Source organism: Crocodylus siamensis, chromosome 7, assembly GCF_052110815.1.
Source record: "Crocodylus siamensis isolate JL-2025a chromosome 7, ASM5211081v1, whole genome shotgun sequence".
Classification (NCBI taxonomy): Eukaryota; Metazoa; Chordata; order Crocodylia; family Crocodylidae; genus Crocodylus; species Crocodylus siamensis.
In genome coordinates, this window is record NC_143401.1 from 64,911,799 (window position 1) to 64,983,887 (window position 72,089).

The window sequence follows — 72,089 nt, forward strand, 5'->3', positions numbered from 1 at the left end:
GAAAAAAAATTACCCAGAGCCAAGAAATGACCACCTGATAATACAATGACCAAAGGAAGAGGCACAAAACTCAGTGCTCATCATTGGAATGCATGTGGAATTATTGAAAAGCATCCCCATGGGAAAAATCAAGAAATATGACAGTTAACCCCAGGATAGGAATACATCTACATTTATGGTAATGTTACAGTGATTGGTTGTGAGAGTCACCAGGCACCCAGCCAATTTGCTTTTCCAGTTTCAAGAAAAGCTCTGCTTGCTTGGGAAAAAAGCCTTCTGAGAAGAATTCATTGGTGTTGTCACTGGTGTTTCATTGGTTTAAATGAAAATATAGGATTCAGAACTGTAACAACAAGCTGAATTGTAATGGACACATGTCAGCTTTAGCTGCTATCCAAAGTGACATTTATTACTCCAGATTGTCAATGTTTAAGGCCAGTTCATCTGCTCCTATAGAAATACTGCAGGAGAGGAAGTAAGTGGACAGTATACCATAGAGCTTTGTTGTTTAATGCTGTTTGAACTCCCATGTTCCAGCTGGACTCATAGGCTAGGGACAGACATTACACATAATCCAGTTTAAGTGATCAGAAACTGGTTTAAACCTGTAACAGAACAAATGTTCAGTGCACATAAACCAGTTTGAAAATGGCTGAAACCGGTTTGAGATAAACCTGGTTGAATGTAGTATCAGACTTAAATTATTTGGATCAAACTGGTTTATGCAATGTCTGTCCCAGACCCTCTCTGAGCTGGGTGGGGCTCTCTGCTCCACAGCAGAAGTGGTCCCTCCCCTCTGCTCTTCCCTGTGCCTCCCTCATCCCCCTCACCACTCGCTGCTTAAGCAGATGTCCGTTCCTCCTCTCTTCCACTGCACACACTGTAGCCAGCATGTAGTATGCTAGCTAATGCTGTGTAAGGCAGATAGGACAGTGTTCACTTAAGGCTTTTTGAAGGTAATCAACAGCTCAGATGGCAATGTCCCTGCATTCCTTCCTTTGCAAAAATCTGTTTAAGAAGAGCTTGTAATGAGTGAGGCTTTGTTTTGTGATGGGGTGTTTGTGGCAGGCCAGCAGGAAGCACTCATGCATTGAGCCACCCACCTCACTGTACCTGACTACCTCCCAGGCTCTGAGTGCCTCCCTGGGAGCACCTCATGTCCAGCCAACCCTCTTCCTGGAGCACACCCACTAGCCTGGGGGTAATGCTGCTACCACTCAAGGTCTGGACTGATCCTGGTCCTGTGCCCCCTAGGAAACACAGACCTAGTAGTCCTTGAGGGTTCTTGACCCACTGGAAGAACTTGAGGTGCTTCCCTCAGTCCCTCAGATGACCTGGCAAGGGGTCTGCGGGTGCTCAACCACCTAGGTGAGAGTGATCATCGCCTGCTGGAATTCACCATCCAGTGCAAGGTAGCAAAGGTCTGCAGCAAGGCAGCAGTCCTGGACTTCAGGAGGGTAGATTTCAATGAGGTAAGGAATACATTGAGGGAGGCACTGTCAGGGAGACACTGAGGTCCCAGAGGGGAGGGGAGTTGGGTGCTCAAGAAGAGTGGTCATTCCTTAAGGAAAGGATCCTCCAAGCCCAAAGGGAGGTAATTCCAACATGGATCACCAGGGAGGACTAGAGCTCTGTTGCTTGGAGCTGTAGGGGGGCAGTCAGGAAGGCCAAGGTGGAAATAGAACTGGGACTAGCTACCCGGATCAAGGACAAGAGGAAGTCCTTTTTTAAATACATAAAGGGTAAAAAGAAGGTACCAGGTATTATGGGGCCTCTGCAGGACACACTAGAAAATCTGGTTGTCGCACCAGACAGCAAAGCTAACCTATTTAACAATTTCTTTGCCTCCATTTTTCTGAGCAGAGACCGGGCCATCCCCCCCAGTGGAACCCCCGTAGGCCCTAGTGGAGGCACACCCAGGCCTAGGGTCAGAGAGGACCTAGTCAGGGAACTTCTGGAGGGACTGGATGTATTTAAATCAGCAGGTCCTGACGATCTCCTCCCCAGAGTGCTGAGGGAATTAGCAGAGGTCACTGCAGGACCCCTGACGGCTTTACTGACGGCACTCTTGTTGTCCCATAGGGTCAGGCCAACTATCAGGATCTCAATGTTGTGCTGTTAGACAGGAGGGTGTGACACAATTGCATATATACAAACACACAAATCAATTAGGTGTATACATATACACACACTATCAGCTCGGGCACATACGCATCCAAACCAGCCTAGGCACATGCATCTATCACCAACTCAATCACATACACTATATACCCCAAAGGTTAGACACAGATCAATAATTCATATTTCATGCACACAATGACATATACACACACACACTCACCAGTTCACACATGTACAACCTACCTACACATACACACACGTAAGTTCCTAACTTGGATGGTACAGTGTGTATGTGTGTGCTTGGGGTACCTGGGATATTTGGGGGAAGGTTCAGATCAGACAGAGAGAGTTAAAGTGTCGGGAGTGAAAGTAGCCAGAACCAGGATTAGAACTGGTGGACTACAAAGAAGCTGGCTGAGGAACTGAGGCTTGGGTTTACTTAAGGTAAACTAGAGCTGGAAACTGAGGCAGACAGCTGAGATATTGGTGCGGGGGACAGATAAGTGGTGGCAAGGAGGAGACAGCCAGGAAAGAAACTGAGGCAGAAACCTGGTTGCTCAGGGGAACAGGCAGTGGGGATAACACAGTGGCAAAGAAACAGGGGGTTTGGAGGCAGAGAGGAGCTCAGGACAGGTGTTGGAGGTGGCAATGAGTTAGAAGCAGGAGCGGGAGAAATGAGACAGAAGTTAGAGGGGCGAGGAGCACAGATTGGAGCAGGGCCAAACCATAGTCAAGTAAAACCCAACTTAGGGGTCCAAATAACAGTTTTATTAAACAGACAACACACTACACAGCCCCATGAAGTTATTGGTTCACACACACACACACACACACACACACACACAATGGCAGCAGGAAAAAGAGACTCTGTGGAAGGTTAGAGTCCAGGTAGGGAAGAGAAGCAGAGTCCAAGTCCTTGGTTGAAGAGGGGGTGGGGGCAATAACTACCTATCCAGGCTGGAAAGGGATCCTTGTCCAGTAGGTGTTGTCCAGAGGGGGGGTCGCTGGCAGGGACTCTGGTTGGATAGGTGGTGTGGCATGGTGCTGGTCCACATGGAGAGGGTGTCCCAAGGAGTCAGTCTTTACTACCCCTTTTATGGAGCAGACTACCTCTGATCTCCTATCGGGAGGCCCTGTCCAGGCAAAGTCAGTCCTCCTTCCAGAGGGCTCCAGGTGTTCTTATTGAGCATGTGCAGCCTGGCACAATGGTGGGTTGCCTCATCTTTTGTTTCTTGAATGCTGAGGATGGTTCCAAGGGCTGGGTCGTTGGTCCAAGTATTGTTGTTGATGTCATTCAAACGGGGCTATTTTTAGACCTACTGCCATTGTCTCTCAAGCACCCTCATTCATCCCCATTCATTCAGGGATCAAGTTACATGGGTGGGGTAGGTGTGAGTCATGGGTTACATAACCGGGCCTGGGGACAGGATGGTGACTTAAACAAAATAGAAACTAGGCATGACTTATGCTAACTTACATATGTAGGCCTAGATCATATAATACCAGTAAAACAGTAATACAGAACAGTAAAAATCAATATAAACATAATACTTACACAATATAAAGAAGGAGAAAAAACAAAACAAATACAACTTGCTACCAAAATAAAATGCTGAAACTTATCCTATATCTTAGCTCACTTATACTTATTTATAGGGAATAAAGAGGGAAAGAAAAAGTCAGAAATGGTTGGGGAAGGGGAGGGAATGCATTTTAAAAGAAAAAAAAGAAAAATTTGGGGTTTTGCTATACTCTGGCAATGTGCCAGAGCACTGGAAGAGGGCCAATGTGGTTGCCATTTTCAAAAAAGGGAGGAAGGAGGACCCAGGAAACTATAGGCTTGTTAGATTTACCTTGGTCCTGGGTAAGCTTTTTGAGAGAATTATCCTGGTGCATGTCTGTGAGGGACCAGCAGGGGAGATTATGCTTAGGGGCAACCAACATGGGTTCATTAGAGGCAGGTCCTGTCAGACCAACCTCGTGGCCTTCTATGACCAGGTCACAAATTCCTTGAATGCAGGTGTCACAGTGGACATAGTCTTTATGGACTTTAGGAAGGCCTTTGACACTCTCTCACCCCATTCTCATTAAAAAACTAGGAGACTGTGGTGTCAATACCTACACAATCAGATGGGTCACTAATTGGCTAGAGGGCCACACCTAGAGAGTGCTGGTGGACAGGCCTTATTTGACCTGGAGGGATGTGGGCAGTGGGGTTCCACAGGGCTTAGTCCTCGGGCCCACACTGTTCAACATCTTCATCAACAACTTGGACGAGGGGGTAAAAAGCACCTTGTTCAAATTCGGAGACGACACTAAGATGTGGGGAAGAGTGGGCATGCTTGAAGGGAAGAATAGGCTGCAATCAGACCTGGCAGGTAACAGGGGTGGGCAGAGGAGAACAGAATTGATTTCAACACTGACAAGTGCAGGGTACTGCACCTGGGGAGGAAGAACCAGCAGCATACCTACAGGCTGGGGAGCCCCCTCCTTGTCAGTGCAGGGGCAGAAAAGGATCTTGGAGTCATTATTGATGCCAAAATGAACATGGGCTGCCAGTGTGGGGACATGATCTGGAAGGCCAACCGTACTTTGTCATGCATCCACAGATACATCTCAGGCAGGTCCAAGGAGGTGATCCTCCCCCCGCATGTGACACTGGTCAGACCGCAGCTGGAGTACTGTGTCCAGTTCTGGGCACCGCACTTCAAGAGGGATGTGGACAACATGGAGAGGGTCCAGAGGAGGGCCACTCGCATGATCAGGGTCAGCAGGGCAGGCCCTACGAGCAGAGGCGAAGGGACCTGTTAACCCTTCACAAGAGAAGGCTGAGGAGGAATCTAGTGGCCATTTACAAACTAGTCAGGGGGGACCAGCAGGCATTGGGGGAGTCCCTGTTCCCCCGTGCACTCCCAGGAGTGACTAGAAATAATGGTCACAAGCTGGCAGAGGGTAGATTCAGGCTAGACAACAGGAGGTGCTACTTCACTGTCAGGGCGGCTAGGTTCTGGAACCAACTTCCAAGCGAACTGGTGCTTGCTCCTACCCTGGGGGTCTTTACAAGGAGTCTAGACGAACACCTTGCCAGGGTCGTTTGACCCCAGTACTCTTTCCTGCCATGGCAGGGTCAGACTTCATGATCTGCTCAGGTCCCTTCCGACCCTACCAACTATGAAACTATGAAGCAGAAATAGTGGTCTCCTTTAGTCAGCCAAACCAAGGGGACCCCAAGGCATAATCTAGACCCGCTCCCAATAAGTCTCCCACACTAGGTACAAAGGAGAATTTTATTGGTTACCTCAGAGAAATCCCATGGAGCAAACAGGATGGCTGGGTAGCCTTTGATCACGCATCTGAGTTACAGCAAGCTATACATCTAGTTAGATCTCAGGTAGCTTACACACGAGTATCATCCAGAAGCAGGGAGACATTCCCTATGGAGACAAGCAGTTCATTGATCATGAATTTGAAGGGAGAGAGCAAGTTTCAGATGGTCCAGCTTCTCTCTGTGAATTTTCATCATGAAAACTGCCCTTCCTCCTCAGGCATATATAAACCTTATGATCTCATTTACCTGATCCAATGAAGCCAACCAATTTGAAATGCATCACTGGTTGCCAGGTAGACTGGCAGGGTCTTTAGGCCCTTACCAGTCAGGTTGGCATTACTTAGAACAATAGGGAGCTTAAGCCCCACACCCAGGTATGTGATACTAGTCACTTAGGCAGAGGGAGCAGGTTTCCCTCCTCCCTCAGGAATGTATCCAGCTCAGGTGACAACTCAGGGTTACCTGGAGCCCATGGGATGCCTGCCCTCTGCAGTGACCATGGTAACCAAATTGTAACAGAGCAGAGTTTAGGGAGGGAGAGAGATGGTGTTCTGCCACAGTGCTAAATGCTGATAACAGAGCTGATAAGTGCTCTGTTATCAAGGTGGGGAGGGGGACTCCTCCCTAATCACAGTGTCCTATCAGAACCTGGCCATGCCCCTCCAGCTCCCTGCAGAAGGGAAGGGAGGGCTGCTGTAGTGCTCCTCCCTGGCCCCGGCTTCTCTTCCGAGCCACTCCAGGCATGTGCCTGCAATTCTGGGATGTCTGTCTGGGTTACAAATGGATTTAGCCTAGCCAGATTAGGCAAACCTGCAAAGATTGAATAAATTCAGGCTCAGGCTTTTATAATGTTTGTCCCTAGTCACAGAGCAAAGACTTTCCACCTTCCATGTGTTCTCAAGACCCCTGTCACTAGCAGAGATGGATTTCTGAGCCATCCTAATGCTAGTTCTTTCACCATGCATGTGCTCTGTAGCGTCTTCCTCATCAGATTCAGCAACTCACAGCTGACTTCAGACCTCCCTCTAAAGGAACATGTTGTATATTCTAGAAAGTCTCCAGATGTGCCTTTGAGTGATTCAACCCCACGTGGTGACTATGTAAAAGGCACTTCCCTGGGTAGCACTGGAACATGCACCATTGACACGCCTCTCAAACCATGTACAACATCCCTGCTTAGATGCTTTCAAATGGGTCCATGAAATATTTTATTATAGCACTGAATTAGCAAATTCACAAATAACATCTTATTTGCTTTTCTATAGCATTATAACTGCCCATGTACTTAAAAATAAAAATACAAACCTAGAAATGAAAGTGAATAAATGGACAATCTGTTATTTCAGTAATGATGGTTACAAAATAATTCAGACTTGTTAATAACTTAAAAATCTGGTTTTTGTTTAAAGTAACGTTATAAAGTAGGTATTTTATTAAGAAAAAATAAAGACACATAGAGCTATGAAAATAACGGGCATTTCAGGTCAGTAGCTGAAACGAAAATAAGTAAATTTTAGACTGAACTGAAAAATTTCACTTTACAACAAAATATGAATAATAAAAATTGTCTCAAAAACCCTAATGACAACTGTGGAGCTTCCCTTACAGCGAACAGCAACGGTGATACAAGCAAGCACTTTCTGGGTTCCTCTGGGCACTTCCTGAGTTCTTCTGTGCCCATTTTCTGGGCACAACTTTGCAACATATTTTTTAAGAGTTGAATCTTTCTACCAACCCGTTGGTTTGGGGATGGTACGCAGCCAGCCATTCATAAGTGTTGTATTTTTAGAATTTGGCACAGGCTGCACATAAGATGGGACGTAAAGTTCATCCCTTGATCTGTAATTATTTCTCTGGGGATACTAACCCTGGATAGCCATTTAGAGCAGTTCCTCTGCTGCTCGAGGTCCAGTGACTGTACATAGAGGGATTGCCTCCGGAAACCTAGTGGCATAATCAATCATGACTAATATGAATTGGTGCCTCACAGAACTTTTGGGTAACGGTCCAATTATATCTAGGGCTATTCGTGAAAATGAAACCTCCACCACTGGCACTGATTGCAAGGGAGCCCTAGGTGGGGTTTTGAGGCTGTCTCGCTCGCAATTCAGGCAGGCCCTACAAAAGTTCTCTACTTGCTCATACAGTCAGGGCCAGAAACACCAGTTGATCAGTCTAGCCTCTGTTTTGGCCCTCCCCATGTGTCCCCCCAAGGGATTCATATGGGCCAGCCTCAGTAGTGGGCTTTGGTACGCTTGAGGAATCAAAAGTTGTGGTACCTCTAGTCCGTCAGGTTGACCCAATTTAATTCTATACAACAGGCCCTTTATTAGTTCATATCTGGGTAGTACATGTCACTGCTTGGGACATACTACCTGTTCATCTTGTTTGGCTAATTTGGACTGAATGATGGATTGGAACAGATCTTCTCCCTCTTGTGCTTCCCTGAAGTGCGTGCTGCATCATAAACTCTCTAGATCAAACCTGTCTGAATCCGGTGGAACTTCTGACTTTCTCCCACTAGGCCCTCCCGTTTTTCTTCCTCTCTTCTCACCGTATCTAATACGTGATAAATTTCTGTCCAAGTAATGCGATATGACTGCCATTGCAGGCGTAGAGTTTTTAAGTCCCCAAAGCAGCTACGACTTCTACCCTGCTCTGGGCACCCTCCCTCCTCTGGCACCCAGCAGCACCTCCCCTCTTTTCCTATCCTTCCTTCTCCTCTCCAACAAGGGTTGTCTCTGGGCATGGAAAGAGAAGACCCACTCACCACTGCCACTATCCCCAGCTGACTCAGAAGAAGGGAAAGCCCCAAAGACACCCCTGTGCCACTGTAGTGATGTTGCGGTGAGCAGCTGCACCAGGTAACAGGCAGAGATGGAGACTGTGGGAGCAGTGACAGCCCTGCCCTCCCACCCCTTCCTTACCTGCTACTTACCTGGTAACCCCAGGTATTCCCCACCCACTTGGGGGTCCAGCCAGACCTCTGACTCAGGTATACACTGATACAGGGATCTGGAGCCACCAGCAGGTGAGCTATGTTGTTAAAGAGGGATATGATCACATAGCTGTACCCTACCACACCCCAGATCTCCAAAAGATATACAGGTATGCAGATAGTTATTTATATACACATGTGTACATACATATATACATACATTCTTAAATAGTGTCTCTAAATACTACTGATATGTTTTAAAATTAAAGATTGCTTCCTGCAATTTATTTATGGCTCACTCTGAACATTTTACACTGATCTGTATTTCAGGGGCATGAAATTAAGGTACTTGGAATCAAGACAGTGTGAAGAGAACTTCCTAAAAACTAGAAAGTAGTGTGTTCCATTCAACTCTATCAGGCTTCATCGACAAAGACTGAATTCCTGATGACTGCAGTAGAAGTTTATTTACAGCTAAAATGATACTGTAGAATTAACAATAATATGATGTATAATATCATAATAAAATGGCATCATTTGTGATAATTTGTAAAAGCAAACAATAAAATTACACATTCTACTAATTTAAATAAAAGTAAAATAAAACATCATATATGATGATATATGCAAATAAATAAAATAATAGAATAAAAAATAAAAACCGGTAAGTTTCTTGATTTTGGCCCTTATACTTTGGGCAAGTAATGCAAATGCACCTATAAAGTATATGGCATGCTGTAAGCTGTTAGAGAAGAGCCATTTGTTCTTCATTAGTCCAGTACTTAAAATTTTCCATTAATGGAGAGATCCATTTCCCCTTTTTTTCTTCAAAGAAGAAACAAGATGACAGAGATAGATGGTCATCTATCTCATTCTTCTCAGCAGAACTTATCCTGTCTGACTATGGGATCCAACACCACCTCCCCATAATCATGTTAGAGTAAATCTTAGTTTCATAATAGCCTCTTGTTTGTGGTTTTATACTTCAGCTGGCTAGATTTCTAGACCAAAAGAGTACTTTATTAATTTTAAACAAGGGGAAGTTTGAGAAAAGCTCACCAAGCTGCTGTCTTTCTTAATTTTATATCTTATTTTAAATATGGGCAGAATAGTGAGTAGATAATTGTCAGCATATTTCCCAGGCCATTTTTATGGAGGAAAGTGTTAATATTATTTAACCATCCAAATAAGGGTTTATTTGGAAGAGAAGAGGCTTCTGCAGTGCTCTTAGGGCATATGATATGGGTACAAGCTCTAACTTTTATCTAATAAACTGGAGTTCTTAACTGGACTAAAATACTACAATTAAGCAGCCCCATTTCAGATTCCTATCCTCCCACAATCACAGATTTTGGTAGAGGTAAAACCTACCTGAAAAAGTAGTTAGAAATGTTTTCTATTTTGAAATGAGCCATTGGGTCAGTTCTGCTGCCTACAATAAAATGAACTCTGCCTTTAATGCTCCTAGGAGTGCTCTTCAACTGGACTTAGGGAGAAAGGATGAACCTGTACCTGAGGTTTGTTTTGCTTTAATGCTTACATTTTTATGTGCTTATTCCAGATCAGATTTTTATTATTTATTCCAAGGTATTTAAATGAAGATACACTTCTAATTTCTTTTTCTGTAAAAGCCATACTTGTTTCCTTTCATTCTCAAAAACCAATACCTTGGGTTTAGTGGTGCTGATTTCCAAGCTACTAAGATCTGGATGACTGAAAAACAAGGATGCTGTGCCTTGACTGTATCTGGAGATGCTTGCACCTCCAGGTGTAGACATACCAATGCTTGGTGGTCTTTCAAAAGGGGTATGTTTCAAAAGGGCAGCAGCTGGTGTGTTCTAATTCTTGTGTATGAACAAGCAGAGAAGGGTTCAAATACAGCAGACAATCTCCAACTCTACCACCCCTTCATCCAGGGCTCCAAGTGTTCCTGGCTCCACACCCTCAAGAGTATTCTTGCTGATACACATTTCACAGTGGGAGCTATGAGGGGTCCACACCCAGGGTGGGAGTTGTGTCTCCAGTTACAGTCAAGGCAGAGCACCCTTGTTTTTCAGTCATCAGGATCAACTGGCAAACAAGTATACTTCACAGCAAGACATTAGCATTCTAAACTGAAACCCCACCGTTCACATCCAGACTAAGATACAGACACAGGGCAGGAAGAAAAGAAAAGAAGTTCAGAGTCAAGTTATCACTCCCTCCAGCCAGAATTAAAAAGCTGCTGTACTCCAAAAAGTGAAACCTAAAAACATTTCTATAACACTAGATCAGAAGTGTTAATGCAAAGGTTTTCTTAAAGAAAACCTATGCTCCTCAAAAAAACCAAAACCCCACAAAACAAAGCAAAACTAACAAAATGCTCCGCGGCTCTGCTCTGTAACAAATGTCATATGAAAGAACTACACAGGTACAAACAACAACCGGGGTTACTAACTACACACAACATACAAAGCAAACAACATGAATGTCCTGCTGATCTGGCAAGGAGGCTGGATTTCTGCTGGCTTTTGAAACACGGAACAAAATTACTTAAAAGACTCCTAGATGCTGCACCACATGCACGCTTCTGCCCCAGAGGAGAGAATTAAACAGAGGACAAACTGCACATAACGGATGTCAGGCATATTGCCTAATGCACTATGGGAAGGCCCTCAGATTCTACAGTAATTATGGCAATATAATAATTCATGCAGAAAAGAATCTATTTATTATGCAAAAATGATCCATGCAATGGCCCTAATCTTGTTTGCTTTTTTTGATACCTCATTTGAACAATTTGAAAGCAGCTATGCAGAGGTTTCTTTCCATTATTTTGGTTTAGTCCTTAGAACCTCAAGGAATGGTACACACATAGTGCCCAAGACCGCTATGTTTTGGCTTTTCAGGAGGGAAGTTTGCCAGTGAAGCACACAGCAAAAAAAAGGCACCTGGAAATGTCTACAGCTCAAAATTAAGAGTTCTGTTTTGGGCAGAAGTGATTAAAAAACTGAAAATATTTAAAACAGAGCTATTTTGTATACTTTTTTATGAAAACAGATTATCTAGTTTTAGCTCCTGTGCTAAAATCTAGCAGGATGAGTCATCAACCATTGTAAAATGGAATTTAATATGAAAACATGAGCACAGTCAGACTGTCTTTCAAAAGTGGATACAGTCATTGACTAGATTAAGAGATTTAGAGATATTTTGATAAGTGATATTTTAAGATCATCGTTCTGCTTGCAACAGACTGCAGAGTTTGCTACAATTTACATATCGAAAGAGACAAGCATCACAGGGAAAGCTGTTAGCTGATTTGAAGAACAGCTGTGAAATACAAGTTGCCAACCTCATGGATGTTTCTTTAAACAAGGTAGTGGAGGATAAGATGGCAGCTGCAGTGAATCTTGTCTATTTTAAAGCTAGCATCCACACCCTTGTTCAGGATTCCTTTCAACCTCTATCTACTTCTACCCTCTGCCCCTTTAGCAATATTAGAGAAGTTTGGGGGGTCACAATCCTAAAATGAAAATTGCTTATCTGTGCGTTAAACTACAGGACTATGGTTATGAGATCTATTCTTCAGTTTGTCCCTGATTTCCAGTGCAGACCTCAATAAGCAACTTAAATGATCTATGTTGTGGTATCCTGTATCCATAAATAGTAATACTATTTCTATCTCAGATACTTGCATGAATCCCAGTACCACAAGATCTAAGTGCTTTGCAATCTTTAACATATTTATTTATTCTTATGATACCTATGTAAGAAAATGCCACCAGCCTCATTTTACAGATTTACATACCTATCAATATATATTTAAGTATGTGGACCTAGATCTATAAAAATCTTAGGTGAATAAGTGTCACTTTAAACACCTGCAATGCTATGTCCAGTTCTGGTCACCCCTGTTCAAGAAAGCTGAATCCAGGCTGGACCAATTGCAGACAAGGGCTGCTAGAGCATAGGGAGCCTTTCTTCTGAGAGGAAACTAAAAGATCTTAGCTTATTTAAGCTAGCAAAATAAGACTGAAAAGAGATGCGTGCTCATCAGGGGAATAAAGACCAGGGAGAAAGAAACTATTGTATATTATTTCTGGAATGAGTGGGTATAAAATGTCAATGAATACATTTAAACAGAAAATTTGAATTCTTTAACTATCAGAGGGGTGATGGTTCTGGAACACCCTTCTGGTAAGTGTAGTGGAGGCAACAATTGATTTTAAAATACAACTTGATAAATGTATTAAAGAGATTATGTGACTTGGTTGATTGCAATTACAGAGGACTGGTTTCAGTCTTATATTCCTAAAATATTTGAATATTTATTAGGACATGGACAGAATCCTACATGAGTGCCTTAATCACTGGACTATTAGGCTGTACTCTCTCTCTCTGTGCAACTACTAGTTAAGCATTTTATACAAAGTGTAATGCGCTAAACAGGAAAGATTGAGAAAGATCCACTTCAACATATCCTGTGGCCTAATACTTAAGATAAAGAAAGGTAGGAGGCCTAGATCCATCCAGGCCTAGTTCTGCTCCAAATGCAGATGTTTCATAGTCCAAGTGAGTGATGGTCTGTCCTTTGGATGGGGCGGGGCACTACTACTCCATTTCTGTGAGTGCTTAGCATTCCATACAGACAGTCAAAAAGCCAGAGGATGAATTGATTCAGTCATTGCAGGTTACCCTAAGCTGCAAAGATTGAAGCAATAAGCAAATGAACAGGCATTCATTTGTGATTCAGGGAATGCAGCCACATGCCTGCAGTGGCTCAAGCCAGAAGCCAGGGGGTGCTAGAGCACAGCTCTCTGGCACATAGCCAGCATGGTCTATATGTTTGCTTCCTCTTCCTGCTGCCCCTGAGGTCTCTTGGATTTGCAGTCCATAATCAGAGCAGCAGGATTCTTCAGGGTTGCTAATCACTTCCTCTTCTTGCTTCCAGGTGCCTCTGGGATTTGTAACCCACAGTCGCAGCCAGCAGTAAGCCAGGAGGGCAGGGCAGCTCCGTACTTGGGGGAAGGGGAGCTTAACCCCCTCCCTAGTGCCAGCCTCCAGTCTGTGTTTGCTGGCCGGGGGTGGGGGGAGGAAGGGGGCAGTGATCCAACCAGTAAGGCCAGTGAGGCAGCCCTCACTGATCCAGCTAGGAAGCAGAGGGGAGGAGCCAGCCCTGCTCTCTGGAGCAGATAGCGTAGCCTAGCCCAGGGCTGAAAAGCATGCTGGGATGGTGGGAGACTCTGATTCAACTTAAACCAGGAAGGGGTTTGAGGCAGAAGTTTCATAAAACAGTTTAACCTAAATCAGTTAAGTCTGATACCACATTATCTTAAACAAATTTCAGCCATTTTGAAACTGGTTTATGTGCACTGAACGTATGTTCTTGTACAGGTTTAAATCAGTTTCTGATCACTTAAATTGGTTTATGTGTAACTTCTGTCCCTAGCCATAGAGCTAGGCACCTGGATACCTTTGAGGGTGAGAGCTAGGCCTCACTCTTGTCATCAAGATTTCTGTTGGCCAAGTTATGCAGACTCATATTTAGCATTCTAACTCTAGACCTCCCTTTCCTAATTCTCTCTATGCAATGTACAGGGAAGCTGGACACCTAGTCTGAGGTGAGGATCCCACCACAAGGCAGAGTATCTAAAAGGTAAGTGTTAAATACTGAAGCTAAAGTCTAAGTTCCCTTTTAACTAGATCCAAACTGACTTTGTAGCCACTCTACATATCTAAGTTAAAAGAGAGAGATTAGTTGACTCCTCTCAGCAGTTACAAAACTGTCTTGAGTTCCTATTAAATACATGTGGGCTAATGCTCCTACTCAGGCACTCCTCATTCCCACCTAAACTCTGTTTTGAGGGAAACCTGTGTGACACCCTAACCTCTACCTAAGCTCCCAATTCCTTTTATATGCTCTGATCTCAGTCAGCAACTGTTCAATTCTGAAAGCAATTATGCAGCTCATTTCAAAATCCTAGTCCCTGACATATCAGCAGTGCTCCTCTTTTTCCCCTGAGCTTAGCGGTAAAATGACATGTTTAAGAAATCAGAGACATGGATTCCAGGCCCAACTCCAAACCACATCCCTCTCAATCCTAGGCAAGTGCTCTAACCACTAGGTTATCAACTAGTCTCAGTGGTGGCCTTCCTTCACCCCTCCTGTTGAAGTTTGTTCACTGGCAGACATGATGGGGAAAAAATGTGTGGGTGACTTGTTGAGCAGTGATGAAGGGAGCCTTGGCATCTCTTTTTAACCAGTGAATGTTAGGTCAAAGCTTGGGTTGAGAATGCTCAACTCAGTGCTTCTGTCAGGTAGGTATTCTGGTTCAGGGAGGTGCCTGCCCTCCGAGCACTCTGGATCCCAAGAGGAAGAAGTACCATCCGTGCCCTCAGAGTCAGATGCCTGTGCTCCAGGGAAGAGTAGGAGTTCAGATATACCTCTGCCTAGCTGAAGGCTCCTCCTAAAGCAATTTGTATTGCTATTAGGAGACATCTAAGTATCCCCATTTACTTTATGGAGATCCTATGTTCCTTAACCTGTCCATTTCATTCACCCTCTTGGGCAAAGTGCTTAAACTTTAACAACTGCAGTTCTTACAGTGGAGCTTTCCTTAGGTGTCAGTTAGGATTACTGACCAATAGGACATGTAAAGTGCTTAATCCCATTGAAATCAATAAATATTAGGCACCCCAATACTTTGGAAAATCCTGCTTAGTACTATTCTGCAGCTTTGGGTGCCTAAATATCTTTAAAAGTCTGTCTCTGAACTGAAATCGTTGGAGTTAGGTCCCTTTGTGACTTATCTGAAATCACACAGGAAGTCAGACCTCCCAAATCCCAGTTTAGAGACTTACCTACCAGACTATCCTTCATCTCTAAACCTAGTCCCAGGGATGTTGCGAGTTTAAATTAATGAAATTTTAAAATACCCATATTAGTACAAAATCAGTTAGTCAGAAAGTCAGAATGGAAATATATTCCATTTTATGCCATTTTCACCACAAAGATTTCAATCAACTGATTCTGATGTTAAAAGTTGAAAGGATAAAATGTGAGAAGTGAAGCTAGGACTCTTTCCAAAGTAAGTTACATACACATTAGTGACGTGTAGGAGGTGCACATGTACCCCATGAGATCAGCTGTGCACCCCCTGGAAGCGCCAGCCATAAAACGCACTTCCAGTTTTGCTGCTGGCTCAGTGATTGGCTGCTGGGGGACCTCCCCCCCGTCAGCTATCTGGTGCCCCCCCAGACTTGGGAGGCACCACTCGCCCAAGTACTTACATAATCTTGTTCTTTAGCCTTTCCCAAAGCAAAGCTAAAGCAATCCTCTGATAACCATAAGAGATTTCCAAACAGCTTTATAGGGTAACTGAAGGTACTGCTGGAAGGAGAGGCACACACACTGCATCTTTAAAATGCAGCAAAAATCCTTTTCTTGGTCAGTCCTTATCTAGTGTGTCTCAGCCAGGTCCGTAGTGTCCCAGGCTCACCTCTACACTGTCTTACCCTGCTAACAGAAGAGCCCCTTTCTGCTTTACTCTCCTCTGGTTTTCCCCTCCTTCAGGAACGGTAGGCAAAAGTTAGAAAATCAACTAGCAATACTAGAGGACAAGAGTAACTGTCATTTACCACAGTGGGAGGAGCACTGAGCTGTGGGTGTGCTGTACAGCAGCAGTCAGAGAAGTGCTCTCTCTAGGTGGTGACGGCGAGAGGACAGCTACTCTTATGCTGCTGGGTTACTTTCAGTTTGGAAGATAGAATTCTCAAGGGCTTATCTGGGCATAGCACTGACAGCATGATCAAGAAGCTCCTGGTCTCCTTTCTTGTAAGTCCTGTCTCCATTTCCTTGACATTAGCCCTTTTCCTCTATAAGCCTGTCAAAGGGGGAGGACAGTGGGACAGAGAGCATGCAAGAGAGCTGCAGGTTTGCCTGCTGTCCCAGTGACAGCAAAGAGGGTTGTCCACCTTCTTCCTCTGTATTCCAAGCAGTTGTGCAGGGCTCTCTCTCCTACTCAGTTTAAGAAGAAAGAATGTAATGATATCCTGTTTATCTATAAATATCTCTCTGAAATACAGACGGAAAGACACTACTAACTGCTTTGAAATGAAATCCGGGCCGCTGCCCCTTTATCTTACTAAAGGAGGCAGGGCAAGTGCTGGCACACACTGTACAGTATTTAGTTATTAACATTAAACCACTCAAGAGCATTAATGCTTTATAGAACTCATGAGTAAAAGCAGTTCCTTCATTGAACAATTAAGTGTAAATGTCATTTAGGCACAGGCAGCCTCGTGTAGGAGACAGAGTCGTCTCCTACAGCTCATAGCAAATAATCCAGTAAAGGTAAAATAACTCCTGACCGTCTTCATAAAATCACATTGCATTTCTGTGAAATGATACTAACTTCCAGTTGAAGCTTTGTTTGCTTTGTTGCGCAACAGGGAAAAAAACAGAAAGCCTTTAGAGCTCCTTAAGATACATAATGAGCAACTCATAGACCACGTGACTCATGTTTTTGTCTTCGATACATTTTTTCCGTAAAAGTTATGAGAATGTTTCCAATGTTTTACACTGTTAAAAATGCTGGGGAACAAAATACTTAAGGAGCCTGGAAACTCCTCTGTGCTGCCATATTTTTGAAGGACGACAGCAACATTTTACCTGTATCTTTCTGTATTGTGAAAAAATGCTGAAAACCAAAATTTCTTTGTTTATTCTTTACATATACTTATTTACATACTTATTTACATTTCACACTGCAACAAAAAATAACTTGTGGAACTGGCATAGAGTCCTCATTTAGATGTATTATGTGAACTTTTGTTTTGGATGCCAACTTTGGTCTTCTGCAGTTCCGGTTTTGAAAGTTTGTCGACTACACCCAGTTACCACCACCACTTGTTAGCATAAGCACAACAGGATAAGCCTAGTAGTAGTCAGTAAGTACTGACCCATATATTATCTGTAAACTACAGAACATGACTGAATTAAATAATATTAATGGAAAAATTATTATTGATACCAATCCGGAACAGGAAATGTGCTTTCATGTGTTCATAAACATATTAATTATGGCTCCAGTACCGCCAAAATGTACATGTGCTTGACTTCTGTACCATGAGTATCACCTTGAAAACAAAGGAACTACCAATGGAGTTAAAATGCACATGCTTGAGCGTTTGTTGGATCAGGCATAATTTATTCCCTTTTCTATAGCATGAGAAGCATTAGCAGAGAAAAATCCTTTTTAATAGCGCTTAAGTCTTTAATAATGGGTGATCATAATTGCATGGAGCTGTCTCCACCTGCTGTTCTCAAGGATATATAGATCCATGATGGACCACAGGGATGCCACAAGATCTTTATAAGGGTGTCAGTCAATATTAACAAACACCTTCACACGATGGATAAGATAAACCCAGAGATTTTAAGGAGGTATCCATAGTGTCAAAAACATTCTGACCTATTGGCTTTCTTTGCAACAGAAAAATTGCTCTGTTTCTATAGACAAAAAAAAAATGAGTGAAAGTTAGGGCCTGGTATTTTTCAAGGGGTGCCTTGAGTCTAACAAGATTGATATAGGGACTGAGATCTTTTTACAGGAAGGTCACACACATATGGAATAGATTTTTGCAATGCTGAAGGTAAAAATAAGTGGTAAAATTATTAAAAACTACTGTATTAAAAATTACTTATCAGTTACCACAACGTGGATGCAAAATTAATTATGGTGAAGTGATTAACTAACCCAGGTTTATTCTGAACTAACAAACGCAATGCCCTGGCACAAACCCACAAAATAAAATTAAATAGAAGGAAGGAAGGCCAAAACAAAAGGCACACATTTTATGTATCAGTACACCAGGACAGAAATGTCAGTAGTATACCAATAGTAGAGAATACTCCAAGTATATATATAAAAAAATGTATCCACCCAACTTTATTTTATTTAACAAAACAAAAGTGGTGTGAACAACTTATCTCAACACTGTACCTTTCAGTGTACACAATAGGCTGATGTTTCTAGCAGCGTTTTTCTGTGTGCTATGAGAAGAAGTTGCTTTCACACATATCTGCTATTCCAGTTTACCCTGCTTTTTATAGCATAGAATATTATCTTTTTTAATACAGCCAGAACAGAAAGGAACTTACTCATTTTCCTAGAGGAAAGCATTGATGTAATATAGTGGATTAGGCCTTCAGCCTGCAAGTAACTCCACCAGGTAAATCTACATATCTAAGCAGAGTCAGGAACAATCTTAAAATCTAATTCCCCTTATTAGGGGACTAGACCTGCCTTTGTAAAGAAACATAAATGCAAAGCATAAACTATCAATCACATAAACTGAAGAGTAATGGATTCTTATACTTTCAAAAGACAATCAGACACTAGCCAGTGATTTCTGGTATATATAGTGAATTTATGTAACAGGCAGCTAATTTCTGAGAATTTAGGTAAGATCCATATTGTATCAGGTAGGCTCCTGGTACTTGATATTTGAATGCAAGACCTTTCCAGGATGCAGGAAGTGGTATTCAACCCACTGCAGAGACTTACATATATATATTTTAATGTATATACAAGTACTCCATAAAATTCAATGGGATGACTCATTTGTGTGAAATTAAGTATAAGTGTCATGCAGTTTGCATAACTGAAGTCTGTATTTGAACAATATTTTACCTTTCGTTTTCTAGAATGAACCCCTATTTCTTTTTAGTTTTAAGGCAACTCACTTAACATTAGGGCTGAGTGAAGCTTCGGTCCCTGATTCGAGTCAAAGAAGGCTTGGCCTAATCTGGTGGCCAAATCGCCGAATCCGAACCAAATCAGGAGACCCTTTAATCTCTCTGAATTGAATCAGAACCCTCTGAATCAATCTGGAGAGATTCAGAAAGATTCAGCGATTCAGACATAGACACAGCTTTAAATGTTTTTTCTACATACCTCAAGGTACCGGTCAGCTTGTCAGCGCTGCAATGGTGGGTTTGATGAAGCTTCCCACAGAAACATGGGGGAGCTCCCCATCACACTCGGCAGCGGACCTGGAAGTGGACCAGAAGCACTTCCGGTACATTTCTAGGTCTACCGGGTAGCGTGCTGGGGTTCTCCACGCACTGCCCCGGTGACTGGTGCCTCCTGGGTCTTGGGGGGCACCCAGGGTTCCCCCACAGATGATTGCTGAGCTGGGTGGTGTGGGGGGAGGGGCAGGGTGCTCCGCAGTGGACCTGGAAGTGGACCGGAAATACTTCCAGTCCACTTCCAGGTGAACCCGCCAAGCACACAGGGGGCCCCCTGCACTCCTGTGGGATGCTCCATCTGCCCCAGCATTGTAGCATTCATGAGCCACGCCTGGTACCTCAAAGTATGTAGAAAAAAACATTTCAAGCCGTGTTTATGGCCAAAGCACTGATTCTCTGAATCAACACTGAATCTTCATATTTGGATTTGGCTGAATCAAAATTGGTGGCAGTAATCTGAATCAACCAATTGAATCACTGTCCCCAAGTTGGGCTGAATCTGAATCTCATACAGCCCATTTCGCACATCTCTACTAAACATCTGAGTTAAGTACGGACATTTGGGGAGGTTAAATTGGATTCAAAATGGGCACCTGATTTAAACTTAACTCATCCCATTGCCAACCTTACACTTACAAACTCAGTCTCAGTGACCAACAATCCGTCTAAACCTGTAAGTGTACAGAAGTTCCATGTGTACAAGCTGGTCTAAAAATCGCAGAATCTGGTTTAAGATAAACCTGGGTCTATGTGGTATCAGTCTTAATTCAATTTAGGTCAAACTGGTACATGGAACTTCTGTGCACTTCCCCTGTGCAGCCCAAGGGCTGGGAAGACCCAGGCACTGCCCACAGCCTGCGGCTGCTCTATTCATTTCCCCTTTGCCCCTGCACTGGTCTATTATTTGCCCTCTCCAGCCACTGGCTCCCCACCACCACCAGCCAGCCCTCTCAAGCCACTTGGGGTGCAGCTGCTTTTATTGGCATTCACCAATGCTGGAGCTGGTGGGAGTAGGGGTGGGGAGGGATGAAGGTGTAGGTTTGCTGGGGCTGACCCCAACCCACCCACAGGTTGCAGCTCCCCCCACCCCTTGCAGGTCATGCCTACACCCTCACCCCATCCGCAGGTTGTGTCTACCCATCTACCCCTTGGGAGTGTGGCAGGGGGTTCACATCTACCCTCATCCCCCATCAGACCCCTGATCCCCTCCAGCCTGCTGGACTCCCAACTCCCCAGCTAGCCCCCCCATCCTGACTTACCTGATATCAGGTAACCATGCTGAATCAATTTAACCTCTCAAAAGATGAACTGTCGTTAGGTGTATAAATTGGGGAAAACAGAACCCCCAGGATCTTCTGGGCAAAACAGATCTTAAGTTTGCTCTGTTTGGTCCTTTTGCTTGGACCTATTGCTGCAGGTGAAAGGCACATGATAAAGGTATGTGTTATTACCCCCCATTTCCCAGATGGAGACTGAGATTAGAGATGAAAACTGACTATCTCAAAGTTGGTCACCTTTTTGAGTACCTAGGAGTCCAGTGTCGATAGGCTCCATTCACTGCTGTTGAAACTGCATGCTTAGTACCAAGTAACAGATGCCAGGAGATTATGCTACCTTAATTCTGTTGATTTGAAAGAAGATATACTATACATTTTCCAGCTCTGCTGGTTCTCATGAGGAATGCCATGCGGAACTGTCCTTTAGACCTGTGCAAATAGGGAAGCATTCAATTCAGATTCAGATTCAGCAAATTTGGAGGACAGTGATTTGATTCAGAGATTCGGATCACTGCCCTGAACTGATTTGGCCAAATCCACTTCAGAAGATTCAGCACCGATTCAGAGAGATTTGGTGATTCGGATCATCTGGGGAGAGGCAGGCACAGCTGGGTGGCTGCAGGTTCTCCCGTAGCTCCTCCAGCTGTGCCTGCCACTCCTCGGCCTAGGGGAGCCACACGAGAAGCCTCCATGGCTGCCCTGCCAAGCCCCATCCCCCGTCTGGCCCCAGCCTAGTCCCGGCACTTTAAAAAAAAACTAAAATAAGCCCAGCACTCACTGGCTGCAGGAGTGGTGCTTGGGGCCCCCTTGGGCACTCATGGCAGAGCCCCCCTCCCATGCAGTATGCGGCACTGGGGGGCAGCAGGGGTGACCCCGCCTGCCTGGTACCTGCATGGCAGCTGCCCCATGGTGCAGGTGAAGTGCAGCTCTGCAGGGTGTTGCGTGCTGTCTGGGAGCTAGGGCCATTGGGGCTGAGTACTGCTAGGCTCCAGCTGACATGTGGAGCCACCCCAGCTCCTAGACATCGCGCAGCACCCTGCTGAACCATGCTGCACCCACGCCATTAGGCAGCTTCTGCCAAGCAGGGGTGCCAAGCAGGGGGGGCGATCCCCACTGCCCGCCACTACCTCATGCTGCATGGGGGAGGCTCTGCCATGAGCACCCAGAGGCCCCGATCACCACAGGTGCAGGTAGTGAGTGCGAAGCGAAGCTTTGGGAAAAAAAAAAAGCCCCGCAGTGTGGGGGTGCGGGGTGGGGCACGATGTAGGCATGGCTCGCTCTGGGCAGCAGCAGGACATAGTCCCTGCTCCCAGCACTGTGGTGCCTGATGTGGGATGCAGGCGTCAGCACTGGGAGCAGGGACTATGCCCTGCTGCTGCTTGCCGCCTTCCACTGCACCCGCATCCCATCCCCCTCTGCCCCGGCTGGGCAAGCAGTAACAGGACAGAGCCCCCACTCCCAGCACTGCCACATCCACATCCCATTCCCGCCCCCTTCCCCGAGTAATGCACCCCCACACCCCAGCTGGACAGCTTGTCCCAGCCCCAGTCCATCCCTCCCTCACGCCCCTTCCCCTCCCCCTCCCCCAAGCCCAGCAGACTTACCAGCTGGAAGCAGCTGTCAGCTACCTGTTTAGTCTATGGTCGAATCTCCAAAGTGGCCAAATCTTTTCCGACGCTTTTCCAAATTGATTTGGATACTTCAAATCGATTCTGAGTTTTTAATTGGTTTCCCAATTTGATTTGGATTATGCGATTCAGTCCCCAAATCGGCCTGAATATCCTCCAAATCAAATCAGCTACCAAAGCTTCACATAGCCCTACTGTCCTTTCTAGTGGTTCTGATAATAAATGTATGCTACAGATTGTTGTGGGGGAAAATAGCAAAAGTTAAGAAATGCTATAGGAAGCCTGCTACCACAAAGATCTGTTTCACCTAAAAATATTCAAGGATAGCACTGGATTATTTGACTGAATACAAAAACTATCATTCTGTTCCATCCTGCTAGGGCTCATACAAGGGATTTTGATTATGCAGAATAGAACATCAAAATATGAAAAGAAAGGCTCCTATATTTGTTTGCCAAGAGTAATCATGATCAGAACAAATTAAATTTCCAGCAAGGAAATCCCCTTCCCTTTTCTTTAATTCTTTTGAAAGTCCTTAGCTATGCTGAGTGCACTTATGAAGACTGCAAGAAAGGCAGCTGAGTTCTGAATACATGAAAATGTTAGTCTAAAATGAGACAGGAAATTATTGAAAAAGAGGACTATGGATAAATAGGGCTACAGGAAAAAGCAGAGACTTTCTTTTGAACTTGATGGATGAAGAAATCAGTTTAAAAATTAGCTGTACACAAGAAAGGCTTTGCGTGCAGACGTGGTCCTCATACGCCTATAGGGCCATATCACACCCATACATAATGCAGCCTCTTTCTGAAACTTTTTAATGGGAGGAAGTTTTTCCCAAGCAAAATCTCTGAAGTCAAGTAAGCAAATCAGTACATCATAAGGGATCCACTAGGTCTTCTGTGGCTCTGCCCTGGTTCCCCACAAATATAGTCAATTTGAGGCTATATGGCTAAGGAACCTGTAGCTGATGCCTGCTTTTGGACCTACTTCAATGAGACCTCCCCAAAAGAACAGTGAGTTCTGGAAAAATATTAATGAACGGTCAAAAAGAACCGAGCTCGGGAATCTGGCCCTAACTTGTGATTCTCCTTGGGGTTTCTAGTCTGCTGCCTCTACTGATGTCATGCTTACCGTTTGAATTTTCACTGTAAAATGGGTGTGTAGGAAAAGAATAAAAACAGCTTGAGTCATTTCAGGGTAAAAACCATTTTGTTCTCTTTGCATAGAAATATAATTAATAAAAAGCACCTATTATCCTTGGGGTCTATATGCAACTTCTGTTATTTGTCATGGACTACTGTTATTTGTCAGAGAGTACTGTTATTTATATGGGTACGAAGGAGGAGTTGAATGGTGTTGAAAGTGTACCACAGATGAGAAAATTGACATTAGCATATTCTTTTTAATTAGTAATAAATCTTTCATTTCATCACACAGCCATCTTGTAGTGGCTATCTTGTGGGAAGGGCAATTCCAAGAGATTCAAAAAAAGAAGAAAAAGTTATGCAAAAAATAAGAATATTACATTGTAAAAAAGGTATATCAGATAGAGAGCACTGTATGAATATTGTATAGTTTCTGTGGCAGCACCTCTGTAGACCTGTGAGGTTACCTGAAGAACCACTTCTGAGAAATGTCTCACTCTTTTTGTAAATATATGAGGAAGCTCTTTTAATTATGTATGGTGATAAAATGCTTCTCTATACACTCCATTATATTCCCCTGCCATGTCTACTAATATATTGTATACAAGAACCTGGGTGAAATGCAAAGCATTCGTGCTTATTGTGGTTATGAGAACACATTTAACAGTGGGGTAATGTGGTTTGTGCACAAGTTTGTCTGTCATGCTTTGTAGCTGTTATTTAGTTATTGCTTTGATCACCCATTTGACCCTATTTCCTCCTCCATGATTTACACTTTTTCTTTCTTTGCATGCTCATTTTTATTTCATCAGTAACCTTAACTTTCTGCACCTATAGCCATATGCTTTTTATAGTCATACAAGGGATAAATTTGGACCATTGATCTTGATTCTTCATACACATTCCCCCTTTTCCATATATTTCTAGGCCTTATTGTCTCCTCCTCTGCAAAATGTTTCACTGTGCTCATGCCTGCTTTTTCCCCTTTAAATGTGTTGGACCTATTACCCCAGTCACTGGTATAAAAGCACAGTAAGGAGATCTGACAGCCTTTCTAACTGACTAACTACAAGCTTTCTTTTTTGGATTGTGGTTTTCCAAATCCTTCTGTGGCTCCTGCGGAAGGAAGTCAATAAGGGCAGCTGCAGGTGCTGAAGGCAACCTGACCCCTCACCGCAGCCAATGTTTCTCCTACCACCACCATATCTGATCCACACCCAGACCAGAAATGCTCCTACAGCACTCAGAACTGGCTGGAAAGGAGCAGCTTCTGGTTCACTCCGCACTTCTTCCTCCCCCTCCTTACAGTCCCTCTGTTGAGGGATAAGAACTACTGGAACTAAGTGCCTAATTGTTTTTCAAAAATGCTATATAGAGTTTAGCATGTAATATTTTAGAAGCAGCAGCTCAGATGCAGATGAAAAATCAGACCTATGAAATGCAGCCAAAATAGAATATTCTACAAATGTAAAATACATGAATAGAAAATGCCTTCCGTCCTTCTCAGAGAGGATGTTGTCTCTACCATAAGTGGAAGCAATAAACTAGATACATGAGCGATCCTTGAAAGGGTTAAAAATTTTAGCTCGAGGAAATGTTGCATTGTAGTGATGTGTACCTATGATTTACTTTCACAAAACATGGTACTGTGGGTAAAACAATTATTTAATTAATATACAGCCCAGTAAAAAATATTTTCAGACAGTGCACTTGTCTTTCAAATTGGCCTTTTTATATTAGATGTATTTTTCTTTTTAAATTTCTTTTTTTTTACAATTAAATGGGAAATTAAAATACCTTTTTAGAATACCTAAAATTATGAGAGGCTATTGAAATAATTCAAATTATTTCTTAAAATGTTTAAGCAGTATATGTTTGCTAGCAACATTTTAAAGAAAGTCAAGTTACAGAACCTGGGGAAGTCACTGGCTAACCACCTGGAAGCAGAGTTTATTAAAGCTGATACACAAGCTTTTGGCAGCTGTGTCTGCTTCTTCATTTCAGATTAGCTGAGTTCAGAAACTAGTTTGTTCAAATATCAGGAACTGAGGAAGAATGAAAAGGCACTCTTTTTTCTTGTTTCTGATTTAGAATGGGGTGTGATAAGGTAAGATCTACTAATTCTAAAATCTTGGGCTAACTACAGACATTTAGGGAGATTTAATCAGATTCAAAATGACTGTTCGATTTAAATTTAGCTCATCGTGGTGCCAACCTTCCACTTACAAATCTGGTCTGAGTGACCAGTAATCAGTCTAAACTTGTAACTGTACAGAAGCCCCATACACACAAACTAGTCTAAAATGTGCAGAACCCAGTTTAAGATAAACCCAGATCTATGTAGTATCAAATTTATTTGATTTAGGTCAAACTGGTATGCCGAACTTCGGTACACTTCTGCTGTGCAGCCCCAGGGCTGGGAAAACCAAGCTACTGGCCCCAGCCCCAGGGCTGGTCCTTTCACACACACCCCTCCCACCTTGCACTGGGTTATTTTTTGCCCTCCCTCTCCCTTGCTCTTCCCACCATCCCAACCAGCCAGCCCTCTCAACCCCCATCCCACAAGCTGCTCAGGGTGCAGATGCTTTTATCAGCATTTGCCACTGTGGGAGCCAAGCAAGTTGGGAGAGATTCATATGCTCATGGATTGTTAGGGGCCGGGAGGGACCTCAGAAGGTCACTGGGTCCAGCCCCCTGCACTAGGCAGGAAAGACAACTGGGGTCAGGTGACCCCAGCAAGGTGACCGTCCAGTCTTCTCTTGAAGATTTCCAGGGTAGGTGACTGCACCACCTCTGGGGGGAGCTTATTCCAGAGTCTGGACACCCTGACTACGCAGAAATGTTCCTAATGTTCAGCCTGACACAGTCTTCCAGGAGTTTGTGGCCATTACTCCTGGTTTTCTCCAAGAGTGCCCTGGTGAACAGTTGTTCACTGAGCCCTTGATGTGCTCCCCTAATACAGCGGTAAGCTACTACCAAGTCCCCTCTCAGCCTTCTCTTTTTTAGGCTGAAGAGTCCCAAGTCCCTTAGCCTTCCTCATATGGCTTGCCATCCAAGTCTCTGATCATATGGGTGGCTCTTCTCTGGACTCTCTCAAGCTTTACTACATCCTTGTTAAAGTGCAGTGCCCAGAACTGGACACAATACTCCAGTTGCGGTCTCACCAATGCTGAGTAAAGTGGAAGAATCATTTCCTTGGTTTTGCTTGAGATGCATTGATTGATCCATGCTAGAGTATTATTTGCCCTGCTGTCTACAGCATTGCACTGATGGCTCATATTCTTGCTGTGGTCTGTTATTACCCGTAGGTCCCTTTCATTCATGGTGTTCATCAGATTGGTACTGCCAAGCCTGGAGGTCTGTTAGGGATTGTCCGTCCCCAGGTGGAGCACTTTACATTTCTTGATGTTCAACTTATCTGGCTTTGATCCTCCCAACTTGCTAGGCAGTCTAGTGCCGCCTGTATCTGCAGTCTATCTTCAAGCATGACCATGCTTCCCCATAACTTGGTGTTGTCCACGAACTTGTCCAGTGAGCTGTTCACCCCCACATCCAAATCACTGATAAAGATGTTGAATAGCACTGAACCAAGCATTGACCCCGAGGGACACCACTGGCTGCCTCTCGCCAGGATGACACAGATCCATTCATTAAAACTCTCTGGGTCCTACCCCACAGCCAGCTTCCTACCCACCTAACTGTCAGGCAGTTAAGCCTGCAATCTTCCAATTTTCTCATTAGCACATCATAGGATCCAAAATCAAAGGCCTTTTGGAAGTCTATGTATACAATGTCAACTTCCTCTCTCTTATCCAGGTGGCAAGTTACCTGGTTGTAGAAGGGGTATAGGCAAGTAAGGTAAGGGCAGGAGGGATGGGGGTGTAGGTTCGCTGGGTGGGGGGAGCTCACCCCACCCAGGGGTCGCATTGGCCCCACCCACCCCACCTGTGGTTCACACTGCCCCCCCACTGCTCATGGGTCACGCCTCCCCTCCATCCCCCAGCAGATCTCCAGCATCCCCGCTAGTCCCCTTCATTCTGATTTATCTGATATCACACAGCTATTTTGAATCGATTTAGCCTCCCCTTAACACCTCTGAATGTCTATATTTAGCCTTAAGGGAGAACTTGACCAGTAAGTTCAATTCAACACAAATAATACATTCTTTATATACTTGATCAGTTTTAAATGGAAATATGCTTTGATAAACTTTTTTCTTTTTTATCCGATATATTTAAATAGAAGTTTACCTTACTAATAACACGTTTCCTGCATTCTAATAAGAATTCAGTATTCATTCAATACCAAACCAACATAAATGATTATATAACTGGTAAATAAGAAATGTTAGCTGACATTTTCTAACATAATAAAATATAAAAAAAATTAAGAATCTCAGTAAATGTATGTTAACCTACATGATTGCATAGGCATGGCATAGCTTACCCACCTGTCAGATAAACCAAAATACCAAATTTGGTGTAAAGTTCATATTTATCTGCAAAATATAGCTGAATAGTTAACAGTCACAAAAATCAACCTTTCATTCAGAAATTAATTAAACACAAAACTTAAACCACAAACACAAAACAAGATTACAATTACCAATTAAAATCAAGGTTTCCTGTTTCAAATCTTGAAAAAAATATGAGATTTAAATATTGTTGATTTAAATCAATTCACAATATCAGAGATAGTCTGCAACTTCCTTTTATACTACCACAGGCTCCATAGAGCCTTCCACTTAGTAAAATCATCTCTCAGCAGTTTCCACCACCATATGCATAACCCTCCATTTTCAAAAAGGACAAAAACACTACTAAGATTAAACAGACAGCTCTACCTTTTATTTAAATAAAAGTCACTGCCTCAATTTCAAGGCAGAAGAAATAATATAAATTAAAGTTAAATTGGACCACAAATTCTTTGGAACAAGCAGTCTTCATTTTTCTGTCTTCTACAGTATCAAGTACATTATCAGAATTTCACAGATAAGATCTCTTCTGTATTTTGATAGCATTGGAGTGATTTTGTAATTGTGATGGTGCAAAAATTGTGCAAAGAGACAAGGATTTTGCAGGGGATATAATTATTGAATCAACTGCATGGTTGGGATAAAGTTAGATAAGCTTTTGAATGCAAGGCAGTCTTCATCAGCCTCTGATACTTTAGGTCCCTGATAAAAACCATGCAACTGGTCCAATAAAGATATCACCTGCAAAAATCTTTGCCTCACAATTAGATAAGAAATGGATGTTGAGAGTAAAAACGGAACTTAAGTAAGTTGCATGTGTGTGTGTTTCCATATAAGAATATGGTTCCTAGTCAAAAAATACTCCATTTCAGTATATGACACTCTCTAGAAAGACGTGTACATCTCAGCACACATCCAAATCTTTACAAAATTCTCTACAATCTGATTCAGGCTATACAGTAGAGCACACAGGACCTTACTCTCCAGAGAAACAAAAGAGGAAGACTATTTTTGTCATATATTTATAATGAATATTAAACACATCTAGGGCTGTGAGTGAAAACCAAAAAAAGGACAGTAATGGAAATAATACTTTTTTTGTTTAAATCTAGGCCTGTGAGAAATGGAAGCATTCCATTTTAACCAGCATTTCAATGTTTCAACAGAACAGTGTTTTTTCGAATTTGTTTCAAGTTGAAACAGCTGTTCCGTTTCGTTCCGTCAGAACATTTTGTCGTTTCGACCCTGTTTTGACGTTTCACCCATGGGATATAATGGGGAAGGTCAAAACAGTCTATAACTTTGTCATTTCTGACCTGATATGGATAAAACTTGCAGGAATGGTAGCCCCTTCTGAGGGCATGACACCTGACACCCTAGCTGTGAAGTAGTTTTTCCTAATGTTGAGCCTGAAACGATCTTCCAGGAGTTTGTGACCATTACTCCTAGTTTTCCCCAAGGGTGCCCTGGTGAACTGTTGTTCACCGATCCCTAGATATACGCTTCTGCTGTAGTGGTAAGCTGCTACCAAGTCCCCTCTCAGCCTTCTCTTTTTCAGGCTGAAGAGTCCCAGGTGCCTCAGGCTTTCCTCATATGGCTTGCCGTGCAAGTCTCTGATCATATGGGTAGCCCTTCTCTGGACTCTCTCAAGCTGTACCACATCTTTGTTAAAGTGCGGAGCCCAGAACTAGACACAATACTCCAGCTGTGGTCTCACCAATGCTGAGAAGAGCCAAGTAGAGTAGGAAAATAATTTCTTTGCAATAGTTTTGGTGGAGATGCATCAGTTGATGCATGCCAGTGTATTGTTAGCCCTGCTGGCTACAGCATCACACTGCTGGCTCATGTTCATACTGTGGTCAATTATTACCCCCAGGTCTGTGATGGCAAGTGATGGGGGATCTTCAGTCCTGCTGCCTGATGAAAGGCAGCAGTCACACAAGCACCCATGTCATGAGTTTTGCTTGTCAGCAGCCAGAGGTGCAGGGCCCCAGAACCCAGAACCCCTGTACCTATCTTCTCGACAGCTGGCAGGCTTCATGGCCTCAGCAGGGGCTAGCATGCCTGCAGCTTTCACCCTGCTGCTCCTCAACATACAGTGTCGCCCATGTCATGCGTTTTGCTTGTCTACAGCTTGAGGTGCAGTTTTCCCCAAACCCCTGCACCTATCTCCTTGAAACTTAGCAGGCTTTGTGGCCCAGCAGGGGGTAGCATGCTTGCAGTTTTGACCTGCTGTGGCCTAACACATACACGTGACATGAGTTTTGCTTTCAGGATTTTGGGGTATAGTTTCCCTGAACTCCCTGCACCTATCTCTTTGAAACTTAGCAGGCTTTGTGGCCTCCACAGGGGCTAGCATCCTGCAGTTTTGACCCTGCTGTGGATTAACACATACACGACACAAGTTTGGTCTCAACATTTTGGGGTACAGTTTCTCCAAAGCCCCTGCACCTAACTTCTTGAAACTTGGCATGCTTTATGCCCTCAGAAGGGGATACCATTTCTGCAAGTTTTATCCAAATCTGGCCAGAAATGACAAAGGTATAGGCTGTTTCAACTTTCCCCATTATAGCCTATGGGCAAAATGGTGAAACACCATTGAAACGGCAAAACGCTTCAGCTTGCCTTGTTTTGTTTTGAGGCTGTTTTGACCACATCTGTTTTGTTTCAATTTTGCTGTTTCAACCTCAAAACAGGTCAAAACAGTGTCAAAACAAAACTAGTGACAAAATTTTGCACAGCCCTATTTAAATCCTAGCAAAAGATATGATAGCTCAGTACATTATGTATGTGCCCATAAATAAGGCAGGCTAGATATGAACCTTATAGACTCATTAAATATAAATAATATATATAAAGAATATAAGCTTTCATAAATTTGAGTTCACTTCAGTCAGGTGCTTAAGGGGTCTTATACATATGCAGGGAGGTTACTTGAACATACTGTAATTACAGCACATCAGAGCAGACTTGTTTAATCAAGCCTGCTGGAGTATGGTAATTACTATGCTCTAACAGACTCTAGTGTCATGTGTATCAGTGTCTCCATGCTGAAAAATGGTGATGGGGCACTTTGAACTGAAGCTCATCACCCTGCTGCCATTTTTCAGCGTGGGGATGCTGATACACATGATGCTCCGGGTGCTGTTAATTAGCATGGCTCTTGAAGCGCTCTTCTCACTCCACTACCTCCTGAAGCATGTCTATAAACACCCTAACTTAAACATAAAATGGCTAACTACCTCTCAGTACCTACAAAAATCACAGCAAGATTTAGGAAAGGTCCCAAACCTACATATTTGGTCCTCATTATTGATTAAGAAAGGGCAGATCTAGGCTCAGTATTATGATGTAGTGAAAGCAGTTCCTGGAAACAGTAGTTTACTTAGCTTAAAATATACCCAGGTATATCTGTTGAAGACAGAGATCACCTGTTATGGATCAAATAGATGGACTTACCATAGGCCTATTAGGTATTTACTTCCAACCTTACATTCCACATACTACTACATATAATGCTGAATAATGACATGTAAGACCCTGTGATTTACTATGTGTTGATTTCATAACATTCAGAAAAGCTATACAATAATGTGATAAATACCAACATATTTAAGAGGATTAACAGTCCCGATGTAGTACTATCAGGGGAACCACAAACTACATTTATAACAAGTCCTTAAATAATGTTAATGTTTTATCCCAGGTTTTCAGCTGGAGCACTGGATCACAACATGAAAGTGATAATACACTTGCAGTACAGACTGCATACAAGAGGACTACTATAAAGAGGATTATTGCTAAAAGAGAAATTATTTGCAAGTCTGATCAATACCGTGTACCCGATGGCAAGACCTGTTGTAGGAAGTGTCCACCAGGTAGGTGTTATGTTAAGACAATCTATTAAAAGTGAAGACCTGAGAAGAAATAGCCACCTGCAGCATTGTACCCTGCTGCATAATCTACATGATATAGCTTTCTCTAGGATATAGGTATTTCAGAACTTAGCTGCAGCCACGTTTCCCACAATGACAGGACTACTTCAACTTAGTGATCTCATGCAGTTGGAAGTTTGGGCACTGCAAAATGGACTTTCTTGGCTGGCCTCTAGTTGTAGTTTTTTTTTATTTGGGCTCCTTTTCCTTAAGGGTATACCTGATTTGTCCAGTCTTTACTAACACCATTCCCATTATCTCTTCCAATCCTAACTAGGCTACACAAATCTTATAAAATGTGCTTCCTAAGCATTCACTAAGTTTATGCCAATAACTTCCCAGGTCACGTGTAAAGTGATTTTAACAGAAAAATCCAAAGACAACTATGTGCACCAGTTTTAAGGAAGTCAGGAAGTTCATACATGCTCTCTTACCCTCAAGACTCTCCTCCATTTGTACACATGCTTTTTCATTCAAAATATCATTTTGCTTGATACATTTTCATTCTGTTTCTTCTAAATAAGTTTTTTTTTAATTCAGTCCTGCATATGCTACATTATTAAAACACATGAATGGATACATACCTATTTAAACTGTCTACAGTATTTAGGGAATCTTCATCTTGCCAATGTTTGTAATTAGAAAATATTGCAAGAGTTGAAGAGAAACCACATCTGTTTTTTTTTTCCTGGGAGCAGATATGGCAGGTCTCATTCTTTTTTTTTTTTTAAGGTACATTCAAAGAGCATGATTGTACAACAGGCAACAATACACCAACTTGTTCACCATGCAGCAATGGAGTTAACTTCATGGATAAGCACAATTATCTTGAGAAGTGCAGAAAGTGCCAGCTATGTGACAGTGGACATGGTATGTCTATAACATAGAAACTCAAGTAATGGAAAAATATTTGGTTTTGGGCTAGATTGAGACGTTATCACAGTGCTGAACAAAGGATAGCACATAGTTTACGATGTCCTAGAAACAGACCAGTAGGGAATTGTAATCGAAAGTTACTATTTGATACCTGAATCCCTTTATTTCTGTAAAGGGAAAAGAGGACTAAGCCACCCCAACCCTTACCAGGGGAAAGCTTATTTTCCCATTCCCAGAGGCTCAGCTACACATGCTGGCAGTTTGAGAGGCAGAAGTGTAGCTACGCCGTATTTGTCCACCTTGGAGGGTGTGCAGAAGCCCCACAGAAGCTGCTCTCCATCTATGTTGAAGCTTGCAATGCAAGTAGTTTACCTTATGCCCCCACCCCTGAGTGCAGTACATGGATATTTATCTTGAGTTACCACAGTTTAGGTTACAATGGAAATCTTTTAGGTGTATTAAACAGCTTTAGGAAGCTAACGCAAAGCAATCTCAAAACAAGGTTTTCATTTAGTATCTTTTCACAAACTTCCTTATGAAAAATAATAATGCTTGGGGTAAAAGACAGTCAAAATGATTTCTGGACAGAGGCAAGTTTCGCCATAGGCTTGCTCCTGCTTATGAAATGGTATCTGAGCATTTGTGAGAGTCCATCCAGGAGAACACAACACCTGCTGTTTTCAACGTGATATGTAGTTATACTTACTATTCAAGCAACTTTGCAGCTCCTACTTCTCAGACACAAAAGTGCTGCATAAACAGGCTTCTTTTGAAGTGCTTCAGAACCCAGCACTTGTTCTGAAGCACTGTAGAAATTTGAGCAGTATTTTCTGAGGAAATCCTGTTGCAGGTGGCTGAGGATAGGGGGCACAAGTCATATTAAAGGTAAGAATTAGTAGGTTTATTTTTTTAAAGGCTTACAAAGAGTAGTTACTTAAACGTACTGGAGATTCAAAAATCCTTCAACTCTTTGCACCTGACTGTTTATGTCCATGCAGGTGCAAGAGACAGGGAGCAAGACCCTTCTCATAATCTCTCATGCCTCTACATGAGACACAGACCCAACATAGTATTTGATTGCCTCACTGAGCAGAAAGACAAAAGACATTTGACATCTGCTTCTAGGAATGTCTGAAATGCTGCACCTTTGCACTTTCTGCTGCCCTGAGCTGTGACATATGCCCATAATTCATCCCTCAGCAATTGCTAAAATTGTTCTTTTTAAGTGAAGCTGAGTAAGATCTAGCTATCTGTTTTGGCTTCTAACCCTCCTGTAGATGCTTTCAAAACCCCTATAGACACTCAAAAGTCTCCACTTCTTATCTAAGTGCCTACCTGAAACCACTGCTACCTAAGGAAACAAAAGGCCACTACATTAATCTGACTCCAGTAGTATGCAGGATCTTAGAACATATTTCAAAAGAAAGAATAAGGACATGAATAAGAATGTGGAAAATGAGATAAAATGCAACAAGGGTTTGCAAAGGTAAATCGTGTCAAACTGACTTAATGTGGTAACCTTATTTGATAATGTAATTAATTTTCTAGGCAATTCAAGGGGAAATGTGATAGATCTGATATATCTGTATCTCTGAAGTATTTAATAATATGCTACATGGAAAAGGTGAAGATTAATACATGAATTGTACAGTAGATAAGGACTCTACAAGAAAGACAACAGGTTCTAATGAAAGGGGAAGCCTTATGCTGAAAGGAGGCTACCAGTCAAATTCTTCAAGGATCGGTCTTGGAATAGATCTTATTGTTTTTTCACTAGTGGCTTTGACATAAAAGTAGGAGCTTTCTAATGAAATTTGCTGATAAAGTTGGGGGTACCATCAATGCAGGGGAGAATCATCATGCAGGAAAAACTGGATGGACCTTGAAGACTAATCACAATTTTATAATGTTCAGTAATACAAAGTGCCAGTTTGTATCATCAAGGACTAATAACAGGATTTCTACTAAAAGCTGGGAGATCAGCAGGTGGAAACAAAGGAGGAGAAAGACCTGGTTATATTAGACAGTGGAGACACCTATGTGATAGAGCTGTTAAAAAAGCAAATGTGATCCTTACTTGTTTTTTCTAGTGAGTTTTTTCTAATAAAGGAAGGGAAGTAGTAATCTTGTACTGGATGATGGAATACAGTAAGCTTATACATTTGTGGATGACAGTAAGATCTTTGGAAGACTGGATCACAATTCAAAATAATCTTGATAGTTTCTCTAATTTATCTGAAATCAATAAGATGAAATTCATTCAAGATGAAAGAAACAGTCAAAAGAACAAATAAAACATATACAGCTAGCATATATCTGCAGAACAGAATACCTATACCTATACCTATACAGAATACCTATACATATACATATACCTGCAGAACAGAAGAAAGAGATGAACAAGTTACAAATGAAGTTCAACAGGGTCGAACTGTTATAAACTCCTGCAAGACCGGTTCAGGCTGGACATAAGGAAGAATTTCTTTACTGTCCGAGCCCCCAAGGTCTGGAATAGCCTGCCATCGGAGGTGGTTCAAGCACCCACATTGAACGCCTTCAAGAGAAATTCGGATGTTTATCTTGCTGGGATCCTATGATCCCAGCTGACTTCCTGCCCCTTGGGCAGGGGGCTGGACTCGATGATCTCCCGAGGTCCCTTCCAGCCCTAATGCCTATGAAATCTATGAACAAGTCAACCTTGTGACACTGTTACAAAGAGGCAAATGTTGTATTTACAGGGATGTCATATGCAAGCCAAAGAGAAGTTGTTTTCCTCTTGGTGCTGAAACCTCAGCTGGAGTACTTAAAAATCAATAAGAGATACCAAACCTGTTAGAAAACCATGCCCCAAACACATGCATTTGCTACACGTGCATGACAGAATATGCAATTGTGGGACCGGGGACCAGATCCCCATCATGTCATATTGCCAGTGTGCAGGAAGCCCAGGATCATGTAGGAAGTAGGCAGCCAGTCAGCTGATCCCGTACTCCCAGCCTTGGGAGTATATCAAAATCAAGGGCTCCCACGCACCCTCAAAGAACCCTGACTCTGATGTGCTCCCAAGGCTGGCAGCCCCAATCAGCTACCACTCCCAACCTCTGGGGCACAGTGGACTCAAAAACCACAGTGTGCCCTGGAGGCTTGGAGTATAGATCAGCTCCTGCTTCCAGCCACAGGGGTGCAAAGGGCTTCAATGTACCCCTTTGTCTGGGAGCCGCAGGTGATCATGGCTCCCAGCCGCAGAGCCCTTGACTACACTGCACCCGCTGTGGCTGGGAGCAGCATGCAGCTGATCAGTGCTCTCATGCACTCCTGAGGCTGGGAGTCCTGAGCAGCTGACTCCTGGCCACATGTGCAGTTTAAGGCAGGATGGGAACCAACCACAAAGGCCAGACAAGGCAATACCAGGGAAAAGAATAGGGATTTGACATAAATTCTTTTACATCAATTCTAGAAACACGCAAAGTCCGTGGTAACACTTTTAACATCCCTGGACCTTCCATCACTGACTTCAGAGTAGCTGTTCTTAAAGGACAACTTTAAAAACTAGTTTAAACACAAAATTGAGGAACACAAAATCATCCAAGATAATCTGGATTCTTATCCCATTCTCTGGACCAGCTGTTAATTCCAGTGTCCCTGAATGTGTTTTAACCGCCTTGTTTATCCCTGTTGATAAAATCTACCCACCTTTTTTCCTTTCAGCAATGTCTCCTCCCCTCTTTTCTTTCTAATTAAATCCTTTCTTTCTGTATCCTATTTACATCATTTAATGTAGTAGGCTGTTGCCTGCAAAAGCTCAAGGAGCTCTCTAAACAAATCAGTTTCAAAGGTGCCACCCTCCCCTTCCTTCAGTCTGAATTCAGACTAACACAACACACTACCTCCTTTATCTACTCCTAAAAAGTAACCTGAAGCCTACAAAATGTTTCTACAGTGCAGAAGCTAATAGTGAATCCCAAATCTTAAAGGCTAGGGACAGAAATTACATATAAAATGGTATAAATCAGGGGTTCTCAATCCCCAGGCCGCGGCCTAGCTGCTGGTCCACAGCACAGTCGGCTACCAGACTGGAAGTGGCCACAGACTGGCAAACTGCAGTCCCCCAGAGCCTAGCAGAGACACTGCAGCTCCTTCCACAGGGCCTGCAGCAGCACAGGGTTTACCTCTCCCACCCTTTCACCCCCGTCAGGGGTGTGAGGGTATCCTTACCTGTCTTCCAGCCAGAAATTCTGGCCATAGTCAGCTGTGACCCCTGGTTCACGGTTTGCCGGGACAAGGCTATTTTCAGGCCACGGTTTGCCAGGCCACAACCTAAAAACTTTGGGAACCCCTCGTATAAGTGATTAGAAACCAGTTCAAATCTGATAACACAACAGAAGTTCAGTGCACAAAACCAGTTTAGCCATAAAAATGGTCAAAACCAGTTAAAGATAAACTTGGATGGATGTAGTATCAGACTTAACTGATCTAACATAAATCAGTTTTTTGAACTTCTGTCCCAGATCTTCTCCAGATTCAAGTTAACTCACAATCCCCAAGGAACCCAGGATGTTTTGCACTTCCCCTGCAATCCCCACCCTCGCACAGTGGGTGGGCTAGCTTTGCCCAAGTTTTCTGCCCCAGCTGAGCAGGGAGGCATGCTCTAGCATCCCCAAGCTTCTGGTCTGAGCCACTGCAGGTATGTGGCAGTATTTTGGGAATCAAAAGTAAATGTGTGTTCACTTGCTCTTCAGTTCAATCTACGCAGTTTGGACTAGCTTACAGATTTCATAGATTTCATAGACATCAGGGCTGGAAGGGACCTCAGGAGATCATCGAGTCCAGCCCCCTGCCCAAAGGGCAGGAAGTCAGCTGGGGTCATAGGATCCCAGCAAGATAAGCATCCAATTTACTGAATCAATTCAGCCTCAGGCTTTTTGACTGTCTGTACTTAGCTAAAAGGTATATATATGATGGACAAAAAAGAAAAACTGCTAATTTTTTAAGTATATATCTATATGTATAGAAGCAACTTCTAGCAAAAGTATCTTGCGTAAGCTTTCCTTTTCGTAGTTTCTGCTAAGATGTCTCATTTTTATCCTCCTCTTCCCAATGTCCTATAATCAGGAGGAGCATGTATAAAACAATATTGTAATACTATTATAATACTGATGCACACAGCAGTAAAGCTACATGAATACAGCCTAAGAAGAAGAGTTTGCAAACAGTGCAGTAAAATGCTCAGAGTACCTGCTTTTTTGTAATATTAACAAACTTTTGGGATTTATTTTAGGTTTGGAAGTTGAAGACAACTGTACCACCACCCACAATACAAAATGCAGGTGCAAAAGTGGTTATTTTTGTATTGCTGGACTATGTACAGACTATTGTGAACCATGTGACAAGTAAGTTTTAGGCCTGTATTATTTCATCAATTTACTATATAAGATCATGTTGTGGGCAGAGGCAGTTTTTAAGTTAGCTTCAGTGGCACATCTAAGGCACTGTCTGGAATGGTAAAAAGGTGTTTGCTTTAGCTCACAGAACTAGTTCATCTATGTTGAAAGTCCCATCTAATATAGTAAAGCACACTGTACTTCATTTTGGCGGTCAAGTTATAGTTTACTGAGTTTTTCAGTGACGTAAAGCTAGCTTAGTTAATTTAATTAAATTAAAACAAGCCTTTTTCTTTAAGTCTGCACAAGGTTTACAACTGCGCCAGGTTCAATTTGAATTGGGTTTCTACAATCACATGGGCACATATGCATTTGAAAGCAGAAATATGGTAAATCTGTGTGCGGATACTGAGGCTATTTTAATCATTTCCACTTTGAATTTTTTGAAGCTTGCCTTTGTGTGCGCTCCATTAGCGTGAACAGAGGACTGTTTCAAGTTAGCAAGTTACAAAGGAGCAGACTAGTTGGCTGAGGTAATCCTGATAATGATTTTAAGTAGTAGATAAGGAGTTAAGTAGAGTAAAGCACCCATCACACCTTATGTGTCCATGGAAATGAATGTGCAGTCTGTAAATAAAAATATTCTTAACATAATTTACACTATGACTCATGACTAGGAACTGAACAAAAACCCACAGACAATTCGCAGCATTGAAAAATTGAGAGGCTCCTTCATTAATTTCAAAATTCTTAATACCAACATATATTAAAGAGCAGGATGGTAAGAATAGATGAACATAGTGACTGCTTCACCCTCTTGACAGACTGCATTGTTTTTCTACCTTTCCTATGAAAAAACATTAATATTAGCTATTCATATTTCTGTAGGTGTGAAAATGGCATTGCCGTACCCTGCACCCCAACCTCAAATACTGTATGTAAAGGTATGTAAAGGTAATTTTTAAAACTCCTGTGTATCTGATGGTAGAATGCAGCTATACGGAAAGGGCCACTCTGGCCAATAGGCAAATGTCCACATTGGAGGCAGCATGGAGCTGAACCACTTGACAATGCACAAAGTGGACACTGCTTCTGGCTGATGGAGTAGAAGGAAAACAATCATATGCCCCTTTTAAAGTCATGTATGGCAAATGAGCCACTAGCATGGAGCAGGAGAGAACAGAAACCATTTCTTGTCTTTCCCCTGCACAGTAACTTGAGAAGTGGCAGGAGAAGGCTCCCTGCATCTCTCTGCTCACTCACCCACAAAAAGACCTCCCTCATTCAGGCCTTCTTGATCCTATGTAGAGTTTGAAATGTGTTGTTATACAGTGATCTGCTTCTGTTTGTTACCTTCATGAAAATTTTCTGATGGTCTTTCTTATAAGGAAACTTTTGGTGGACATTGTTGGCACTTATACTACTACTGCCATTGGCTGGAATGCTGTGCTACTGCTTTTGGCGTAAGTCTCTTTTCTTACACTGAACTGAATCTGAATTGCTTAAAATTCAATGTTATCAGGTATCATTCCTGAACTGATATAATTCCTGAACTCTGTGCCAGTTTTTAAAGGTCTTTGAATTTGTGTGTTTCAGACAGGAAGAATTACAAGAACTTGGATATTAACCAGCAGTATTCAAAGAATGTGAGAGGGGTAAGTATCATTACTTAGCATGGGTGAAATTCAACACTGTCCAGGGTGCTAATATAAGACCATCTGCCTCAGCTAACTCTACTCTGGAGTATTACAGACTGTTGACTCTAGAAAGGAAGAAAATTAATTCTCTTCTTGAATTAATAAGTTCACCCGTTAAAAATGAGTTAATGAGCTTCCTTTTTTAAAGACATGTGCTTCCTTAGGATGCACAGACTAGCAATGCATTCCCTGCAGCTGAGGATACTGTGTCATCCTAATGTCACCCTTTCTGCTTCCTCAGCTAATTTAAAGGTGGAAACAGACAACACCTGACATTTCATTTCTGCCACCATAAAAAAAAAAATCATAGCACAAACAGTGAGCAAATAGACATCGCTACCCATGGTCACACCACATCAAAGAAAAATCAATGGCACAACAATAGGTAGTAATAGACTCTGCTGCTTCATTACAGATGTCTGTTAGCTCTGTGGTGGGAGAATAGAGCAGCCTGAGCTGTTCCTGTTCTTCAGCCATCAGGGCTAGGGACAGACATTCAAAAAGCTTGAGCTTGAATTGGTTAAATCTTTGCAGGTTAGTCTAACCTGGCTAGGCTAAATCAGTTTTGTAACCAGACAGATATCCCAGAAATGCAGGCACATGCCTGCAGTGGCTCAGGCTAGAAGCTGGGGGGCACTAGAGCAGCCCTCCCTTCCCTTGCACAAAGATGAGCTGAGCCCGGCATGGCCAGGCCCGAGCAAGATGCTGTGATTAGGGAGGGTTCCCCCCACTCCCCCCAAACAGCCCAGCGGGGAATGTTTATCACCCATAACTCAGTGTTTATCAACACATAAAAAAATAGAGGGACGTTACCAGCTCCCTGTTGATTCTTCCTTTGTTCCATGTGTCACAGCTACCCAACATGTGGGCTGCTAACTAATGTGAGGGACAGGGAATGCCTGCATAGCAGGAGGTGAGAGAGGAGGAGGCAGAAGCCAGGCACATGCCTGGAGAGACTCCAGCCAGGGAGCAGAGGGGAGAGGTCTGCCATGCTGTGGAGCAGAGAGCCCCGTCCAGCCCAGAGAGCATGCCAGGATACCAAGGGAGTATGGTTTAATTTAAACCAGCAAGGGGCCTAGGACAGACATTGCATAAACTGGTTTGAGCCAGATCAGTTAAGTCTGATACTACATTCAACCAGGTTTATCTCAAACTGGTTTATATGCACTGAACAACTGTTTTGTTACAGGTTTAAACCAGTTTCTGATCACTTAAACCAATTTGTGTGTAATATCTATCCCTAGCCCAAGGAGCAGGTGCTCTGGGGGTTTGTGGACCCCACAAGCACCTGCCTAGTTTCCTGCTTACCGAGAGGAACCCCAGGGAATAGGAGTTCCTGCTCAGTCAGACCCATTCCCCCAGGATCATTGGGGAGCCAGTCTAGCTGAGCGAGAAAATCCCTGCTCCATGAAGGGTGGGATAAGGGGCAATGTGTGTTTTGCCCCATGAAGCAAATCAGCTGTGCTGCAAAACGTTATCTAATGAAAGAAAAAGGATAGCGTAAGTGAGAAAAACTGCAAAAGGTCTCATTAATACTTATTTCTGTCCTTATTTTCAGGAAGAGAACCCTCTGCTGTATACAGGTATGAAATAGACATTATACTTTCTAAGAATTTTGAAAAATTGATGTAGAAATATCTGCTAAAGTTTAATGCCAGGTCAGTCTCTTATTCTTCTAACAGCTGTTGCTCCTGGGTGATATGCAACTCATCTATTAATAAACATGAGCTCATGCACTCTTTGCTTGGACTCAACTCCCACTGGTTTTAAATTAGTCTCAATCCCAGCACTGTTTTCAGAATGGTAAAGGAAATAGAGGGAGTTTAGTCTGGGGTTTTTTTCAGCTCATGCTGGAGGGCAGGTTGTGTGGATTGGAGTCCCCCTGAGGTGGGGGCCTCTGATCCCCCCATCCCACCCTCCAGCACCAGGTGTACAACCCCTAGAATGAGCTCCCTAAGCTCCCCTTCCCCTCCCACTCTGAAAACAGTATCAGGACTGGAAGGAAGGAGGGGCATTGCTAAGTGAAACCAGCTGCAGGCTTGCAGTCAGCATCTGGATTCCCCAACCCTCAGGATCCTAGAGCAAACTTATGTTGGATCCAGGGGATCATTCTAACTCAGGGCACTTCCTGCAAAGTGCCATGAGTTACAATGGGGAGCTGCACTTCTGTCTACATCTTAAAAGTTCTGCTTCAGTAGGGACTGCATGCCAACTACTAACTGATCAGGGCTTGTGGACATCTTTTCTTAGACCAACAAGATTTTTGCAAAAATCTACTAGCTGAGGCATGAAAAGAGGAGGTAGTGACAGGCAAAACTCAACTCTGCTTGGATCAGCCTTGTGAACTTAGGCAAACTTCTGGAGACTTCATCTTAAAAAATGGATGAAAAGACCCACTATTATTTCAATAAATACATTAACAAGCTGGTTGCCATGTGCAACCAGGAGCTGATGTGTCCCACTTTCACATGTTATGGGACTTCTAAGCCAGAGGTGTTCACACTGCATTATAGATGACATAGTAAGGGGGCTTGGAGCCAGGGAGATAAGCGTTGGGACATTAGTAACTGGGACACCATAAGCTGGAGACTAGTGAGGAAAGTATCATCATGGAGTGGTTCATACCACAGCTCTGAGATATGAGAGTGCTTATTTGTTTAATAGGACTTCACAAACATGAAGTAGAAAAGTAACGGAGAAGGAGGTGCTACAGAAAGAGTTAAGCTTTATAGGACATCACAGGAAAGGAAAATGGAGGCATCCCTGGGCATTTAGATTTCCTAATGTGAAAGTGTAACAAGCAAAGGTATTCCTAATCTGAACTCCATTGCTTAAAAACGAGCAAACAATAACAACTAGACTCACTCTCTCTCTGTTTAAGGCTTCAAATTCTTCTGTTATGCAGTACTTTTAAAATTAAAAAGAGTAGTAAAATACTAATGCCATTTTTTTTTAATTTTCATTTTTTGTGTGTATTTCCAGATATTGACTTGAGCCCCCACATTTCTAGTATTGCAGAGGGAATGACATTACCCCAAGTCAAAACGTTTGTTCGGAAGCATCTATTAACAGAACCAACCATAGAGCGAGTGATTCAGGACAACCAGAATGATACAGCTGAGCAGAAAATTAAATTGCTCCTGAGCTGGTATGAAGCCCAGGGAATGAAGGGGGCACACAGAACTTTGATCAGCAGCTTGAGAGAACTCAAAATGTGTGCTGTTGCTGATAGCATTGAGGAAAAACTGAAGTCAGTTGTTTCCAGCAGCCAGGAAAACAACAGATCAAATAATGGAACTAATGAGCAAAGCAGTGCCCATTCTTATGGAGATTCAGCGCTATAACATGTTGAATCGACAGGAAGCTATTTCTGAATGAACTAAATTTTTTCTTAATGTTGTAAATATCAGAAAGCTTTCAGATGTCATTTCTTTGAACAAATTCTGGATACAAAGAAGGTGTATAGACAAGCATAAGCAACAGGCCTAATTACTGGGGAGGTATTTACTCCTCAAAAATTCTGAAACATTTCTACTGTTTGCTAAGATCTAGGAATAGAGATCCTGGGATTATGTACAAACAATTCTACCTACGAGCTTAGTGTTCATTTTACATCTATCCTACTAGCAGGAAAATGGTGTAAATGGTGTTAGAGGAACTGGAGATTACAAGCACAGTTTCCACAGAGGGTGGCTAAATGAACTGCTTGCAGTCACCCATGAAGTAAGCAGCACATGAAGGGTTTGAGCCTGGGCTGCTTTGGTTCTACAACAGTACCTGACTGACTAGGCCATCCATTGGCAACGTGTAGAGGGTGCACGTGCATGCAGGTGTACCCCCTGAGATGGTGGAGCACCCCCCAAGAGAAGCCCTGCTAATGCTACTGGCAGTGCCTGCAGGCAGTCGCTGCTCGCCACCCTTTCCCCCCTCCACTGAAACCACCGCAGCTGCCTGTGGGAGCTCCTCACTCAGCGTGCCCCCGCTGCTGCCACGGCTGCCTACAAGAGCTCCCCACTTCCCACCACCACACCCCCACCACCGCCACCTCCTGCAGGCGGTCACTGTGCCCCTCCAGCCTTTGGGAGCACATGTTGTTCATGAGGCCATCCCAGAATCTGACCTGCTTTTGCTAGAAAAATCAACCAGTAGTAGAATGAAAACCTACTTCAGGATCGATGGCCATGGTATATTTATGCTACACTCATGTTTTAAATTCACCCATGTGAATTGGGAATGTGACCTGTATTTCTGAAAGACAGGACCAGGTCCACAATTTTTAAAGTTTTATCTATACCAGCTGGGAATCCTCCAAGATTCGGTTGTGTGACTAGCTTTTCTACTGCAAAAGAAACTAAAATACAAGCAGTAATAAAAGACATCATTAAAAAAGCATATATTTCTTTCTGTCTTTTCCTCTGTATCACATGGTCTACAAATCTTACAGATGTCATAGTCTCAGGGTCAGTACATCACAAAAGCAATGAGTATGATCTCCATCCAACTGAAAAAAGCCTCTTTCCATCTGAGGACCACACAAAGCCCAGGCCCCTGTGCCCCAGGCCAGTCTAGTTAGCAAGACTGGGGTCTGATGTCAGGTTTATCGTCCTCCAAAAAACTCCAGTGTTCTACTCAATGGCATGGAAAATGTATTTAAACCTGTTGACATCTAAATTTTCTATGCCAGTTCTTTTTCACCTTCTCCTGTACAATTGGAAGCATCCAATTGTTCTAAAACAGTGAAGTGTGTACATTGGGAGCACTGCAGTCACAACAACTAATTAATAACCTTAATTTTCCTGTCTCCAGGGTTAGGGACTGAAGTTACACATAAACCAGTTTAAGTGATCAGAAACTGGTTTAAACCTGTAACAGAACAAAACTTCAGAGCACATAATATAGTTTCAAAATGACCAAAACTGATTTAAGATAAACCTGATTGAATGCAGTATCAGACTTAACTGATTTAGGTCAAACCGGTTTATGCAACTTCTGTACCAGACCCCTTCCTGGCTTAAACCAGAGTCCCCCAGGATCCTAGCATGCTCCTCAGCCCTGGGCTGGGCTGGGCTCTTTGCTCCAGAGTAGGGCTGGCCCCTCCCCTCTGCTCTCTAGCTGGGGGTGGGGGCTTAGCCAGATGCCAGCCAGCCTGGCCCCTGGAGGCAAAGGGAGCAGGGAAGGGGTTTATTACCCATCTCCCCTCTCCCACCGAGGGACCACAGCTGAGGTCTGCCTGACCAAGGTATAACAGCCTGTCAGGCATTCAGCCTCCATAGCACCATCTGACTGCCCCACGCACAGCTGTGGGGCTGGGGCTGAGGGGCAGAGCCGGGCCAGCCTGCAGGGACTGCTGAGGGCAGATGCACAGAGGCCAGCCCAGCACGCAGAGGTGGAGCCAGAGCTCCAGGCACTGGGCAGAAATTAATCGGCTAAACGATGCTGCATGGTGGGACAGGAGCCACAGCTGAAGGTGAGGGGAGTACAACAGCCCTGCTGGGCCCAGCCAGCGCACAGCTTCCCTCGCCTCCAGCAGCTCCTGCCCCTTCCCCTCCTGTCCGTGCTGCACTGCTCGGGGCAGCACGGGTGGGAGGGGTAGCTTTAGCCTGGCAGCTTCTGCTCAGAGCATAGAGATCTGGCTCCAGCTCCAGCTGCTTTCCACCCACCCACTCATCCACCCCTTATCAGGCTGGGCAGGTGAAGAAAGGCAGATGGAGCTGACATCAGAGCTCCATGCTCTGGGTTGAAGCAGCCCCCACTTCTCCACCAGGAGCGGGGCAGCAGGGACAGGAGGGGGAGTAGCCGCTGGAGGTGAGGGGAAGGTGCACACTGGCTGGGCTCGGCAGGGCTGTTCTGCTCCCCTCATCTGTAGCTGCGCCTCCTGCTCCTGTCCCTCCGCACAGCTCTAGGCAAGCTGGCGGGAGCTTTAGCCCCGTGGCTTCTGCCCAGTGCCTGGAGCTCTGGCTCAAGCTCTGCCCACTCTGCCTGCCTGCCCAACACGATAAGCAGCCCCTGCGGGGGGGGAGAGGAAAGGGGGTAGGTGGAAAGCAGCCGGAGCTAGAGCTGCAGCTGCAGCTTCGTGCGCTGGACAGAAGCCACAGGGCGAAAGCTTCAACCCACGCCATCTGTGGCAGCTCAGACTGCCCCGCCCCACTCCCATCCACAGTGCAGCCCTGCTGGGAAGAGGGACACCATGAGAGGGGCTGCTGCCATCATGGTCCCTGCCCCCTCACCACTCCAGCAGCAGAGGCAGAGTGGCCAGAGGCCAGCCGGCATGGCCCTCTTAGGACAGGTGCCATTTCCCACTTTCCTCCAACATCTGGCAGAGGGGGCAGGGAAGGAGCTTATCCCGCTGCTTGCCCCATGCAGGGAGCGATCGGCAGTGGCAGTTGGGGCTGGCAGACCCCGGCTGCAGCCTCCAAAGGCAGAGGAGGGAATAAAACTCCTCCCTGCCTGCCCCAGGGGCCATGCTGGCCAGCACCTAGGTGCGTGCCCCTCCCCTGCTGCACAAGGCAGACCCCAGCTTGGGTCCATGAGAGCAGGACAGGCAGGGGAGGAATTAAACCACTTCCCTGGCCAGTTCGCCTGAGGCTACTGCCAGGGCTGCCCACAACTTCCCCGCAGCTGAGGGACCTTCTAGGGCCCCCTGGCTTCTGGCCTGAGCCACTGCGGGCATGTATCTGCATTTCCTAAATGTCTATTCACTTGCAAATTGGTTCAATGTACATGTAACCTGCAAAGATTGAATCAATTCAGGCTCTGGCTTTTTGAATGTCTGTCCTAGCCCAGGAGCTGCTGACTTAAAAGAAAAGCACCTATGGTGTGCATTTGTGAAAGGGACTGTCCCTACAGATTATGACTTCACTGGAAGGGGATTTTACTGATTAGGGAAGTCAGGGACCAACCAGCTTTCCTTCTCTGTTCACTGACACTACATGACTCATTCGTGATCTCATGACATGTTCAGACTTGTTCTCTTCCTCATGGCTGAGCTGTGCAGGTCATGTTTTTTTTGCAGGGGGTGTTAATATACTCAGTGACTGGCAGTCCAGAAAAAAAAAACAACTGCTAAAACAGTGAGATAGATTAGCCATGCACAGTGCACTTCATGACAGTGCTCAGATTGCTCCTAATGGCTGCTCTTTGATTCATCAAAAATAATGGCCCTGCATCTCCACTGTTCAGCAGCCTGAGCAAACTACTAACTGTTTATGAATCGCTTGCCCATGTGCAAATGACAACACAAATAATAGTCAGGGGAAAACCAGGTGCTGTGAATCAACACAGGAGTTATCATTGCTCAGATCTGTATGAGGTGGTTGCTACCAAAAAAAACAACAAACCAGTAAATCTTACATACCCTGAAAGTGTTGTAATGGCAACACTTGAGATTTGAGAACCTAATTAATACCAGCTTCGTGTTAAAACACCTACATTAAAAAAGAGAAGCAGAACTGACAGTAAATTGCAGTTCAGTTTTCAGTCTTTTGTAGCTCTGTCTAAGAAGACTGTACAGCAATGAAGGCTACAGGTAACTTTCTTGTTTCCAGAAGCAGCTATAGGAGAGCCAAGGTGCGGTATAGGACATACAGTGCTTTTTAAATGTCAAATGGAACAGGAAGATCAATATTTTCAAACTATCTTCTGAAAAGCCTGGAGCCCTCAGCCCTCCCAGCAGCCTGTTCATATTGGCCACTTCATTCAGCATACTGAATAAGGGTTGTCAACAGGTTTCCAACATCTCTACTATCTCTTGCCTTTCAAGAGAAAAGAAACAAACTACATCTCTACAGGTTGGACCTGTTGGAGAAAGACGACCTAATTTCTGTGCTGCATTGATTACACTTGCAGGAGAATTTCTGAGCTGAACTGCAGAGTTGACTACAGTAATAATACTACATAAATTACTAGCAATAAGGTAAGCCAAATTTCCTGTTTGCCTGTGCTCTCTATTACAGATTTGGGTGGTGTGCTGCATGCCATTCCACCTTACTCCCCTGACAGGCTGGGGACAGACTGGCCCCCTGGTGAATTCCCCAGCACCATGGCCGTATAAAGCTCACCAAATCTACCCTATGCAGCCTGTCTGCGCCGCCAGCCACAGAAAGGAGGGCAAGTGTTGTGAGTTAGTGTGCCTGATAACTATACAAGACAGAGTCAGGAAGGCACAACATGGCTTAAAAGTATGGATGCATTCCTGCAGCTTGATGTTAGACTCTGAATTCACATCTAGACCAATTCAGTACTGTACAAGACATCTTGATGTCAAACAGGGGCTGCTCATTTATCAAGGTCCCAGGAGATCTGAAAGCCTTAAACAGAGGGGACTTAAAATGAAGGCATCAATATTCTTACATTTGGAGCAATTATATCTAATGGGGAATTTTATTTAGATGTCATGGGATTCCCCAACATAGGGCTGTCAGACAAACTGTTTGAAATTAAAAAAAAAAAATCCCCTGAATAGTGAGTCATATTTTCCCTGAGATGTCTCCAAATCTGTACCCAGATTACTAGTAAATCTGGCAGTTACGCTTTTTTATTTTGTTAAGCCAAAACCTAATGCTTTCGCAAATGAACAGAGAGTGGGGCTAAGACTTTGTTTTTTCATAGCAAAGTGTCCATGCTGCAGACTGTGGTACAACACAGAAGTTCCCAGACTAGCAATATGCAAGACAGAGGCCCAGACCTGCCAGAGACTTGGAGAATCTATTACTATTGCTTCAGGGCTCGGTTTGTGCAGCTGCCTCAATGAAGTGCTGCAAGTGGTGTAATTAGCTCACCGCCTCAGCAGGGAGGGTTTAGCCACCCTGAAGATGCAGCTGGAAAATTCACCTCTGCTAAGACACAAAGCAACTCTGCCACTTTGATGTCTCCAGTTCAGGAGTTCAAACGCAAAAGCAGCATTGTGTTCACACTGCACCAGACATCTCTTTGCTGTATGCTTGCAGCACGGCGCTGGTTGGCACTACAGCAACCGTAGGAGGAACAGCAACCGTAGGAGGAACTGGCCACTTCTAGACCCAATCTCAATTTCCGGGGAAGAATCCATTTTATAGACGCTTTGGGGATACTGCTTCAAAACTCAGGATGCTCTTGGAAAATTTGGTATTTTGGGTTGCTATAGGTATCTCCATACAACACCATTCCCGTTTTGTAGAGATATCCCCCTCAAGCTGCTTTCATCCCAAAGGGTAACGGTAAGATCTTAAGCAGATGACCAATGCACTTGCCTTGTTTCAGATTTGGTCCGAACACAAGTAAAGACAGAATAGGAAGCTCAAAAAGAAAGGAAGAGAAATGACAGTCTGTTTGGAAATTGAAACATAGGAACTCAGAACACAACGTGTTCAGACTCAGGAAGACAAAACTGAAACTTGCTGTATAAGCATCATCATTTTTATTTTGAAAGACTGTGTTGAAGGCAAGGCTTGACCTGAAGAAAGTGAAACTTTTCAAGGAAAACATAAGTCTGCCCACTCCGGTCGCTTCAGAATCCTCCCACATCTCCACTGAAAGCTGCCCCGTGTTAGGCAGTAGCACCTTCCATACGAGCTGAGAAATGAAGATTTCTTTAAGACACTGATCTACAAGAGGTGTTCAAATGTATGTGAGAAGTCAACGTGTGGAGTGTAACAAGCAGGAAAAAGGACAAAACACAAAAATTATGCGGGGGAAAAAAAAAGAAAAGTGTTGGTTCTTCTTAAGAAAGGTCTTTGCATCAGATTTATTTGTCTGAAGGAAATGAGTAATATATGCTCAGGTGTCACATTCTGCTTCCATTAACTGTAAGTGCTGTGGTTTTGGCCTGTGGTACTATAAATGAGGAAAATACTCCTGTCAACTCATTGTTAGCACAAGGGAAGTGCAGTTACACATCTAGCCCCCAGCAACAATCTGTGGTTGAATACTGTACAGAACAGTATGGGGCAAGAACATTGACCAAACCAGATTTGTTGTGGGGAAATTCTGGCTTATTTGATGCTCCATATATCACAGTGAATTTACTCCACTGTGACTCTGTTGGGTTAGTGCCTCTGTGGGTGCATCCCCAAAGGGGCTGGGTAGGGGGGGCTGGAGTCAGCAACTGTGCTGGCCCCAGCAGCCTTATCTGGAGTCCCGGGGGCCTCTGGTAGCTGCAGCGTGGCTCTGACCAGTCAGGCTCCAGTTCTGGGCAGTGCATGCTGCCGCCACATGCACGGTCCTGTATTTTTTATGCATGGATTTTTTGGACGTGGGATTTTCCAGGGTCAAAAAAAATATTCCACGTTGCAAAGTAGCAGTGCGGGGAACACCTGCATGTGCAGTATGTGGCACCGCAGACAGGTCTGTGGCACTGCATACCACATGTCTGCTCTCATCTGGACGTGCCTTGTAGTTCAGTTCTTGGGACCAAAAAATGGGCTTTATTTGTGACATACTCCAGTCCAGTGATTCTCAACCAGGGTGCTGCACAACCCTGCAATGCCATAAGAGCCACAGGACGTTGCTCAATATTAGCAGTGTGAGGTATGTAAACAATTACACTTTATTCACAAGATAAACCCAAAGGCTGGATCCAGACAAGCAGGCACATGCAGTTTGTGGTGCTGCAAACTTGTTTGCAGTGCCACAAAACGCATGTGTTGCACATTAAACCATGCATGGCACTGCTAATTTCCAGGCATGCGCTGAGACAAACACAGAGATAGGGGAGCAGACAGCCCTGAGCTGGCTGCTCCCCTGTCTCCACGTGCAGGATATGGTCCAAGTTTTGGAAAAGATAAAGGGATTGTTGGCAGGAAAAACATTCAGGTTTTTTGGATGGACTGCACTTAGGGGCCATCTCACACTCTTCACCCTAGTTTCACTAGTGTATTGCCACAGCAGTTTGAAGGGTTGTCTGCATCTGTACTCTTAGGTTTCCTGTTTGGATCTCTCATTCTCATGTGTGGCTCTAGGATTTTGAAAACAGTTAGGCTGCAAGTGGTGTGGTGCATCATCACATATGACACAATTTACATTTTTCTCCAGTTAAAAAAAACTAGAAGCTTTACTAATATGGTAGGGGCCTGCAGCTTTATTATTCCATTTAAGATTGAAACAAGAACAAATACAACTTTATTGGAATGTGCACTGATTTGCTATATTAAAAACAACAAGCTAGGCAAAAACATAATCTAAAGATGTTGTTTCATTAGTCCTCTTAGTCCCGTAGTCATTAGAATTAGATGCATGTCTCTTGCTCAGATTCATAAAACAAAATTTAGCCTTCATTGACAGTTATTTCCACACCTGAGTTAATGATTTTGGCTAAAGCTAAAAGCTACCAGACTGGGAAATTACAGAAGAAATGATAGTTTGGTTAGTGAAACATCAAGACCATTAAAAGAAGAAGTCATTAATACCAGTGGAGTGAAGGGAGATAAGCAGAAATTGAGTAGATTATGACCCATGAAGTCAGATGATTCCCTCAATACTGCCTGAATAGAAACGCTGCTTCTGGAAAATTTACTTTAAATTTTGGGTGAGATAAAGGATGGTGAAACAACATCACCCCAGACTCACCTCCTTCCCCTCCCCCAATCCATCCCTGCACATAAATATGGATTTTCTTCTCTGGTTATTACTCTTTGAAAGGCCACGCAAAGAAGTGGACTTTCCATAGATCCCTGACCATGATCTCTGTTACTTTAAATGGGGATTAAATCATTTATTCCAAACTCTGTCCTCTGATCATGCAATACAGTAAAAAAGGTCATTTCTCACTATGCAGTTAACCACATTGTCTATTACTGTTTCTGTTTTTGCTCCAGTTTTTGTGCCTGCTTCTGTTCTCTCTATAAACTAGCACTTTCCAAATCAAGTTGAGTTAAAAATACACAAAGGCAGATTTTCTGGATGGGTGTTTTTTCCTTTTCAAATGATTGCCTTTTTTACACTAACCAGTGTTTCAATTCTCAAATCTAAACATCCACCAGATGGCAGCATATCTCCAGGATGTTCCACTGATGACATGATTTCCCCGCCTACCTTTAAACACAATCCCCAGAATTACCCTTTACAAGAGCCTGGATGATTTTCCATCATGTCCCATGCCCAACTAGATGTCTGCATAATGCCTGGGGAATTCCATAAGCACCGAATGCTGGCATTATGGGACACGTGGCATTTAATAATAGCTAGAAGAAGAAATGAACAGTAGATCAAGTATTTTAAGGAACCTTAAGGCTCCCTTGGAGGAATACCTGGCTATCCATCTAATACAAGGAGAGTTTAATCAGCATGAGTTCAATGAGCTCTGGCAAAGTTGGAACTTTCTTCCAACCTGTCTGTGGGACCAATGTGAATCCATTTCATACTGAAAGGATAGTTGGATGCAGCCATCTATTCCTCCCCACATTCTGATGTGCCAAATTCTGCCCCACCACAGCTCAGATTTTAGTTCAGAGTTACCAATGATAAGTAAATAAGCTATATAAAAACTGCTGGTATGCGGAAAAATCATGGAAGCAAGCTGAATGCTCATTCGTTATCGTTGTGTACCTTTATTCGTATCAACTTGTGTGTACTCATTGTAATAAAGTCCTACTGGATGTTCATATAAATCAATAAAAATATTTATGCTTAAATTCAGAACACCTGACCTTTGCCCCAGAAAGGTAACTGGGATCAATTTGATATTATGGGGAAGAGCCAATATGGCTTTTGTAAAGAGAAATCACATCTCGCCAATTTGCTGGTTTTAGGTTCAAGAAGCATGTGCATAAAGGGGTTTCAGTCACTACGGTGTATGTAGATTTTCAAAAAACTTTTCAAAAAGTCCCTCACAAAAGTATCGTAAAAGAAACTAAGGATCAGACCAATGGTTTTCAATCTTTTTTCATTTGCAGACCCCTAAATATTTTTGAATGAAGGTGCCGATCACTTTGGAAATTTTGAATGGAGGAATGAACCCCTGTGATTGTAAGTCCGAGTATTCACATATTTTTGATTGGGGTAAATACTGAAGGGGCAAAGAAGATGATACAATTTTTTTCCAAGTATCGAACAATCATAGAAAAGTAGGGCCAGAAAGGACCTCCAGAAGTCGCCTAGTCCAAACCCACACCTATTCAAACCACCCTATACTAATCCATTTCTAACCTATTAGTAAAACTACACAGTCAACCCTGACAAAACCACGTAGCATAACCCCCTAACTGGCCACAGGTAAAGCAGAGGGACAACAGTGGCCAATGTCCTATTACTGCAAAGGCTGTTAAAATACACTCGAGATCCAAAGAAGAAGGCTGTGCCCCCTTCTACATAGGAAAGAGAAACCCCTCACAGTCTGTACTACCAACATTTCACCATGAGTAAAATTCCTTCCTAGCCCCAGATGTGTTGATCAGTGTGACCCTGAGTGGATGGGTAAGACCCTGTACCCAGGAATCTCCAGATTTAAGTCTCACCCAGTCCAAACCCCTTGCTTTGGCTGCAGCCAACACACAGTGCTTCTGAGGAAGGCAAACCTCCTTCCCCTCTCCCTCTCCCCACCCAACATATGTAGCAACAAAAGGGGACAGGGGGAGGGGAAAATCTTCCAAGCCCCATATGGCAACCAGTGAAGCCCAGAAGAATGGAAAATACCCACAGTAGAGTGTAGGCATAGCTACTCGTACATTATCTCTGGCCAATACTTGTTCAACCTCTTCTTGAACACATCCAATGGGTGGAGATCCCACATCTTTTGTAGGCAGGCTCTCTCATTGCCTCACTGTTCTAGCAGTGAAGAAGTTTTTCCTAATATCCTATCTAAACCTATTTTGCTGCAACTTCAAGCCATTGGTCCCTATCCTACTTAATTTTGTATTTTGACCTTTTTTCAATAGTGCATTTGTTATAAACAAGAGGTCTTCCTCCGCCACAATTTGCAAGAAGATAGTTGATGTGACTTAATCATTTTTCTCTTCTGCCCTTTGGCCGCTAAGAACCGCTCAAACCTTTGTCTGAACATTCTCCAGTTCTCTGCGATATTGCCCAGCAACAGAAGGTGGAGACTGAAGAAATTCCATGATTAACTGTCCTTTTAATTAACTGTGCAGGCAGAATACTTACAGAGGTTTTTGTTCTACACCCAACAAAAGTGTCTCAACTCTGGGGTACGGGTAGTTTGGGGCATCGTTCTTTTAACTGGTCCCACTGAAATGTTCTGCTTTCTGTAAATAATGAAATGTTTGCTGGAGCATGAATTTGATTCCCCCAGGTGCCAGAAGCGACTCACTCTTGCACACATGCTTGCTCTCATGAGATGACTATTCAGGTATCTATTCTTGGATAGATAATTGAACAGACTAGGTCTCACACACGAGAGAAGGTGGAATGCCTAACATGAGTTCAGGTGCCTAAAAGCATTCAGGACCTAGGTGATTGCATATGTAGAAACTGAAATGTTGGTGCTTTGGCATCTTCCCTGGAATCTAAGGACAAAGGCCCTTTTACAGTTAAGCTGTAGCTAAGCAGGGTCCTGAGGATCTTAATTTTATTTTCTACCATCTTAAGCATGTAAGTCATGTTGTAGGTATAGTTAAACTGAGGGGACAGCAACAGTGGGCACATCTATACATGCATATTAAGGTGAAGCAATAAACTTGTGGGTGTTTCATTTACATGTTGTGCCGGGTTGGAATAATCCCAGTTGGCAGGGGGCTGGGGGCGGGGGGTTCAGCCTGCCAGGCGGGTGCTGCTCTACCTGGTTCAACATGCTGCAGAGGAGCTGGCTGGGGCAGAAGAGTGCTCCACTGTGGGGCTAGCCAGCAAGAAGCCCCCACACTAAAGCATTCTCATGACCCAGGCAGCTGGGTCAGTGTCTACACGTGTATTGCTGTGCATGAAAAAGCTCCACAGCAACACAGTACTTGTATTCATAAGTACTCACTTGCTGCAGAGTTTTAGTTTCCTGTGGCCTAAGAGGGCTGCACCTGTAGATGCTGAGATGTTTACAGTGGAACTAATTAATCTACTCCACAGTAAATGTCTTGTGTAGACATGCCCGGTGAATAACTTTTGTACTGTCATTATACACAGGCATTTTTAATTTTCTAGCACAATAAATCCCGTTTGGTTATTAAATATCTGTTCCTTCATGCAAGTGCAGGATTGTGTATCTTATGAATAATGGGAAATCCAAGCAATCTATCTGATAGACGTTAAAAATAGCAGAAAGACTTTGAACCAAAAGAGCAAAAGTTAATATTTAGTGAGCAGGAAAGAGCAACTCCCTGGAAATGTTAATAGCTCCTTTAAAGAATAAACAGTCTTTCAGTCCAAGAGCTCAGAGCTGGTTTGAATGTATCACTCTAACTATGCTTCCAGTAAATTATATTTTAGTGGTCCATTGGTAGTATACTCCCAAACTCTGCTAATTAGTCCAAATTAGGTTCAACAACAGTCAGAAAATGCATTTGGTGGTGCATTTGTAGTTGTCTTTTCTGTGTCCTTTACAATCTAGTATTTAGGAAAATTGTGCTTGACCACCACAAATTTAAATTCAACATGGGTTTGCATTTTTGGATTACAATCCATTTCATTAGAGAAGACACTTTATAACAGTACACTTTTCTCCTCATTTTTACTATGCCTCTCTGTAATGAGGCCCCTAACCCATCACTGAAGGACAGAGAGAGCCAGGGAACTGCTGGCTGACTCCAGCCCACTGGAGGGACTAATAGTGGCAGAAGGCCTTTTAATAAAATGGCTGTCCACCCCAGGTGCTGCCACCACGGTGCAGCCAGTGATTCACAGGCCCAGGGCAAAGTAGTGAATCAGGTGACCCAGAGACAGCATTATAAGCCTTATAAAACCAGGATCATGGCTGAAGCCTCAGGAGATGGCAGTCTGACCAGCCAAGGAGGAAGGACTCCACACTGCATTTCTGAGCAGCAGAGCTGAATATTTTAGCTTGTTATTATGGTGTGATGTTGACCCAGAGTGAGGTGGGGGAACCTTTTATTTGGAAGTTGATGCTTTTATTTTTCATTGTGTTTCTGTTATTGTTTGGGGTTTGTGCTATACCAGAGGACCAGATTTTGGATACAAGGGAGAAGGCAGGCAAAAGAAGAGTGTTAAGGGCACCCTGGGTCCTAAAACCTTCAAAAGGGACAGCCAGCCTAAGTGGGCCAAGCCTGAGAGGGGCTAGGCCTGGCTGTGAGACCCAAGAAGCTTGGAAGCTGTAAGCAGCATCTATGGGGAGTGCTGCTATCAGCTGAAGAACTGTAGCATGAAGCAGAAAAGATGGAGAACACAAGCCCAAACCTGCGCAGGATGAGCCAGGGGCCCAGGGTCCTAGGGCAGTGGACCTCAGGCAGAAGAGCCCAGCCAGAGTAAAGTGGGCCACGGCCAGGGGGTCATAGCCCAGACAACATGTAATGTGCCTTAATGTTGTAAAGTGAACTATAGCTCCCAGAAGCCTCCTGGGAACCATAGGAAGGAACTGTAGTGTGGACTGCATTTCCCAAAAGCTTCTAGGGGACTGGGAGAATGAACTGTACTGTACGCTACAACACAGAAGGCTGCAAGAGATGAGAGGATACAGAAAGAACAGTGTAGAAGCACAGAACAGCGCAGCAGGGAGAGAGACATGTGGTGTGAAAGCAGGCAGCAGCTGGGATTGTGAACTGCAGCAGCAGGGCTTGGACGTGGGGCCCAGGCAGACAACAACTAAGCATTCTGGGGACCAGGGGCTGGTCTGGAGTCCTTCCAGAGTTGTGCATGTTGGAGGAAAAGAGGAGGGCATGTAGTTTAAGCCTTCTCAAGTGTATGTCATGGTGTTAGTGTTCCCCATCTGTTACCTGTTATCTGTTTTGGGGTGTTTTACCATAGTGACACTCTACTGCCTGTTATATATATATCCTAAGTGTATGTACCTTAATGTTTATTTACCTGTACTTTTACCAACCCTTTTACCCTCTTGACTTGTGACCTTAATCCCCAGCATCCCCTATATAAAACTGGAAACTTCCCTTGGTGATTCTCTGTGGTAGTTCCTGGGGTTGTGGGGGTTGGTACAAATGATCTAGAACCTGAAGCAAAACCCCCCGATCTCTAGGGCCAGCCTCCCAGTTCAATTATAACATCAAGGTGTGGCAAACAAAACAATCGGGTGGGATTTTGTGAGGCCAGAGGGAGCGAATAAGGCAACTGCTAGAGGGTGACTTGGCTGCCCCAGGGCCTGACCTGCTAAAATCACCTACATTTTAAATTTGTAATACTTATCACCATTTACTCCTCTCTGCCCACATAGTCTCCAGATTCCCAGGTTTCAGTCTTAATATTGTAAGCTCCACTTTGTTCATCTTCAAGGCCTCATCTTCCTGGGATGGGAGGACTTTCCAGACTGGAGGTCCAAAAAGACGGAATTTCCTCATGTTAAGTCACTTGCCTCTTCCTCCCACACTGTTGCTTCCTATGGAAGAGGGAAAAGACTCATGGATAGTACAGGAGTAATCCACTCACTGAAAGTGGCCCTCCCAATCAGTGAAGTCATAAAGGCCCAGCCAGTGATGAGGCACTTTCTTGCCACCTTTCTTCTAACACTGCAGAAGATTGACTGGTGTTATCTGCTCCCTTTTCCATGGTTTGGAATTATTTTATATTCAACCCTGCAGCCTACCTGAAAATTATTATAGTCAATCAGAAAGCAAAACAGTTTCCAAGAATTCCATCTCTCATAGGCAAATAAAGATTGCTGTTGTTGGGAAATGTTAGTACCAGGACATAAGCAGCCGACCTAGGGTCCAATCGGGAATGAAGTTTATTGGATCGGGATAAGAGTCAGAATTAGAAAGGGCAAGTTGGGTGGGCACATGGCACCAGCTGTGACCGACACTGGGGGGGACAGTGGCTTAGCTGGCTAGTGGTATGGGACATCATACTGGATCTGGGATTTGATGGCCATGGGAAATTCTTTTTTAAATGTTTGTTAAGCAGAATATAAAGTTGCTACATAATACCCCTTCTTGTTTCTTTGGCAGTGTGTTGGCTAGGTTGAAAACCGATGGCGCTTAGCAATACCTGCTCCTGTGTATATTTTTGTAAATATGTATATTTTTCTAAAAGAAGAGAAGAGTACACACTTCCCCCGCAGCACCAGTGTTGTTAGCAAGTGCATGGCATAAGTCACAATAGTTTGGGGCCCTTTAACTAAATCTGTAGCTGATGGAAAAGATGTTGAGTAGATAACCTGAGGAAGCAGGGGAGCCAGACTCCTTAAGTGGGCAATAAATACTGAGGTGAGTTAGGAAAGCAGAGGGATACGTTTCAAAGTGGGCAGTAGATACTTTGTAAACAGTGCCACCCACACCATAAACCTGATAAAACCTGTGAAAATCAGAGACACTGTGGGCATAGACAGAAGTTACATTTTTCACCTGATTAGCCCCCAGAAAGTACTCTACAGCCATGCCGTGACATGTTCGCAGCTGCAGGGTACTTTTAAAGTGGTCAATAATGTGACAAATTAACCCCCTTCAAATGAGGCATCAGATAAAGGCACTCCACTTTAGAGTGACTGAGGGAACTTGTGTTCCCTAGTGTTAATTTTTCGCATGACTGGGGCAGCCCAGGGCTGACAGCAGGAAGGGAAGGGGGAATGAGCTGCTGCCTGGGGATTGCCAAGCCTGAGCTGGGGCAGGGGTTGGATTGGAGCCCTCCACCCCACCTTGTGGCCCTCCACCAGCCACTCTCACCTCCAGCTCAGGCTGGACAAACCGCACTGACATCTCACTCCACATTCCCCCTCCCCCTTCTCTTCCTGCTGACAGCCCTGGGTGTGGCAGGGCTGGGGGACGGGGAGGGAGAGCAACTCTTTGGCTGCAAGCAGGCTCCTCAGGTGCCTGCAGGCAGGCTCAATCCTTCCCCCCTCCCACTGTTGGGTTGGGAGTGCACTCTAACTCATGGTGCTTTATGTAAAGCACCATGAGTTAGAACAGGGGTCTGCATGTCTGTCAGTGCCCTATAGGACCAGGAAACCATTGTGAGAGGGGCAAAAGACATTAAAGACATCAAGACAACCAAGGGGGAGAAGGCATGTGGATCATCCATAAAAGTGCAGCCAAAAATGAAACCTGTGGGACCTCCACCTACCTGCCAAAAGGAACTTCTGAAGCCCTGGCTACAGGGAGACACACTGTCCTTAGGACTACTTAAGACTTATGCAGGGTTTCTGTTATGTCTTAACTTATGCTAAGTTTTATGTTATTGCTTTGTCTTATTTTGTTCTGTCCTAGCTTATGCTAAGCCTGTGGCTCAGGAGAAGCCTATCAGAGACCCCCCATCTCCAGGTTATCCATCTGTTTTTATGGAGAATTTCAAGTTCTTGGGGGTTTGTTGTAATTTGGAAGGAAATCATGTTTTGAAATACCAAAATCCTTTGTTAGATATACCTACCCTTTTCCGTACAGAGTTGATTTTCAGGTCCCTAACACTGCAAATAGTGTTTTGCAATTGAACAGTCACCTACCTGACAATGGTGGAATTTAGTGCCCTAGAGCAGTGTTTCTCAACCTGTGGGTCACAACCCAAAAGTGGGTCACAAGAAGAGTCACAAGCAAGTCCCAGAAAAACACGGGAAAGTATGGGTTTCTCTCCTTTCAGTCTGGCAGCATTCAAGCCGGGTCATGGGAGCAGCCCCAGTAGCTGGATGCAAGTAAGTATATGGGGAGTGGGGGTTGGAGGTCCAGGGCTTGGGAACTGTCCAGGTATGTTTTTGTCTATGCAGGGAATGGGTGCCTGCATCAGGGCAGGGGGTGGGGGAAAAAGGTGTCTGCTCCTCTAGTGGGGGATGGGGGCAAGGGGGGGGGGGCCTTCTGGGGTGGTGGCACCAGAGGCTGGTGCCTGTACTTGCAGGGGAAAGGCAAGCAGGAGATGCTTCTAGGAGAGGGGTGGCACAGAGCAGGAACCCTAGCCCAGGGCATGGAGGTGCCACAGGCTTCCCCACCTCCTCCCTCCAGCCCATGTCAGGGCCAGACTCACTCCACTGCCACCCACTGCCAAAGCCACTGCATTCCCGCCCAAGCAGGATGGGAGTAGCTAGGGACCCCCTCTGGCAGGGCTGGGGGATCAGAGGGCTGTGGATTGGGAGTGAGGGGCAACAGCACAGCCCAAGCGGCAGGGGGCTGTGGGATGGGGAGTGAGGGGCACCGGAAGAGTCAGGGAGCTGTGGGTCAGGACTGGTCATCAATGTTTACAAATAGGTCCTGGTACAAAAAAAGTGGAGAACTACTGCCCTAGAGCATTACAACATCTCATTAGGGGCATTAGGTGCCTAATTAAATGAAAATATGGCCCCCAAACCCTTGCTCATCCATAGAGGCCCACTTCTTCAAAAATTCATGAATCTGAAAAACATTAATATGATTACTCATGCAAGTAGCATCAATAAGATTCATCCCATAATTAAGTCTCCCAATTTAGCTAATGACTTTACCATTGGAGAGTCAGAAGGGGGCAGCAGGCAAAAGCCAAAAGGATAATGCACCATATAAACTGTCCATTTAATTCAGCCACTGCAACTTACTTTTCTTACATTTTGTATTGGAATGTGTGCGTATGTATCTTATTCATTAGGAACTTTACTGTCAACTCTTTGCTAAGATGCTATTATGCTTGACAACTTTGTGTATCTCATGAAGTGCGAAGACTATCAGACTTCTGTTACACTTATAAGATATAGCTGCCATTAAAGTCTCCCAATATTTTGTGAGTCCAAAGGTTCAGAGCCCATCCTGCTAGGCAGTTCCACAGAGGGTTGGGAAGAGGAAGACTATGAAAGGGCCAGGTTACATCTCCTTGGCCCATGGTCCCACCCCAAGATGAGAGCAAGGATCAGAAGATCCACACACAAGCAAATTCTTTGCCCAGCCATTTTTACTCCAGCCTTTGATTCCCCTGGTCCCGCCCCCCTTCCTGGGTGACCAGACGGTGGGGGGTACCATGATCTCCCAGGGTCCCCTTGCCCCCCCATGTGTGTTATATTCCATCCTGTTCTTTCCCTATTAAACCCATATATGGTGAAGTTCCAATTGGTCTCAGCTCTACCTTATAGGGGATAGGAGAGTTGCTCCCCCATAACACAGTAACACCTGCTGAATCCCTTCAGTTGAAGAGCTAGGACTTCATCTGAGTATCACCCAGGTTACATTTACTACCTGAGTTACCCCTACCCTCCCAGCCCTGCTGGTCCCCTCACTCCTAACCTGCCCCACCCCCCCGCCAGCCCTGCCAAACCAAAACCCCAGTCCAATAAAAAGTAATTTTAATTAACCTAACCCAAGTCTTGAACTGACTGACCCATAACAATTTGATCTTTGCCACAAAATGCATGTGAATGCACGGAACATTTTTTTGGAATCCAAAAAAGTTGTATTTTTCATTAATTTGAATCTTGAACTAAATCACCAGTAAACATTTGCAAGGTTAGCCCCTAGAGTCTTGTTGAAGTGTTGCAATAAAAATTCAATGCATTTCCATGGATTACCAAGTGAACCCAAGTGTCACCTGGTGGTGTAATAGTTGCAAAGCAGGCATGAATGAAGCATGCCTCTGGCAGCTGGTGGTGGCAGGAGCGTGGCGGCAGTGGTAAGCGAGGAGCTCCTGCATACACTGCCGGCGCTGCCAGTGGCGGGGGGCGGGGGGAGAGTCGGGATCACCAACCAGGGGTTGTCGACCACCTGCAGATGCCGCTGGCAGCATTGGCGACAGCCAGCAGCAATTGCTGACTACCCACAGATGCCGCCAGCAGTGTTGGTGGCCAAGGGGGGTGGGGGTAAGCGGCGACTGCCTGCAGTCACTACCAACAATGTTGGCCATTTCACAGGGGGTGCACCGCCACGCTGAGGGGGTGCACATGCACCTGTATACACCCCCTACACATCGCCAGTGAAAGCAGGCTGGGGGGGAAATAAATAAATGAATAAATCACATTTTTGGGCATAAGTAAGATCCATGTTGAAAATTTAAAGTGATAAAAACATGTCAGAGGTGTTTTAAATTATCATGGTAAAAAGAAAATCTAAAAAAATAAAATCAGGTGACAGTGTGGATACACGTTTAGTGGAAATTTTTGTCACATGGATACAGGAAAAGTGTAACATGGTAACCAGGAGAGGTGTAATGTGGACAAGTGCCCCATAAGCACAGCTAGCAGTAAATTTCATTAAATTTACCATCAAGGCAGCTCTGTACTCATGGGGAAGCTGGGTTTAACCCCTAACCCCCTCCCTGGTCCCAGACCCCAGCCAGGATTTGCCTGGAAGGGCGGGGGGGGGGGGGGGGGGGGGAGGGACAGTCCCTGCCCCACCCCCAAACCCTTCTCTGCTGGAGCAGACAATACAGTTCAGCCCAGGGCTGGAAAGCATACCGGGGGACTGTGATTTAACTTAAACCAGGAAGGGATCTGGGACAGAAGTTTCATAAAGTGGTTTGACCCAAATCAGTTAAGTCAGATACTACATTTAATTATGTTTCAGCCATTTTGAAACTGGTTTATGTGCACTGAGCTTCTGTTCTGTTACAGGTTTAGACCAATTTCTGATCACTCAAACTGGTTTGTATGTAACTTCTGTCCCTAGCCAATGTGCATTACCCAAACCACCATGTACATTAACAGCTGGATATCTGCTTCATACACTATTAATAACATATGAATATTAATAAGAATTCCTTTTAAGAATCTAAGGTTTGCTGCCACACTTAGAAAAGCCACTCAAAATCACTACTTTGCACTCCTTGGGCATGTCCACACAAGCAGGCAAGAGGTGGAGAAGGGTGGAATAGATTCCAGGGGGGTCTGGTACTAAGCTTTCCAAATAAATATGGCAATCAATGCAAAAATGCAATTTGTACACTGAATGTTTTACATTTTTTGGATTTGTAAAGCAATGATCTGTTAAGACAGAGGTAGCCTTGGGCACCAGAAATGGAGACAAGAATCTCTGCATTATACACTATTTTATAATGACTCAGTGTCAGCATTTGGTTACTCACATCCATGTTTAAAAAAAAACTAACGGAGAAGATGATGGCATTGCAGTTCCTAAAAAAGTACAAAAACCCTCACACCCCCAAAATAACCTGCAATTGCTCTCACAGAGTGCCTTTGTCAAAGGGCTCTGTCTGACTCACAAATAATTTTGATACCTGGGATCCTTTCTGGTCAGTTAGCTCACACCTTTTGGGGTAATAGGATATTTAAATTCACACTCCAAAATCCTCTGGGCCATTAAATCCAGCCACAGGACTGGCTACCATATGGGCTATCACTTTCTATTAGGAAGGAAATGTAGGAGAACCAAGGCCTGACCATTCCTCTAGGCTCCAGTCAAAACTCTGTAAATTAGCAGCTAAGGACTATTACTTCCTACCCTTCACCACTTTTGTGGGCTGCTTCCTACCATCCCTGTTTGATAGTTCTCTTCCTAACCTTGTTTCTTCCACAGCTTTCCTCACAAGTCCTTTGCAGATTCACTTCTAGCCTCTCTACTTGCCTAGGTTTCAGTCTTTTGCAAGTACTTTCTTCTATTTATTGGCTTAGTCATAGCTGGTGGAAGTCAGTAGGTCCTTCATTAATCATTTTGGCATTCTCTGCTTTATAGGAATTGTGTAATTGTACCAGTGACAGGACTGAATCGCACAATCTTCCTTTTCCTCAAGTGAAACCCTGGATCGCAGAATATGTATTCAGGTGACCGTACATCCAGGCTTTCTTGGATACATCCTCTTTTTGGGTCCTCCAATCTCTGTCCAGGCGTTTTTTTTTAATCTGAATAAATGTCCAGGATTTTGCTCTGCTCTCCTGGTGGGAGCAGAGGGAGGGTGATTGGAAGCAGGGGGTACCATGTGCATATGGCCATGCACATGCATGTGGCCAGCATGCAGCCAGGCAAGGTGGTGGGAGCAGCAATGGCAGCAGCACTGGGAACTGGATGCAAGTAAGTCTGTGGGGAGCAGGGAATGGAAGGCCAGGGCCTGGGGACTGTCTGGGGGTGTGTGTGTTAAGAGGTAGGCAGGTGCCTGCCAGCACTGGGAGAAGCTGTCCAGGCACCAGAGTTGCAGCAGGACAGGGGGAGGCACTTGCCTCTCCAGTGGGGGAAGGTGGGGGGCCTTGGAGGGCAGCAGGCAGCTGCATAGCTGAGTTGGCAGCACTGGGACTGGGAAGGGGCAGCCAGGAGTCACTGCCCAGAGGGCACAGCTACTCTCAGGCAGTGGGCCCCTGGCCCTGGTTCCTAACTCTTCCAGCTATTTTTTGCAGCTTGGGCTCACCCCAACAGGCTCAAGCCTCTCTGTGCCAACTAGAACTTCCCCTGGACAGTCCCTTCCCAATTATTCGGTGAGAAAACAAACTGAAAATCCAGCTCCCACCTTAATGCAATGCACAACCACCTCAGTGCACAAAGAAAAAAAGATATTCTGTCTCTAATTTTAGCCCCAGGTCAGGAAGTCCTAGAGCCAGCAGTAAAACTAGCCAGTCTAGTACAGCAGACAAAGCCCTCCCAGGTAAGCCACCCCTGGGCTTCTCATGTACTCTGCTCTTCTCCCAAAAGTGCAGTTGCCTACCAGGATTTATCAGCATGTTGTCTCTCTTCCTCACTCCTTGCAAGAGGGCTCAGTTCCTCCACAGAACATTTTCCCATGAATATTTGTCACTGTTTTCTGTTCCTCTGCCACCTCCCCCACTTCTGAGCAAGCCCCTCTCTCTCTTCCCCTTATCACTTGCAGTTGATTTCTTCTCAGCCCCTAAGTATTAGTCTCTCTGATTACAAACTAATTCATGGCTCCTTTCTTCCTCCCTGCCACTTCCTTGCTGAGTAGCATTTCTTATCTCACCCAGTTGTTGACTTACCCAGCAACCATTTCTATGAGTTTGATCCTGTTTTGTAACAGGAGCCTCTGGCTCCCTGTTACAGTGGACTAGCTATTTATTAGTGGCTAAGTACCACTTGATTTTGTTGTATCTTAGGCAAAAGAGGCTTTTCCACAAAAAAACACGGACCTTAATATCAGGCTGAGAAGTCTGAGGGGTGGGGGGGAAACACAGGTGTGGGTGTTTCAAAGCATTGATTATTTTTTCACTTTGCTTACAGAGTTTGTGTGCACCTCGCTATTTGGGGTTTAGTGAGTGGCAATTCCTGAAATTGGCATGTGTATTTCAATGCTGCTAAAGAAATATTTAGTATTGAGACTTATTTTAAAAGTATGTCTAGATTCAAAACCTACTTTCAGTTACATTGGTACAACTCACAATGAAGTCAAAAGGGATTTCCTTCAGAACATGCCCAATAATAACTGAGAAATAGCACACTGTGAGATGCCAAACTGATTAAATGGGCATAGCTCCATGTAGTCAGTTTTACTCAGAATAGACCCAACCCTGTGGTCTTTTAGATATTTCTACTCAGAAAGAACAGTTTTAGGCAATTTAGCCATAGCATATTAAAGCACCCATCATTGTTCATATATTTATTTCAAAGTGGTTTTTCACAGTACATTATTGGAGAGGGCATGACTGTTTCTTGTTGCTAGACTAAGTTATTAATATATTTATTTCTATAGTATGGAACAGTTCCATATAAAACAGGATTAGACCATAGCAAAAATAATCACCGTCACTAGTACAATAGTCCGTGTCTTCTGAAACTCTGCCTCTACTTCTTCTTTTTTTAAACAACAAAACCATGAGAACATTTTGTCAAAGGTCAGGAAACAGCTTGGGGTTGCTTGTGGGGCTTTGAACTCTTACTGGCTTAGTAAATCCAAGTATGAAAATGATTGCCAAATACAAATCTATTAAAAATAAAAGTACCCTACCAGGAAATATTTTCAGAAGTAAAGCAATTCTATGTACAGGGAGTAAACAGTGGGAATGAGATGGAATCTGTTCACATTGAGTTCAGCTGGAGTTTTGCCAGTAACTTCTTTGAAACAAGGAGCAGTCTACAGGTAGGAAGAGATCACTGTAATTACGGACAAAAATAGCATGGCTTTATATAATATTTTATATAATATGGTTTTATATATGCATTTTAGTGTTATTGTTTTTCACATAAAACAATAACTATAAAAGTCTCTTAGCTGTTTATACCATTTTGATCTCCACTCTGGCCAAAATAGTGTCAACAGACCCCAATATCCCCAATTCTGGCAAGGGAAGCATTCCCTCAATAGTGTCATAGAGTCATAGAGAAATAGGCTGGAAGGGACCTCCAGAGGTCGTCTAATCCAGCCCCCTAACCAAGACAGGATCATGCCTACCCAAACCATCCCATACAACCATAATTGAAACTCCACATAAGACTACCTTCAGCCCTGACACAACACAGACCTAGCATCCTAACTTGTCACAGGTAAAGCCAGGGAACCACAGCACCCAATGTCCTGCTTCTATAAAATGTAGTCAATACATGCTCAAGAGGTCGCCAGAGTATACCCATTCTTATAAGCCCTGGAATATCAGGTTGGGTAGGTGGCACTGATGACACTGAACAAATCTGAAGTTTTAGACCATGTTAATTAAAGCCCTGTACTTAGACAGATTTAAGTTACAAATGGGTGTCTTCCAGAGCAGCCCTGAATCTGGTGGACACAAAGATGACCTACAGCCACAATAGTCACCTTCTCCCTGAGTGGAGAGTTCTGTGCTGCATATACTAGTCTCAGCACAGAGTCTCCCCACTATATTTCCTCTGAAGGTTTTGTGCAACCAACATCACGTTAGAGCCCCTAACATTAGCATGGAAGTCTTAATGTATCAGTATGTCAGAATGTTGACCTTCACATAGGGTGTCCAATATCGAATGAAAGTCTGAGGTCCAAATTTAGGTATAACATCCAAATTATACAAATAGTTCTGAAAAAAAACCCATCCTTAAGTGTGGCTAAAATAACTGACAAGTACATAAATATTTTTAATTATTGCAAGGGAGTAGAGAGAGTTTGCCCATTTGTAAGGGGGAGTATGATGGGAAAGCAGCAAGGATCAATTGTAGCCTAGCTGCAATCAAATAGCAACGTCTTTCCTTCATTTTTATTCCATTTTTTCTAAGGCAAAATTCACAGTGTTTTTAATGGCTGCTGCTGCCTATGCCATGCTTTGTCCATGAATAATCCATGCAACACTCTTATTTTCTGCATGGAAGTAGGTGCCCATTTGGAACACAAGAAACTACTGATTTTATGGTGCAGAAATAAATGCATGCTAAAAAAGGCCTTAAAATCTGCAGAAGCTACAGAATAATTCTTTTTAGTTACCCTCATTAAGGGCTAGTTCATTACTGCTTTTATTTTTGTTATTTTTCAGAGCAAGTAATGACACTGGTAGAAATAATGTGAGAGAGCTTGTTGTTTTATTTAAGTCACCCCTTGCTGACTGGACATCCAATATTATAGTGGACATCAGTAAAGGTTGAAGCCTGGCTTTTAACTGGATTTAATTTGGGTATCATGGGAAATGTCATCCCTGATATTTTTGGCCAAGAGCAGTATATTGAAAATATCAACAAATTAAAGGGAAAACAGAAACCTGGAATGTGCATCATCATACAGTACATGAAGGAGCCAATCCTGCCTCTGCGTCCCCCAGGGAAAGAGACTTGGTGCAAGTGATGACATGGCAGAGCAGTCAGGCTGCAACCTCGCTACTCCCTGGGAGGGAAAGGGTGGACTATTTAGACCACGTTAAAGTCCTGTACTTAGACAGACTTACGTCACAAATGGCTGTCTTCCAGAGCAGCCCTGAAACAAGGCTGCCATCCTCCACATAATACAAAAGGTGCTAGTGGTGAAGTGATAAGTGCCAGTGCCATTGCCAGGAAGGCAAATATTTTTGTCCTACTTCCCCAATCCTGCAGAATGGAACTGCATTTATCCACTGTTCAGAGGGCCTCTGAAGTTTGGGGAGAGGGAGGGCAGAAGATAGGAACCATTTTTTTCCTCCACCCAGAAACAAATCACTTGTACCACTAGGGGGGCAACTACTCCTATAACCAATATACTCCAGGAACAGCAGCAGCCTACCATGCCCCTTCCTTTCTCAGCAGTCCTTGGCTAGTGGACAGTTTTGGGATCCATTGACCATACCACCCTGGTCTTAGGTAGCCTTCAAATCCTGTCTTGTGCTTCTGGGAAGAAAGCTACTACTACAAAAATCAGGCTTCGTAACATGCAAGGCACTGCGGAATTGTCATGTACAGCTTTTGCCTTCTACACACTGTTTAACAGAAGTTCAGTTATTTTGTCATGTTTTAGCCATCTGACAGCACTAGGACCATCAGGATTTTCTCTTTTGATCATGTTCACTGGGGAACACAAGAAATGCCAGTGGGTAGAGAAGTTGTAAGCTACCTTTGCACTGAGTTATGTGAGAAAACAAACAGCCTGGTTGCATTATTTATACCAAGGTAAATAAAACTGTGAACAGGGACTCAGGCATAAAATACTGGAAGCAACTGAAGCATGTCTATTCAAGGCAAGGCTTTCAGCTTTCTCGTGCAGAGGAAGTCCATCAGATCCCTGCACCACAGCACCTTAAAAACCTTGTGCAGCCCAAAGTGGGGCAGCATGGCAAAGACTTAAATTTACCAGCACATGTGGAGCCCAAGATCATGATCCCATGGTAAGGTCATGCACCAAGACATTAAAAGCCACTTCATGCAGTCCAGCATCAACAGCCACAGTCCCCAGTGCCAGGTTGCATGCCCCAGCTTTACAGATCCTAGTGAGCACAATGGGATCTAAGGACTTTTGTCTCAGATCCTCAGAACTGCACATCCTGCCATGGACTTCTACCTCTGGGACAAAATGTGTCATATCCCAAATATGTGACTAAATTAATAAAATTTAACACAACTCTCAATTTAATTTAGGTCACAGAAGTTTCAAGACTGCAAAACTGTCCCTGTTCTATAAAGCATTGTTCAAATGTAAAGCTATTTGATAGATTTCATATTTCATAGATTTCACAGACATCAGGGCTGGAAGGGACCTCGGGAGATCATCGAGTCCAGCCCCCTGCCCAAAGGGCAGGAAGTCAGCTGGGGTCATAGGATCCCAGCAAGATAAGCATCCAATTTACTCTTGAAGGTGTTCAACGTAGGTGCTTGAACCACCTCCGCTGGCAGGCTGTTCCAGACCTTGGGGGCTCGGAACAGTAAAGAAATTCTTCCTTATGTCCAGCCTGAAACGGTCTTGCAGGAGTTTGTGACCGTTCGACCTCGTCATCCCTTGGGGTGCTCTGGTGAACAGACGTTCCCCCAGATCCTGGTGGTCACCCCTGATAAACTTACAGGTGGCCATCAGATCACCTCTGAGCCTGCGCTTTTCCAGGCTAAAGAGTCCCATGGCTCTCAGCCTGTCATCGTAAGATCTGTTTTCCTGACCTCTGATCATGCGCGTGGCTCTCCTCTGGGCTCTCTCAAGCTTCTCCATATCCTTTTTGAATTGTGGAGCCCAAAACTGGACGCAGTACTCCAGCTGCGGCCTCACCAAGGCCGAGTACAAGGGGAGAATGACGTCCCGGGATTTTCTCGAGAAGCATCTATGGATGCAAGCCAGCGTTTTGGTCGCTTTATTAGCCACAGCATCGCATGCATCATCAGGAAAAAGCCATGTTACATTAAACTTTTCTTCAGTTCCTTGTTTAGAAAAGCATTTTTAAATATTATTTCATTCTTAGTAGACAGACTATTTCTTATTCTCTGCTTTTTTGTTGGGCAAAGCAAGCTGTTAGCTCTCTATGACTAATAGATAATGTAACCACTGTAAGAAAAAGAAGCTGCTTCCTGCCCACACTACAGGCCTTTAATAACAAGAAGTTATTTGAGAGATTCAGAACCAGCAAAATGCATAGTTTCTTCTCCTCCCTGCATTTCCTGAACATCCCAAGATCTGTGAAAAGTCTCACTAGTCTCTGGCCTTCAGCATAACAGGCCTTCTTCATTTTTTATGCCTTGGGCTATCCAATTAGCCATTCAGGCACTGATGCCCTGCCGTACCTTTGCACTGTTCCTGCTCCCAGGGGGATAGCAGAGATCAGGACATGGAGACTTATTGTTGACTTGTGCTGCATTCATTCTAGGAGAAATTTCAAAAGCCAATTCTGTGAGTTCACCAAGGACAATACTGAAGATATTAGAACATTGGATGCCCTTTAACTGTGCCCTCTTTACCCAGTCAGACACCCCTCCGTTGACTGAGTCTTGGTAACAGGATATTGCTTCTGGAGGTCCTGCATGGGCGTAGTAGAACCCTCTCTTTATACAGCCTGCATAATGTCTGACGTTGCACTGTTGTCATCTTGTCCATGCAGCAAAACAGAGTGGGTGATGCTTTAAGTCATAATATTTAAGTGAATAATTGTTTACTGCTATAAGCTACAGCACATAGATCATGTAAAATACTACCTAGTAAATGAAATAATTTCTGTGCCGTTACCAAATTAGTTTTCACAATGTGGAACACAATAACTTGTGTGACCTCTCAAGTAATTAAATGGACATGAGTTTTTTGCATTTTCTCCAGAAGACTCCTGTCTGCTGTGTGCACTGGTATAAATGACAAACAAAAGTTACCAAAGATCATCCCATTGATCAAATCTTCTCAGGTATTTGCATTTGGAGACATAACCAATATAATTTTCTACTGAAACAGAAAAAACAAAGATGTGACATTAAGAACAAAAAGCATGACTGGAAAAAGATTAACAATAAAGATTACATGAATTACAATAATTCTAACAAACCAACAAGGAAATATGGCTTGTTGCTCAGAAAATTACATATAAATATGACAGTAAATATATTAAGGTGACAGTATCAAGCATTTAAAAGCAGGCAGGTAAGGCTGCCTGTACAGTCTTAATTTGACACTCTTAACATGACTGCGTGCTATGATAATATTTAATTACATGATCTTATACCATTTTCCCTTCCCTATCTAGTGCATAGGAAGGACAGTGCTCACTTAGGCTTGGTAGAGACTTCACACTTTTACTGGTATAAGTGATTGGAAACCTGTCTACCTATAACAGAACAGAAGCTTGGTACACAGAACTGGTCTATACCTGTAACAGAACAGAAGTTCAGCACGCAGATTGGTTTTAAAATGGTGGAAACCAATGAAAGATTTGCGCCCCCCCCCCCCCGCCTCACCCACTACCACAAAGGGCAAATATGTGTTTTGTCCAGTACCGACCTAGACTACACCACTCACAGAAAACTGCATAACTTAGATTGAATCTGCCTTTGGCTTTTTGCATGTCTGTACCTAGCCTTAATGAGCAGCTATTCCATATTTTTTTTTGTTCAGTGTATAGCTTAGAGTCTTCTTTACTGCACGCTATTCAAACTCAGTTTTCAGGACGGACTTAATAAATTTCCTATACATTTTCTGCACTCATCTCTACAGTATCTGAATACCTCAGAGACATTAATTATTTATTTTTGTGACACCCTTGAAGCTGGGGAGATATGTTGGTGTGGGCAGCGGTTTTACCTCTGCAGATGAGGAACGGTGTGCAAAGAAATTAAATGTAAAAATCTAGTTGTTTTGAAATGGCTAAAATGAACCACATTGGATCTCATGTTTATCCTTACAGCATGCTGTATATGTTCAAAGCACAGCTCCCACTGATTTCCGTTGTGGCTATGTGTACTATGCACTTCTGTAAAATCAGATCCCAGGGTATCCCAAGAGGCATCCAAAAAGAGAAACATACAATCAGTGACAGTTTGGACAAAGTCTGTCTTCTGTGACTCTCCTTGCATCACCAGGCACCCCCTGGAGGAGGCAGGGCTAGAATCCTGCTTTGCAGGACAGCCATTTCGTGCGATGACCTTGGCCTTCCTGCTTGACTACACACTTTTCAGTTCCTGCAACACAAGGGTACTTTTGGTGATACCGTTTCTTTTGCTCTTTTTCCTACAAGCATTCCTCAGACTTACTTTACAGTATTAATTAAGGGGAAGGTCAGGCAGATGTTTGATAGTGCCAGGAACAGACAGGAACTTAAAAAAAAAGTCCTGATTTCTCTCTTCCCTCTCCTCTCCCCCACTCCAAAAGAAGTTTATATAACGAACGTTATCTCAGGTCATTCACTATTATGCAAGCAAGCTTCACTCCTGCTCCCTATCTTTCGTTTTTATTTTCCCTGGCTTCTCAAACTCTGATTCTGCTTTCATGCTCAGTTTGCACACGTTGGACTTCTCATCCCAGTCGTCCTGCCCAGCCATTCCTTGTTTCCCTTCCCATGCTCTTCACCCAAGTTCTGGTA

The 72,089-nt window shown here is 43.9% G+C and overlaps 1 protein-coding gene across 1 annotated transcript; it reads left to right on the forward strand.

Annotated features, from left to right (window-relative positions):
* The first annotated feature begins 16,064 nt into the window (after positions 1-16,064).
* Positions 16,065-44,185, forward strand: FAS (Fas cell surface death receptor). Its single transcript, XM_090058497.1, has 9 exons — positions 16,065-16,200; positions 31,632-31,803; positions 32,593-32,730; positions 38,015-38,126; positions 39,006-39,061; positions 39,506-39,580; positions 39,714-39,772; positions 41,373-41,397; positions 42,797-44,185. Exons 1-9 carry the CDS (start codon positions 16,171-16,173, stop codon positions 43,156-43,158), a joined length of 1,029 nt encoding a protein of 342 aa, XP_089914623.1. The 5' UTR covers positions 16,065-16,170; the 3' UTR covers positions 43,159-44,185.
* The last annotated feature ends 27,904 nt before the right edge of the window (positions 44,186-72,089 follow it).

Bases quoted from the DNA above. Each gene is read 5' to 3' on its own strand.
- FAS (XM_090058497.1), top strand. From the start codon at position 16,171: ATGATCAAGAAGCTCCTGGTCTCCTTTCTT. The intron at 38,127-39,005 runs GTAAGTTTTAGG...ATATTTCTGTAG, and splicing joins TATTGTGAACCATGTGACAA to GTGTGAAAATGGCATTGCCG. The intron at 39,581-39,713 runs GTAAGTCTCTTT...TGTGTGTTTCAG, and splicing joins GCTGTGCTACTGCTTTTGGC to ACAGGAAGAATTACAAGAAC.